This window comes from Chelonia mydas, chromosome 20 (genome assembly GCF_015237465.2).
Source record: "Chelonia mydas isolate rCheMyd1 chromosome 20, rCheMyd1.pri.v2, whole genome shotgun sequence".
Taxonomy (NCBI): Eukaryota; Metazoa; Chordata; order Testudines; family Cheloniidae; genus Chelonia; species Chelonia mydas.
In genome coordinates, this window is record NC_051260.2 from 13,233,266 (window position 1) to 13,303,371 (window position 70,106).

The 70,106-nt window shown below is 54.8% G+C and overlaps 2 protein-coding genes across 8 annotated transcripts in view; both read right to left on the reverse strand.

The window, feature by feature from the left end:
• Positions 1-9,659: 9,659 nt before the first annotated feature.
• Positions 9,660-55,279, reverse strand: LOC102937758 (cAMP-dependent protein kinase catalytic subunit alpha). 6 transcript variants are annotated; one of them, XM_037887844.2, is made up of 11 exons: positions 55,075-55,277; positions 29,139-29,360; positions 20,147-20,208; positions 18,794-18,922; positions 18,515-18,613; positions 15,493-15,575; positions 14,624-14,750; positions 14,286-14,381; positions 14,046-14,168; positions 12,751-12,915; positions 9,660-11,990 (listed from the first exon to the last, which is right to left on the reverse strand). In XM_037887844.2, the coding sequence occupies exons 4-11, from the start codon at positions 18,854-18,856 to the stop codon at positions 11,865-11,867; spliced, it is 882 nt and encodes a 293-aa protein (XP_037743772.1). In that variant the 5' UTR covers positions 18,857-18,922; positions 20,147-20,208; positions 29,139-29,360; positions 55,075-55,277; the 3' UTR covers positions 9,660-11,864. The 6 variants fall into 6 exon arrangements, with proteins under 6 accessions (XP_037743772.1, XP_037743770.1, XP_043388472.1 ...); XM_037887842.2 differs by lacking the exon at positions 29,139-29,360 and having other exon boundaries at positions 55,075-55,279; XM_043532537.1 differs by lacking the exons at positions 29,139-29,360; positions 55,075-55,277 and adding an exon at positions 45,224-45,278.
• A 9,534-nt stretch (positions 55,280-64,813) lies between these two features.
• Positions 64,814-70,106, reverse strand: part of ASF1B (anti-silencing function 1B histone chaperone) — a 7,691-nt gene continuing 2,398 nt past the window's right edge. For both annotated transcript variants that reach the window (XM_037888020.2, XM_037888021.2), the window contains exons 2-4: positions 68,918-69,033; positions 67,852-68,028; positions 64,814-66,437 (exon numbers count right to left, since the gene is read on the reverse strand). In XM_037888020.2, coding sequence (XP_037743948.1) covers positions 66,240-66,437; positions 67,852-68,028; positions 68,918-69,033 — 491 coding nt within the window. In that variant the 3' untranslated portion in view covers positions 64,814-66,239. The remainder of the gene's footprint in view (positions 66,438-67,851; positions 68,029-68,917; positions 69,034-70,106) is intronic.

Consider the following 70,106-nt stretch of genomic DNA (forward strand, 5'->3'; position numbering starts at 1 on the left):
AATCCCCAGCTCTGCCTACAGCTCCTTGTGTGACCTTGGGAGATTCACTTCCCCCGCCCTGCTCCATGCTTCGGTGTCCAGATCTGTGAAACAGGGATAATACTCTCTTGCCTCACTGCAAGGATCGAGTCTGTTAATGACCGTGAGGGGCTCAGATTCTATGTCAATGGGAGCCATACAAACCCCTAGACTGGTCCACACATGCCTTCCCACCCCCAATTACTGATCACCGGCGTTTAACAGTCCCATGGGAAGCGACTGCCCTCAAGATCACCGTTCAAATCACTGGAGGAAAGAAGAGACCATTCCTGCCCCACCCCAGCCATGTACCCGACACATCCCAAGCCACAAAATTCATTTGTTAGTCTCTAAGGTGCCACAGGTACTCCTTTTCTTTTTCCAAAATTCATTTGAAGACTCACCACCCTCCATCAAGAAATTCAGAGTCAAGGCCCCACCCCTTTCTGGGAGGCTCCTCCCACAGCCCCGCTGGAGATGAAAGCATGTTCCCATGGCAACCACCAATTCCAATTTTTTTAAAATTCAAACCCCTTAATTTTCCTTCTTTCAATTATTTAGTGGATTTAATGCTGGGATTGGGGCCTGACGCCCAGCCCTGGAGAATGAGGCTTCTGGGTTCCCCCTAAAACAGGGGAAGGAGGGCATCCCCCCCCACACACACACAGATGGGGGCTCGGTCCCGAGGGCCCATCCAATCCTTGGTCTCTCTGCCAGCCAGGGGCCCAGTCAGTGCCCATGGGGTGGTGACACTGGACATCCATGCCGCTCGGACTGACCGAGATCCAAACCCTTTCCAGGGGCCGGTGAACGGGGCATCACAGGAAGCCTCGGGCCAGCCCTGACCTGCCACCACAGAGTACGAGTGACCCCTACTGGGGGCCAGCAGAAGTGACCCATATCCTAGGGGGCAGAACAGGGCCCGGGGCGGGGCAATAACCAGCACCCCCTCGAGGGGAAAGGCCCTGTGTCCCATTCCCCATCCCGCCCACCCGCCAGGACCTTCACTCCCACCCCGGCTCACCTCCGGCCTCCATCTTGCTGGCCCAGCCTGTGGCCTCCTCTGCGCTCGGCCTACGGCTCCTCGGCAGGGCCAGTCCAGCCGGGCCCTGTGCCTGCCGCTGCAGGGGGCGAGAGAGGCGCTCGCTCTCAGCAGGGCCCCCGGCACTCTGCCAAGCGTGGGGCAGACTGACCCCGCCAGGGAGCCGTAGGTGGGGGACGAGGGTGGGAGCCACCCAGGATCTGAGCCCTCCGGGATTCCATAGATGGGGGGCAGGCCAGGGGAGCCAATGGGGGGTGGTGCAAGGGCTTGGCCCCATGGGGCTGGAGGGACAAGGCCAGGGGATCTGCCCCTGCACAGGGCTGGGAGGGCAACAGATTTAAAGCAGAGGAAAATCAGAGCGATACGAGGGGGCAAGCAGACACCCGTTGGAAGCCACACAAACCTCACGGGCTGCAGTTCGGGGCAGGGGCAGCACGTGGCATAAAAAAATCCTTCCCCCTCCCCTCCAGACGATGTGTTTGTGTTTGTCCCACCAATGGACAGGCCATTGCTGTCAGAGAGACGACAGCAACAATCTCACCTGATGCAGGTTTGCCAGACGGCGATCGCTGCTCTCTGCCTCAGGACGATCGGTGCCAGGCTGGCATTCTTCCCCTGCCTTTCAAACAAACTTCCTCCAAGAACCGAGGTTTCACCCAAGCCGGCCGATATCTCTCTTGAGCATCCACTTACCCCTCAAGTTTTATTTGTAAGCAGTGTCAGGATGAGCTCCACCCTGACATCTGGTGGTGAGGTGTGGCAAGTTGTGGAAAAGAACTTCAGGGGCCGATCTCATTTGCATAGGCACACCCACCCTGCCTAGAATGAGGCCATAGCTGCCCAAATGGTCACTTTGGCTGCTGTGGGATCCCCAGTGTCTCTGTTATTGGGGCAGGAAGAATAAATTGTTATTACCCTGATTATGGGAACTGTGCTTGGAACTGTACTTGGCCTTTTGTTATGATGGAGCGACTAACCATCAACTAAGTAGCACTCGCTAGGCAAGGGTCATGGGTTCCAAAACTGTGAACTGAGAGAGGGTGGGGATAAGTATTAATACTTGGTGGCATGGGTTCCTAGGTGAGGGCCTTACATGCTAATTGCACTTTCTCCTCTGTGGAATATCAGAGCTAATTTTAATTCCATTAGGAGTCTAGTTACAGCCTGGTGAGCTCACTTCGGGCTAATGGTGCACCAGCACTGGTGCTCCCCAACTACAAGCTGAATTCACCAAAGAGCTGAAATCACTGAGCATTGTGTTAAGTAGTGGGGGAGCTTGAAGATATATTGTGGAGCAGTTTGTGGGACGGCTGGAGTGACTTGTGGACAGGCTGGTGGAGCAGATCATAGGACGGTGGGAGCTGCTTGTGGGACGTGGAGCGGAGCAGTTTGTGGACCGGCTGGTGGAGCAGCGGAGTGGAGCCGAGTGAAGCAGTTCGTGGGGCGGCTGGCGGAGCGAAGGCCTATGGAGCTGTGGGACGGTCAGCTTCAGATCATGTAAGGTGCCCCTTACCTCCCCCCACACATCTCCACCCAGGTTGGGAGGTAAAGCTCTGCAGATAAACTTTCGAACTTTGGGGCTGCCCTGACCAGGGACAGAGACTTTTGGGTCATTGGACTTTTGGGACTTTGGGTGATTTGGGGTTGCTGGACTCAAGAACCAAAGGGAAAGGGCATGCCCCAATTTGCTTGGGGTGGGTTTTTTTTGCTCATGGGTTGTGTTACGAATCTTGTTGGTGGTGTTTCCCCAACATAATGCCACATTGTTTCTCTCTGTTATTAAAAGGCTTCTTGCTACGCTCAGACTCTGTGCTTGAGAGAGGGGAAGTATTGCCTCTTGGAGGCGCCCAGCGGGGGTGGTATATATTTGTCCCAGGTCACTGGGTGGGGGCTTGAGCCGGTTTGCATTGTGTTATTGGAATGGAACCCCTAGATACTGAACCCGGCCCTTGTTGCCGCCAACTCTGACGGGCAGAAGGGTTACATGTTAAACCAGATCTTTCACATCATAGAGGGAGGCTGGTGCAATGGTTAGAGCGCTAGCCTGGGACTTGGGAGATCCTGGCTCAATTCCCTGCTCTACCCCAGACTAACCTTGGGCAAGTCACTTAGTCTGTGCCTCAATTTCCCCATGCTACAGAGGGGGACGAGAGCACTTACTTGCCTCCCCGGGAGGGTTAAATATATTACCAGTTGTGAGGAGCTCAGATACTATCATAACTGGAGCCAGATAAGGACCTTAGACAGAAGGATAATGCACTTCCTTATTGTCCATACATGTTTTATCCCCATTTCTTGTTTGACAGCATGAAAGAAAAAGCAGCTCAGCAGCTCTTAGTCATTTTAAGGTCATTAATTTTATCTCCCTATCCATCCACGAGACAGTGCACCTCTGCTACTTACCTAGTTTACTCCTGAACTCTGCAAAAGCCCCGTTTTCCATTAACCCTATTTGTAATTTTCTGCTCCGGCTGCCTGGCATGATTCCATTCTGCCTCCTTGAAATACACACCACAATTCAACTGGGATTCCTTCATCTTCACTTCCTGTCCTAAATTCCTAGGCCCACTCCCTCCCATCCCCTGTTTTACTGTAGCTGTTACAGGGGAACCCAGGTCAGCAGCTCACAGCGAGGAAGCGAGAGGGTGCAGGGGGAAGGTGCAGTCCAGGGAAAGGGGAAAGGTCGCCGGTTTGATCCCTCCTGGGACTCACTCAGGCATGTCCCGAGAGGTCAGAGTCCCTGGTGGCTCAGTTTGCCCAATGCCAGCAACCGCCTCAAGGCTCACACAGACTCTGAATCATCCCAGCAGAGCCAGAGTAGGGTGGGCAGCTGTTTACATACTAATCCCGCACCACACCCAGGGGGGCAGATTGTCCAATTGCCACCCCAGGCAGAGCGACTTCCAGCTCAGCCGCACCCTCAGGCAGCCAAAGGGGAGGAGACAAGCACCCACTGCCCTCGCACTGTTGCAGCCCCCTGCTAGCCGAGCCCTGGGCTCCCCCTCTCAGTTCTGCCAATGCCCCTCAATCTCAACCCGGTTGCATGTGGCTCTTTTGTGGCCCTGGCAGGTCACTATGTCAAAAGCCCCCCCACTTCCCCGGAGGGGGCGAGTCAGACCCCTGGGAAATGCTGGGGTTTAGGGTCCAGCCTGGCTCCTGTGATGTGATGTTTGTTGGTGTGAAGGATAAAACCTCTCCCAGCTGCAGCACTTCTGCTGCTTGACACCGCAGAACCTGGTCCCTCCTCTGGCTTTTCGGACGAGAATTTGGGGCCCCTTGAATATCTTTGGGGGGGCGTGTCCCCTTTGCACCCCCAGGAGCTCCCTACAACACAGCCCCATGCCAGGGGCACAGGGACGGCAGTTAAAGGCTCTTGCCACTGAGCCCAAGTTCGGATGATCCAACACATAAATGTCCAAAGGAAAACGGCTCGGGGTCCTGTCAGGCCTGGTCCGTGGCTGTGGCCTGACGCTGGAGGCTGTGACCGGGGAGAGGGCCCTGGGACTGGCTAGTAAAATGGTGTGGTCTGTCACCTGCTCCTGTGATGGGCGGAGGGAGGGTGGGATCGGGATCTGTGAACCCTGCCCCCCCGGAAGTGAAAGATTTCCTGGCCCACCACCCGCCACCCTGACATGCGGGAGCTGTCCTGGGACAAGGGGTTGGACCCCAGCCCAGCCCATGTTCAGCAGCCTCTGGGGGTGGCTGGGACTCGCTCAGTCCTGAGCCTGGGGCCCTGGGCCTCAGACCAGTGCTGAGGGCCCCCCGGTGATCTGTGGGTGAGGGTGGGGCATCAATAGAGCCATAAGGGGGGACGGTGCTGACCCCCGCACAGCCTCACTCTGAACTTCCATGATCCCCCGGGACAGTCAAGCTAAGCGAAACCCCTCGGTGCTGGGAATGAGCCCCCCTCCCATCAGCTCCGGGCCCCAGGGGCTGAGATCCTCTGACCTCCTCCCCAACTCTGCTTTCCTGCCGGCCCCCCAAGGACACCCCCCGGCAGTCCCAGCTGCCCCAGCCTGGCGTGCGGGAAGCAGCTGCAGAACTGCCAGGCAGGGAAGGAGCCAGCGTGTCTGGCATTGATCAGCTTGGAGTTTGTCCATGTGGGAAGCTTTTAAATCCTCGGTAATTTCCTTGGGTGTTTCCAGCAAAGTGGGGAAGGTTGGGGTGGGGTAAGGGCCGAGGGCTGAGGACTGACCGAAGTGTAACAGAGACCAGAGCCCTGGAGGTGCCTCGCCCTGGAAATGGGAAAGAAAGAGGCAAAGGGGAGAGGGATAGCTCTGTGGTTTGAGCATTGGCCTGCTAAACTCAAGGTTGTGAGTTCAATCCTTGAGGGGGCCATTTAGGGATCTGGGGCAAAAATTGGGGATCGGTCCTGCTTTCTGAGCAGAGGGTTGGACTAGATGATCTCCTGAGATCCCTTCCAACCCTGATATTCTATGAAAGAAAAATGTAGGAAAGAAAGAAAGAATCCAAGTCTCCCAGGAGAGTTGGTGCCTGGGTCTGTCTTTTAACCCTGCCCGTGGTTAAAGCAGCTCCCTCCATCACTAGGGGGCGCCAGTGCTGGACCCTTGCTCTAGGACACCTACACTTTTTGGACCAATGATCCAGATACAGCAGCGTTTGGGGGACTTGCTTAGGAACCCAGTGACCTCATTGATCTAGGCCAGGGATGGGCAAACTACGGCCCGGGGGCTGGATCTGGCCCGCGAGCCCTTTTAAGCCGGTCTGCGAGCTCCCACGGGGGAGCGGGGTCTGGGGCTTGCCCCGCTCCAGCACTCCAGATGGGGCACAGTGTTTGGGCCACATCACGCAGCTCCCAGAAGCTGCGGCATGGCCCCACTCCAGCTCCTAAGCACTCCAATGGGAGCTGCAGGGGCGGTGCCTGCAGATGGGGCAGCGCACAGAGCCACCTGGCCACGCCTCCGCATAGGAGCCGGAGAAGGGACACACTGCTGCTGCTTCTGGGAGCAGCTTGAGGTAAGTGCCGCCCGAAGCCTGTGCCCCTGAGCCTCTCCTCATGCCCCAACCCTCTGCCTCACCCCTGATCCCCCTCCCACCCACCGAACCCCTCTGTCCTAGCTCAGGACACCCTCCTGCACCCCAAACCTCTCATCCCCAGCCTCCCCCTAGAGCCAACACCCCCAACCAGAGCCATCTCCCTCCCCCCTGCACCCCAACCCCAATTTTGTGAGCATTCATGGCCCGCCATACAATTTCTATTCCCCGATGTGGCACTCAGGCCAAAAAGTTTGCCCACCCCTGATCTAGGCTATTCGGGCAAAGGCCCTCTGGAACCTAGATCACAACAGTATTTTGGCATTGTTCTAGCCCACATCAGTTTAGTGTCAATCTAGAACATGCCGCAGCATTCTGGAGCCCAAGTCTAGAACACCGTGGCATTTTGCTGTTCGTGTTTACACTGGGGTGTGGTCAGGGATCACCCGGCACTGTACATACATGCAATAAAATGACACAGGAGATGATGGCCGTAGCATTTTGGAGGTTGGCTCCAGAAAGCAGCAGGGGCAATGCAGCCCAGGGGCCAGCACTCTGTCCTGTGACTCAGAAGCCAACGGTTCCAGCCCTGGGTCTACTAGAGCCCTGGGCTGAACAGGTGCTGCTCCAGAGCCCAGTTATGACCATTTCAGAGCCTGTCAAACAAGGGGGTTTCCATCTAAACCGTCTCTCCACTGCCAGGGAAAGGGACCCAGAGCTCGTGTGGAAACAAAAACCCAGCTTAATACTTCACATCGCAAACGCAGTCGCTGGTTTCCCTTCTCTTCTTTATCTTTACAAAGAGGTTTGAAGGACTTTTAGTGGGGTGTTTGCCAAGGGACTGAGCAGGATGAGGTCTCTGGATACCAGCGCCTGAACCTTGTTTAAGGAGGGAGAGGGACTGGGTTCTGTTACTGCCTTTGGGCCCCTGTATTCCAGCTAAATCAATACAGAGCTCCGCCGAGACAATCAGGCCAGGCAGCCTAGGTGGGCTGAAGTGTTTCAGGCAGCTAATCTAGAACACTGCAGGATGTGGGAGCAAATGCTCAAGAATACCAACGTCCAGAAAGAGCGTGTTGTTTTACGTCATTGCTCTAGAAAGCCACATTACCGTGGGCTGCGACTCTAGAATCCCATCTGGATATCTGGGCCCATCGTTCTAGAACACAGCAGCATCGTGCCCCGTGGCTCTAGACCAGGGGTGGGCAAATATTTTGGCCCGAGGGCCACATCTGGGTATGGCAATTGTATGACGGGCCATGAATGCTCATGAAATTGGGGGTTGGGGTGCAGAAGGGGGTGAGGGCTGCAGCTGGGGATGCGGGCTCTGAGGTGGGGCTGGGGATGAGGGGTTGGGTGTGCAGGAGGGTGCTCCGGGCTGGGACCAAGGGGTTTGGAGGGTGGGAGGGGGGTCAGGGCTGGGAAAAGGGGGTGGGGCGGGTGCAGGGCCAGGCAGTGCTTACCTCAAGCAACTCCCAGAAGCAGCAGCATGTCCCTGCTCCAGCTCCTACGGAGAGGTGCAGTCAGGCAGGTCTGCGCACTGCCCCATCCGCAGGCACCACCCCTGCAGCTCCCATTGGCTATGGTTCCTGGCCAATGGGAGCTGCGGGGATGGCACTTGGGGCGGGGGCAGCGTGCCCCTATGTGTAGGAGCCAGAGGGAGGACACGCTGCTGCTTCCAGGAGCCATGCGGAGGAGGGCAAGCCCTGGACCCCGCTGCCTAGTGGGAGCTCAAGGGCCAGATTAAAATGTCTGGAGGGCTGGATACAGCCCTTGGGCCATAGTTTGCCCACCCCTGCTCTAGACCAACACGGGAAATGGGCTTGTGGCTGTAGAATGACATCCAGGTCTGTTTCTGTGACTCCCATCGCCCTTTCCTGTCTCTGCCCTACAAACTGTTCCCACCTTGATTGTTCAGTCCAGATTGGATGCCGTTCTAAGAGATCTGCTCCAGGAAGTGTTTGGGGGAAGTCCTACGGCCTGTGTTCTCCAGGAGGTCAGACCAGATGATCCCACCAGTCCCTTGGAAGCTCGGACTCTATTTTGTCCTGTTCTCCCCATGCTGGCCTGTTCCGCACCCATCTCTCCCCACCCTGCCCGATCTGCACCCCGGAAGCCCTGACTCTCCATTCACAGACGCCTGGCCTGGCACATTGGGCTCTTTGACACCAATTTTCGTTCTCTGATTTGCTTTGAAGTGCCATACGTTGCTCCGAGGGCGACTCTTGGGGAAGCGCGGCAGCCAGGGCTCTCGGAAACAGGCAAAGGGAGGGGAGGAATAGCTCCATTTGGAGGAGGAAAAATAATCACAGCTTCTGAAAGATATGTTAGTGACGGGCAGTCTCAGCCCCCGCCCCAGTAACCCAGTGGTTTGGGCACTCACCTCTGCTGGGGAAAAGCAAGGTCCTGCTCTGACTCACTCCAATGTAGAATGGGATCGAATTTGAAACCCTCAAATTCTCTCTCAAAACACAATTGGTTTCCAGCCCGATCGCACTTGGAACCCCCTTGTGCGAGGGGCTGTACAGAAGGGCTCATCACTTTCATTTTATTCCTGATCAACTACCTTTCATTCACAGGGGTTTCCTCTCTCCCCACCACCACACTGGGAATTAGCTGGCGTCTCATTACCTGATCCCCTTTGGAAGCAGATTCACACATGGCAGGAGTTCCCCTGCAGTAAGGAAGGTGTGCACATATCCACACTTTGTGGAGAGTATTCTGCTACTGGCAATCCCCTGCATTGCTGCACACCGGGGTCAGCCTGGCTGTTCACCTCTCCTGCCCCGGCCTCATAAGGCTAGATTATCGATTCAGACAGGACCACTGTGAGAACCTCATCTGACCTGCGTAATACAGGCCACACAGGACTTCCCTGAATCAACTCCTGTTGGAATTGGAGCCGATCCTTTAGAAAAACCTCCCATCTCGATTTAAACAGCGTCAGTGATGAAGAATCCACCACGATGCTTGGTGAATTGTTCCACCGGCTAATTACACCCCCTCTCCCCACCCCAGTTAAAAATCTGCCCTTTTTTCCCTGTCTGAATGTTTCTAGTTTCAGCTTCCAGCCACTGGCTCTCCTTCGACCTTCATCTGCTAGTGGGACTAGCCCATTATCACAGTTTTATTCCCCATGTGGGTACTTGGAGACAGGGATCACGGCACCCCTTAACCTTCACTTTAAGAAGCTCCTTGCCTCTCAGCATAAGGCAGGTTTCCCCCCATTTAATCATTCTCATGGCAACTCTCTGCCCCTCTCCAATTTTTCCCCTTCCTTCTCGAATTGTGGGTGTCAGACCTGGCCATGGTATTCCAGCAGCTGTCGCCCCCCACCAGACACAGAGATAAAATAACCGCTCCGCTGCTGCTTGCGATGCCCGTTTATCCATCGGCCAGACGCCCCCCACTCCCCCATTTACTCGCGGACACTCGCCCCTTGGGGCTTCCAACTCCAGGCGAGTTCAGGTCCCGCTTATGGCAGCTGCCGGCCCCCCGGCTCCATCCCTGAACTCCTTGGGCCTCCGGGGAGAGGAACAGCTCCCGGCTCATCCCAGCCACGACAACTGTCCCCTGGAGCCGAACAGCCCACACGCCAGTCTGATTTTTTTTTTTTAAACAAAACTTTATTGGTAATTGTTTCAAATATGTTGACAACAAAGCACACTGTTAAAGAGGAAGTGGGGGCTGGGGGGGTCGTTTTGTTTTTTCCAGTGAAACAAGTTTTGTCGGCGGACACAGATGTGTTTCCCAGGATGGGGCGGATGATACCACCCCCCTCTAGACTGGACTCTCAAGCTTCTTTGTGGAAAAGGGGATTTGAGGGGAAGGGGGGAGGGATAGCCACGGGGCTCCCCCCTCCGCTCCTGACAGCGCTCATGTATTTATAATATATATAATTTATCTATGAAACCAAAAGAAGCTCACACACCTTCGCCCCGGAGAGAAACAAGAAATTCAACCGGCTGGTGAATACACACAATGGGAGACAGGCTGGGGGGGTCAGAACAGGACCACCCCACTGATGCACTGCATTGGGGGCGGGGGAGGGAGGATAAGTAAAGAATCAGACAGGAAGAAAAGTAAATGAACAGAACAAGAGCCCCCCCCACACGCACCTTCCCTCCTCCCACATAAAGCAGGATCATGGCTAGGTATCAGCACCCTTCCCCCACCCCTTCCAACCTGACCACAGATCTAATGGAGTCGCTCCCTGGGGAGGTGGGGAGATCAGGGCCTAGTTGGGATCCTGTGTTCCTTGTCCCCCCTCCTCCCCATTTGCTGGTATCTCCTCCCGCCTTGTCATCTTAAAATGTAAATCGAAAGCATAAAATCGGAGGTACAGAATGGAGCCCCAGGGGAGAACCCTGCCCCCCACCAGAAAATCCTTTAAGGTTATTTCTGCAGGGCACCATTTGGCCTATGGGGGGAGGGAGGGAGAAGAGTGTACAAACCCCCACTGACCTGGGCGAAAATAACCAAGTGCCCCAGAACCAGATCCTCCTGCACCCCCCAACCCGACACACAAGAGGACAGACCAAAGAAGGGGTGAGGGTGGGGGGCTGCTCACATTCATAGCCCATATTCAAAAAGCAGCATTTTATTTCCAAGGGGAGCTAAAAATCCAAAACCCACCAGGGAGATCCCCTCTCCCAGCACCTCCATTCCAGCCTGTAACAGACCCCCAGATCTCCCCCCGCCAGTGTAAGATACCCCCAAACCAGACACCCTGCAGAGAGCAGTGGGGGTGGGGAAATACAGTCAGATTCTACCTGAAAAAAAAAACAGATCTGTCTCTTGTTTTTCCTTGCTAAAACCTAGACACATTCAAAGCTTGGAGAGTTAAAATTCGGGGTGGGGGAAGAAGAAGAGGGGAAGGGAGGTGTCACCAGGGATGGCGGGGGCTGATGTAGGGTAAGGTAGCCCAGCCCCAAGGCTGGATTTTTAAAACCTCTTCCCCCCCATGCCCCAAAGGAAAATAAGGTTTAATTTACTTACTTTTCATTTAAAAAAAAAAAGAAAAAAAGAAAAAAAAAAGGAGCAACCCCCCCCCCCCCCCCCAAGTTTATAAAATGAGACAAGATTTCCTCCTTCTTCCTCTTTCCAGAGTGGTGGTGGGGGGCTGGGATTTTGTCTCCCCACCAACTCCCCGTCTGTGTGTGTGTGGGGGGGGGGGGGGTGCAAAGCTATTCTGGAAGCCAAGATGTTGATCTGCCATGACAGTGCATCTTTGCTCCACACCCTGCTCCCAGAAGGTTTGCAAATAGCCATGAAGATCTGGGGGGAAGGGGGGAGGAATTTGATGGCAAAATATGCCCCCTGTCCCCCCTTCAAAAACTAAAAGCCACCAATAAAGCCGGCCAGGACGGTGGGGGTACAGCACGTGTGGATTAAGAGGCAGCGTGGGGGTAACCGGATCGGTGCGAGGGGGTGGAAAGGAACCAGTGGGAGCTGAGTGTGTGTGTGTGGGGGATCTGTTTAAACCCTCGGTGAGGGGGGGATGATGAGAGCTGCAGGCTTGTGATGGCGGGGGGGGGGAAGCATGTGCAAGTGGGGGCATCAGGGGTGCGCATGGGAGAAATTAGACTCCTGCCCTTCTCCACTGTCATTTACTCAGTACAGGTTTAGAATAAGGGGTCTCCCGCTCCCCCCCAAACCAGATCCAGGCAAATCCCTACCCCCCTCCCACAAAAATAAAACACACAGGCAAGGAACTCGGGTCTTTCTGCTGATCAAAATCAACCCCGCCCCCACCTGCTCCGTGCGCACCCTCCCGAGCGGGGGGAGGGGGGGAAGGCTGTCGCTGGCCCTAGAACTCAGCAAACTCCTTGGCGCACTTCTCAGTGATGGAGACCCGGATCTCCTCTTCCTCGTAGTCGTCGAAGTTACTCGTGTCGCCAGGGCCTTTGCACTTTGGTATAAAGGGAGCTTCCACCTGCAAAGGGATGGGAGCAGGAGGTTGGGGACGAGGTGAGGGATCAACATTTGCATCCCTCCCCCCCCCACTCCTGGGTCTGCTAGGGGTTCACGATCAGGCCCCAACTTTGCAACAAGGCAGGCAAGGATCAGCCCCGCCCCCCCGCCTACTCTCCAGCCAGAAACCCTCACAATTTGCAATCATGGAAGGGGGAGCCCATGACCCCGCTTAGGAGCCGATGAGCAGGGCCCCCAGCACTCTTAAGGATACAGGATCGGGCCCCTTCGCAACCAGGTGAGGGATGCAGGATCAGCACCTCTTCAAGCCCCCTTTTATCTAGCCGGAACTCCCTCCTCTCACTTTGCAATCAGGGAAGGGCAGGGGGTCACGCGCCCCTTGGATCCCCGTAAGAGCCCCCACTTGCATCATCAGAAGGGTTTTAATCAGAACCTTCAGCCCAGCCCCCTCCCACCAGACATGGAGGAATAACGCCATTAGCTGGCAGCAGCAGAAGGAGGCTGTTATCCTCAGGGGGTGGGGACAGGACCTTGCTTTTGCCACCATGTTACAAACAGGTGACTGAGGGCTCCCGACTTTAAACCAATGCTGGGTGAGCATATCTCCCCCTAGTGGTTGCACCCAGCCACAACACCCTGCTACAGAGTCCCAGTAACCAATGCGCTCCTAGAGGCCTGGGCACTGATTCAACTCCTGCTGACGGAGGCTGCACCAGGTGGGAGTTAACCAGGCCCTCCTCTGCCTGCCGCCGCCCTCCTACCTTCCTCTGGTAGACGGCGATCCAGTCGGTGGTAGCAAACCACTTGTGGTTCTTGATGTCGTTGACCCCGTTCTTGAGGTTGCCAAAGCGTTTGGTGAGGTCCACCTGCAGCAGGTTCCGGAGCAGGTCCTTCAGGTCCGAGCTGAAGTGAGAAGGGAACCGGACCTGGGGTGGGGAGGAGACACAGAGGTCTGGCTTTTACCTGCCCTGCCCTCGTGGCTAGATTCATAGATACACCTAGTAATGTACAGCCCCTAGCACAGGGGGGTCCTGGGCTATGCCTGGGGGCTGAGATACGACCGTAATACACCTAATATGTACATCACGTAGCACAATGGGGTCCTGCTCCATGACTGGGACTTGTAGGCACTATCGTAATACACCTAATAATAAACAAGCCCTTTAAAAAAACTCCAGGACAATAAGTGGACAAGAAGTGGGGGCGGCTACTGAGGACTGACACAGGAGCTGAAATGGTTCATTAGCAGCAGCCCTCCAGCTCTTATTGAGCATTTTTCCTCCACAGATCTCAAAGCAGGGCTGCCACATCACTATCCTCATTTTACATAAGGGGAAACTGAGGCACAGGGAGACGTGACTTGCCCAGGGTCACTCAGCAGGCTGGTAGGAGAACCGGGAACAGAACCCAGGCCTGTTGAGTTCCACTAGGCCACACAACTTTGTTTTTTTAAAACCCCACTAGGTTTAAAGCTGACCGTGTCCACCACGAGTGCTTGGAGATCCTTGGCGAGAAGGTGCTGGGGTGGGCAGAGGAATATTATGGGCTCTTGGTTACTATGGTGATGAGGTACCTGAAGGTGACAGATGTGTTTAAGGAACATTTAGTCTTGAAACGTAGCAGGGTTGAGGAGAGTTTTGCAATTCACAACAGTGTATAAGAAAACCAAAGGCACCTGTTCCAGGAGTCCCCATGAGAGGTACAGGGAGCCCAATGGTGATGGGGTGGGGGATGGAGTCCATGTGTTGGGGAAGTAGGGGTACGTGGCGAGGGAGGGTCCATGTGTGGGGGACACAATGGGGAGGATGTCCATGTGTTGGAGAACACAGGTATGTGGCAAGGGAGGGTCTATGTGTTGGGGTGCAGGGGAATGAGATACATGACAGGGAGGATGCCCACGTGTTGGGGATTGGGGGAGCATGGGAGGGAATTAGCATGTGTGGGGTGCAGTGTGTGAGCATCTCTCTGATCCGTTGCTGAGACTTGGCACCGCACTTTTGCTGGTGAACCCCCCCTCAAAATATCACACAAGTGTCTCCTCCCCCAGCCCAAATACCTTGCCAGAGACAATCTTCTCGTAGATCTGAATGGGCTGGTCCGCGAAGAATGGGGGGTAACCAGCCGCCATCTCGTAGATGAGGACACCCAGAGCCCACCAGTCCACAGCCTTGTTATAACCCTGCCCGGGGAAAGCAGACCACGGTCACGCACTGAATATTTGAGGTGTGGGGGGAAACCACCTGGTGGCCAGGGATCAGCTAGAGATCAGGCAGCGGACAGGCCCTCCCCAGCTCACCTTGCTGAGGATGATCTCGGGGGCCAGGTATTCCGGGGTCCCACACAGAGTCCAGGTTCGGCCTTTCACCCGCTTGGCAAAACCAAAATCCGTCACCTGGAGCCAAAACACAGAGAGGGGAGAAGCTGGATCAGCCTAGGGGCTGTGACAGCAGGAGGTGAAGGGGGGGAGCAGATGACTGATATATTCTGTCTGTGTTACATTTCTGGGGGTGTCTTGGCTTTGGGAAGGGGATGGCAGCAGAGAGAGACTTGGACAGGCAGGAGATCACTCCAGGGAGCCAGGAGCCAGCGCTGGGATGGGGACGGGAAGGAGTGGGAGAGGGGCGGCAGCGTCACCTCGATGTAGCCCTGCTGGTCTATCAGGAGATTCTCTGGCTTCAGGTCTCGGTAGATGAGATCCAGCGAGTGCAGATACTCGAAGGTCAGGACGATCTGAGCAGCGTAGAACCGGGCGTGAGGTTCACTGCAATGAGGTGGGAGGAGAACGTGGGCATCCTGGGCCAGATCTGCCCCCTCTCAGCCAGCCCAGCACCCTCGGTCCCCTGCCGCCCCCACCTTCACCTTCCTTATAGGTCCCCAGGCAAGATGCCCCAAACCTTATCGGCCTTGTGGCCCCATCTGCCCTAGCACACACATCCCACCCACCATTGCTAGACCGCTGACTCCATCCAGCCTGGCAACCCAGGGCAAGTCCCTCCCAGACCTGCATCTCCCCGCTAGCCTCCACACACACACACACACACACACGGACCCCCAGCTCCATCCAGCCTGGCCTCATCTAGCCCTGGCATCCCTGCCACTGACTGTGGCTAATGCTGGCAGAAGACCTCAGCAGCTGTCCCCATGGGGAATCCCTTCCTGACCAGCCCAGCTGGGGATCAGGTCACACCCTGCAGCAGGAGGATCAAAGCCAGCGTTGCTGCAGATGCTGCTAGTGGATAAAAGGTCTAATTCTCTACTGAACTAAATCCCAAATTTACAGCCGTGGAAACTGAGGCACAGAGTGATTCTCCCCCCTTCCCACAAGGAGTGAATGGCAGAGGTAGGAATAGGATGCAGGAGTCCCGACTCCCAGTCCCTCTGCTCTAATTGCTAGATCCCACTGTCCTCCCTGACCCAGGGATACAACCCAGGAGTCTAACCGCCACCCAGCTCTAACCATTAGCGACACTGTCCCCAACATCGGCTCCCATGGCAACACTCACCTGAACCTCCCGATCCGCCGTAGGTGGGAGAACATCTCCCCGCCCGGGATGTATTCCATCACCATGTACAGATTGGAGTTATCCTAGAAGGAAATGCAGCAGAAACTGAGTGCAAGGGATGGAGTCACTCCGGCCCCCCGTCAGTGCCTGTGACACCGGGATGAAGCTGCTCACCACACCCCTGCTCCTTTATGAGCCCCATCCTTTTCAGGGCACTAACCCCACACTCCTCAAGGGAGCCTGATGAACTGGCCTGGCTTCCCCATAGCACACAATGCAGTGCACCTGCTGTCTGGGAGATGACAGCCTACTACTGCCACCAGCTGCTGCTGTTACTCCTTTGGCTCAAGGGCCAGAGGGGCTGCGCTTGGTGCTGAAGGTCCCAGGCACACACCTGCAGTGGGAGTTGCTGCACAGACGCGGCTGGGGAACAGACTCACTAATGAGAGGGCGCAAGGTTTATTTGCTTGGAGTATTTTGTACTAGAGCCCTAGAAAATTCAACCCCTTCCCCACCTCTAGTCTAGGGGCAGGGATGGTCGGGGACAAGATGGATTTCCCAGCTGCGACGTCTATGACCAATGTGCCGCCAGGTCGGACAGGCCAAAAGAGCAGAAGCAGGAAGTGAAACTTGTCAAAAGCAGAGTGTGAAATTGACCAGGCTGGCTCCATCCTCTCTCACGGCTGCAAAGTCAAAGAGCAGCCTCCGAAGTAACTCCGCTGAGCCCAACAAAACCATTCCGCTCGTGAGACCTGACCCGGCTCAGTGATGAGAACATGCGCACTAAGCACCCGCGCACGCAGAGACCACTGCCTCTGCCCTCGAGCCCAGGGTCAGTTTCCAGCTAGCCCTGGAGAGAGGGTCCAGCCGGGGCATGGGCACAGCGCCCCATGCTGGATGGTCAGAGACCTTTTTCTGCAGCCACATTAGGAGAGCAGGAGCCAAGAAGCAGAAAGTCACATCCTCACATTCCATCTAAATTATATCAAAACAATGTAATATCGGGCTGTTAAGAAGGCTCCTGTCCGAAGAGTGCCCAGCATCACCAGGCAAAGAAACAGATCTTAGGATGCTCAAAGGAATCACTTAGCAGCAGTGCGGGTGTGAAATCTCTACTTCTTGATTGTTTTCCCCTTTCTGGTCCCCACTTCTCTGTTGTTTATCGGTCTGATTCTTTGATTGTTTCTGTTACATAACTAATTTTGCTAGGTGTACATCAACAAAGGTGGCGAGGTACGCCTGGGTAAAGAATTGTTTCACACTATGTTCGGATTGGTCAGAGAATTATTTTGTACTACTTGCATAAAATGATGGGTTAAGGTAGAGCTAAGCAGGACTCAAGTTTCACTCTATAAACTGGGGTCCAAAAGGAAGTTCTTGGAACCAGCTCCAGGACACAGCCCAATATCAGATCTCAACACCCTGCCAATGACACTGGGCAGAAGCTGGAGACCCAGCACGACCTGATCCTGACTGGCCAACAGGGAAAGTTGGTCTGCCTTATTGGGAGTGATGGGCATTGTATGGGGAGCGGGTGTATTCTGTCTGGTAACTGTTAATAAATAGAGGTTAAGGATATTACGGTGTGAGGCTCTTTCACTGGGAAAAGACCCAGCGAACCCACAGAGTGTGAGGTGATGCCCTGAACCCAGGGAAGGGTGAGGGTGGGTTCCTAAATCAAGGGGGTTACGCTTTGAGCCCCATGACAGGGCAAAGGTGGTACCCTCGAGTGTACAGGGAATAATGCCTGAACCCTGGGGTACTCTAAGGGGATGAAGGGAGCTCAGCCCATCCTTGGTCTCCCTGCTCAGGCAGTTCTGGTCTGCATGACACAGGCCTTCCTGACCCTCTACCAACTAGACAGGCCCCAACGCCTTAGTAGTACCTTGATGGGGCCCAGTCAGCACGTACCAGGACAGACTCCTAGCTCAGTGGGGTAAATCCAGAGCAGCCACATTGATTTCAATGACGTTCTCCCACAGGTACACCCGCGGATTCAGCCACGGGGTATTTATTTTACGCTGTCGTAGGAGAAGCGATTGGCTCAGCGAGCCAGCCTGTGTGACAGCAGCAGTTGGCCCCAGTGCCACTGTGTCACCCGAGAGCTACACAGCCCAGCCCCAAGCAGCTGGCACGGAGCAGGTGGGACATTTCTATTGTAGCAGCTTCCGTGGACAAGGGGCCAGAGATCAAAGCTATTTAACCCTGGAACGATGAGGAGCCCCAAGAAAATGACTCTGCCAGCACTGCCTGCTAACACGCCCTTCACCTTAGCCTCCAGGCTCCCGCAGGGGCTGCGATTTATCCTGCAGCTTCCTCTGAGCTGACGACTCTTCCTCGCTACGACCCACTAACCACAGGCTTACAGACGAGGAGACAGGCCTCTCTTCAGAACCAGCCCCTCTTTAATCAGGCCAGCCACAGGGGGTGCTGTAGAGCTCTAAGGCACAACTACCTTTGCTCTCCCCCCTACACACAGGGTGTAGCTCACAGGACCCAAAATCCAGGTTCAGGGAAGAGGGTCCAAGCCGCATCGCTGGGGCCTGAATTTTAGCTTTCACAGAAACTCCATCAGGAGGAAACGATCCCACGTGATGGTTTCAAAGTCTCCACAAAGCCAAATTTGCATGAAGTTAAGTTAGGACTTCCTCTGAGACTCCCCTGCAAGCCAGACCTCATGCCCTAGGGCCAGCGCATGGGAGCCGGAAACTGAAACTGACTAGGACCGAAAGCAAAACTGACCAGGTTGCGGGGGGAAGTATCACTGTTCAAAACCTGGAGTCAAAAGCAGAACAGAAGAGAGTGAAAAAGGGGAATGATCCAAACTGATTTTTCTTAGCTCCAAACCTGATCCCAGACGTCACGCCAGGAAAGTTTGTTCTCAGGATACAAGAGATGCAGACTGTGCCCTTTGATCCCTTCAGCACAGCTTTGGTTTTAAATAGGAAACAAATCAAGGGGATTGTGGGAGTCGGGGGGGAGACAGAGCCCAGGGCCGGGCTGGCAAGCGAAGGCCACCTACCTTGAAAGAATACTCTAGCTTGACGAGGAATGGAAAGTTGACGGCCTGGAGGATCCGTTTCTCGTTGAGGGTGTGCTCAATTTGTTTCAACTTCACTACCTGGGAGAAAAAAAGGAAGTAGCAACATCAGATCTTCCTCTGCTGGCGCAGTACCCCCTACGCCTCCCACGCACTCCCCTCTCCAACGTCCCCACGCAGGGTTCAGCCCCAAATCCCTCCCCTGCACTGGGGATTCCACAGCCCCAGGCCAGATCTCTACGGCAGCCCCCAGCATCTTACCTTCTGTTTATCCAGGATCTTCATGGCATAGTGATTCCCGGTCTCTTTGTGTTTCACCAGCATCACCCTCCCAAATGAGCCCGTGCCCAGGGTCTTGATTCGATCAAACTGATCCAAACTGGCCGTGTTCTGGAAGGGGGAAAACAAACCTGACTGGGGGGGAGGAGGGGGAGAGACAGACAGACTGGTCCTGGGGGCATCAGGAAGGAATCTGCTCATGACAGTGGGATTTGCACAGCAAGACTGGAGGTGTCTTTAATGACCACGAGGGGGTCAGAGCTTTGGTTTTTATAGCTCATCAGAATGGCAGCCCCTCCAGGGTCAGCACTGACTGACAGGAGAGCGCCCCCTACTGAGCCTGCCACTCCCTGCAGCACAGCACCCCCTAGCCCCGCACTGGGGTTGCTCTTGAGAACATCCATATGAAGTACATGTCACATTTCACCACCAGAGGGCGCCAAAGGAAACCACTACATTTTTAAGGAGACACTGACAAGGGATTCCCTGCTCCTTGGGCAGAACCAAACTCCAGTTCCAGACAGGCGACCCGCCCAGCTCCATTCAGTGGAGCTGGCGGGGGTGGGGCTGGGAGTCAGGACTCCTGGGTTCTAGCCCTCGGTCTGTGAGGAGAGGGAGTGAAGTGTAGTGGTCAGAGGGCAGGAGACTAGGAGTCAAAAGATCTCTTCCTAGTTCTGCCACCAACTTCCTTTACCCTTGACCAAGTCCCTTTCCCCTCTGGGCCTCAGTTTCCCCATCTGTGCCATGGCGTTAATGACACAGGGTGTGCGGGAGGACTAGCAAAATGACAGTGCTGCAGAGGGACCAGCAGCTCTGCCTCAGGAATTACCCACAAGCACCCCAAACGGGATTTCCAGCGGGGACAGACCCAGGGCACTGGGGCACTGTGCTCAAGCGTAGGCAGCAAATGGAGGCCCTTTGAACAGGGTCCCTGTTAGCACAACCCCCCTGGGAGCCAATCTGGGGCTGGGCTGGGCGACCACGCTGGAGCCTCGGAAGGAGGATGGGGGAGGGGGAGACAGGCTGGATCAGGAGGAGTCCCACATGGTTAGTGTCCCCCTCCCTCAGCAGAGTGGAGTGGAACCTACAGCGTTCTTGGCCCTCCAGTTACCAGAGGGCAGGTTGGGGAAGGGGGGAGGGAAGAGCAACATGGTCCACTCAGCCCCGCCCCCCAGGAGCAAAAACAACCCCCAGACCATCAGAGGAGGCTGTGTGGCAAAGTGGCTCAGTGATGGGGAAAGAGATCCAGGGGGTGACCGCAGAGTAATCAGCCTGGGGCTGCAAAGGCCTTGATTAGGCAGCAGTGGGGGGTGATCTGGGTTGGGGGCACAGTACCTGAGAGGGGCTCTCCCATTTCTTGAGGAAGTCTTCTTTGGCTTTGGCTAGGAACTCCTTCACTGTAAGGGAAAGAGAGAGGGAGCAGCGTGAGGAGTCACGAGGGGGGGGCACCCAGCCTGGTGGACAGAGCTCCCATTTCAGCCCCCCCCCCCCCGCCAACGAAAAAGCACGCAGTCAGAAAGCAGGCGAGGATTTTAAACGTATCAGCGGGATGGTGGTGCCAGATTGGATACAAAGGGTGGCTCAGCTGGGGATTGGCTAGAGAGAGGTCCATGTGGGGGAGCTCCCGCAACACCCCCACCCCTGTGCTTTCCTCTGGACACACCGAACAACCTCGTCAGGGAGGGCTAATGCAGCCCTCAGCGCCTATCAAGGGGGTGCACTTGTGCCTCTATCCTCCCACTGAACATGCCACTTGGGGTGCCTGGTCCATGCCCCTCGACACACAACCTGCACCCCACAAGGAGACACTCGTACAACCCTCCAGTCAAAGGACGTTAAGATGCATGGATCACGTTGCCCTATTGGGAGGATATGGGATCTACTACTGCTGCCAGCAAAGGGGGGTGAAGGGGAAGGAGATTCCCCCTTAGCTCAAAGGGCAGAGGCCTGTGTGTAGCCTTCTCTCAATCATGCAGGCATCACAGATCAATGACACCAACAGCCCACAAGGGGGTGCTCCGTGCACACACACAGAGCTGCAGAAGGCAGCCGTGAAAGTCGCAAACCCCAGTTGGGCTTTGCCCACAAAGGGGTTAAAACAACCAGCCACAGCCTCGGCAGCAGCAGCCTGCGACCAGCCAAGTGTCCCGCTCTCTGGCATCCAGCCAGGTGATCCTTCCTTCGCCAGCCGGGCTCCCTGTCCTTGCTGCCAGATCCCAGAACCATGGGAGGGAGGAAGCGGGAAGGGGGTTGGAGCAATCTGCAGCATCTGGAGGGATATTTGGTACCGAGAGCCCCTTTTATCTTCGCTGCCTCCTGCTGCTCCCAACAGGGACAAGTCCCGCAGCTCTTAACAGTGCAAGAGATGCCCACGGGTTTTGAATGGCTGCAGCAGCGAGGCCAAGCACAGAGCAGCAGCAGGGGGTGGCTTTGAGCCCAGAGCTCACCCCTGCCCCCACCATCACAGGCAAGTCTCCCCCACACCGGAGGTGCATAAAGTTAATTGCCTCCACCGGGGATCACTGGTGCTGAGACACCAGGGAGGGGACAAGCTAAAAGCCTAGATCCAGATCTGGGTGCTGCAGTTCTTGGGGCTCACAGATGCACAACCCAGGAGTCAACTCCCTGCCGCCCCACTCTCTCCACTACAACCCACTCCCTTCCCAGAGCTGGGGACAGAACCCCAGGAGCCCCCCCCTTTAATCGCTAAATAGCAACACTTCTGTGGAAACCCGGCATCACCGCGCTCTAGTCCTGTCATCCCTGCCCTAAAGAAAGGGCTGAGAAATGGGCCCGGCGAGTGCCTGAAATGCATCAGCGAAGCAGAACAACATCCTACAGATGTGACTGATTCACTGCTGGAGGGAAGGAGACCAAGATTACGGGGATTCCCCTGATCCCACAAGACAGGGCAGGGCAACCCTGAAAGGGTTCTGGGGATCAGCTATTTGCTGGCTAACTACCCCGCCTACACTCCCTTCACCCTCTAGTCCCCACAGCCCATCTCCCGTGGAGCCCCACAGAGCGGGATTGAATTCACATCTGCTTCCCCCCAGACGCTCAGTCTGTCTGACCTACTTTCACTTGGTCTCCTACTCTCTCCAGACTATTTATAGAAACAGGCTTGGCTCACCAGCCACTGTCTCCCACCATCGATCCCAGCCCCAAGCGGGCGGGGAAGAGGGATCCTTGCATGGACACGGGACAGAGAAGACAACTTCCTGCACTATCCTGGCCGTACCTTACAGAACTAAATTTAAGTAGCTTAGGAGTTCATTGTATTACAAAGGCAGGCAGTTATGTGTTATTGTGGGACTGTATGCAACGTCTCCGGTGGAAACCCAGGGAAGGGTTACGGGCTTTGAGGGACCATCTAAAACTATGGGGCCTTTTAAAGTTAAGTACCATTCCCAGGAAATCTCTAAGGGGAGGGGTATGCAAACGTAACGCCTCTGGTTGTGCAAAACCTCAGCCACTGGAAGCCGCTCCCCGAGGAGAAACCCACTGCCTGTGAGTTACCTGGCTGGAAGCGGGGTGATCTTTGGAAAGCTTATTAGCAGGCGTGCTGGTTCTTTGCTGGTTTTTAAGAGGTTTTCCCTGCAATGCTTTTACCGTAAGAATCAATGTGCTTGCTAACAGCTGTGTGGTACCTTATACCCGTGGAGACTGGGCTGTTTGTAGCCTTTGAGGAAGGAGGGAAAAGCAGGCCGGCTGAGGCAGTCTGGCTTGCTGGGGAACTCACAGTGTAGGCAGGGAGCTGTGCAGCCTGGAAATCCCCCGGGCAGGAAGGAGAGAGACGCAGGTCTCTGCCCAAGAGAGGTGATAACTGGGAGCCAGAAGCCTAAGTGGTTTCCCTGGCTGGACCATGAGGGGCAAATACAGGTGCAGTTGCCCTGACCTGCGACACCCCTCCCCCCACTGTTCTTCCCTGGCATCATCCACACCAGATCAATGCCTTGGGAGGGGAGATCAGCCATTCTGCCTTCTTCTGGAGGTCTAGGAAGACTTGTGAGGCTCTGCTAATCAGTTATATAAACTGGGGGCAGCCCCTGACAGTGATGGAGGAATCTTCTCTGCACCACCAGCCTTTAATTCACCTGGCCCAACACCAATAATTTGTTCCCTTTTTGGGCCTGTCTCATCTTAGAGTCTCGTTCTCTCTCTTCAGAGCCCTGGGCCTGGGCCATGGACCCCTAGAGCCGAAAGCTCTGGGATAGGGATTGTAGCTGACAGCCCCACTCCTCCAGTCCCACGGCACTTTCTACCACCCAGGTGAAGCTCGTCTGTGAGAGAGACAGAGCTTCTTTGGGAGCCCATCCAAGAGGGTGGAACTGACTGCCACAGGATCTAAGGATCATCTCAAACTTCCCCACCTCTTCCTCCTAGTGCTATGTGCTAAACACAGCACAGCACAGACATATAAAAAGAGACCCTACCAAAACCAACACCTCCACTGCACACACAGCTCTCCCCCTGGTGAAAGTACAGAACCCAGGCACAAGGAGTCCTTGGTTGCAATCAATATCTCTGGGGGCTACTGTAATTAAAAAACCATTTAACGAGCAGCCAATTCAAATTTGGCCTCCAAAAATGTAAGTTTTGGTTAACCCCCACCCCCCAATGCTGTCTAAAAACAAATCCTGAAATATTCCAATTATTTTTAAACTAAGTCCCACTTGAAACAGACGAAGGGTCCCTCACCCCTCTTGCAGCTGAGAGAGCCCTAGAGTGAAATCTACTTTCAGCAGGAGTGAAATTGATACCATTGAGATCTCCTTTGCTAAGCAGACAGACTTACCTATCTCAGGGTTTTATACGGATGCCCAGCTCCCTAGTATATGAGCAAAAGCAATAGCGGGAACAGGGTAACATTTTCCAAAGGGCTTATAGGCTTTAGGAGCCTGCATGCCATTGACGGTAACTCGTAAATAGTAAATGGCAAACTGGATTTTTAGAATCCTCTCATTTTAATAACGTTCCTTTCCAGCTCAGTGGCCTTTCAGCTGAGAGAGCCCATTTAAAGACCCATGAATACATTTCTATTCATGTCAGTTTTGTCAGATGGCACGAATCTGGCATATGAAACTAATTGACTGTGTCTAATTACAGAATAGACTAACAAACTGACCTTTGCAAGGAAAAACACCAGTGGATATCGGCTAATGGAGACGTTTTCATACCGCTAATCTTTTGTACCACCTTTCAAAGAACTTAGCAAAACCTTAACCTCCTTAGACCTTCAAGGAGGTAGGTACTATTTCCTTTTTTATGGGCAGGGAAACTGAGGCAGGGAGCTGTGACCTTGCCCACTGTTGCACAGGAAGTGGAAGAATTGAGAAGAGCACCAAGAGTCCTGACTCTCAGGAATAGAACCCAGGAGTTCTGAGTCTCAGTCCCCTGCTCTAACCACTAGATCCCACTCTCCATCCCAGAGCCAGGAATCCCAACTCCCATTCCTTACTCTGACTGCTAGACTGCACTCTTGCTTATCACAATGCATCCAGTTCTCTTGTACCCGATGCAGCAGCACGAGGTATTATTCGAATACCTGGGACAGGGATCAACCCCGGTACACAGAAAGGAAAATGCATGAGAAGGTCGGACCACTTAGGACCTCAGATCCAGTTAACAAACCCATTCTCTGCAGAGTGGAAATCAGCGCCTGATTCAAAGCTCAGCAGGGCCCAGCACCAAGGCTCTAGGGATCTGTAATTAGGAGAGATCAGAGTTATCTGGAAGAGAGCTGAGTCTCCTAATCAGAGGGCAGACTGCTCTTAAAGAGACATGACAAGTCTTAGGCCCAACATTTGTGATTACAGAAACCTAACGCACGCCAGCTTGTGGGTAGCAGCTTCCAACCTCATGCTTCACCTTAGAGCCTCTGCCTTTCAAACCAAGTTCAAGTTCTCAGTCCCCATCTTCAAGGTTTCCATGGCCTGTGCCATGGGGGATCTAAATGAGGGTACGATTTTGGCAGAAAGATAATGGCTGACAACTCTACTTCATTGGTACAATGGCACCTTCCACCACGGTGAAGTTCACCTGTGCAGGAGACAGAGTTTCCTCAGGGTCTGGTTGCAGACTGTGGAACTACCTGCCACATGAACCAGGGACCATCCCAAATCCAGACACGTTTTTTTGACCTACCGGAACCTCAAAAACTACAAGACACTCCACTGCCCTCACTTCTCCTTTCAGGGAGAAGATGAGAGAACAAGCCACATGACAGATGTGAAGTCACATCATTTAATGCACGACTGGAAGGCATTCAGATACTGGGGTGATAAGAGCAGAATAAGAACCCAGAGAGGACAGATTAGGCTTGTTTCTGAAATCCCATTGCAGGATCAGGGCCAAGTGCGTAAGAAAAACAATTGAGTTGCACAAGGCCAGAGTTACAAAACATCACACAACTTTCCCCCTATTTGAGGGAGGGGGCTGGTTTGACAAAACTTTGAAGTCCCTGCCCCCAAAACCAGTGTTGGGTCCCCAGCTTCTGCAAAGCAACACAGGAGAAATCAGAAACAAAGTGAAATTGACTAATGGAATTTCACCACGCCCCAGAAGCACAAAGGGCATGAATGGTGAAGAGCAGATTAGAGGTTTACAGGGCCTGGTCACCTTGGAACGCAGCCAGAATTTAAAAGCAGGCTCATTCCCCCTGCCATTTGGAGTGTAACTGACAGGGGGTCAGGACTCCTGAAGGCAAAGCTTCCACAGCAGCCAATACTAAGTGGTCACTAAAAGGATCATTTCATCCGCCACCAAAATGCAGCCACCTCTGGGGTGAAACAGGGCAGCTGTTTCAGGACACTGTACAACAGCAAAGAGATCCTGAAACTACAGGCGAAAACTCAGGGAGGGAGAATGGCACCGGGGTTAACACCCACACAGATTCCGCCCTTGCGTGCCCGAGTGATGATTGTCCGATAGGAACAAACGTGCTTACAGCTCCCCCATGGGCTTGTTCCACTCCCCTCCGTCCTCCCTCTTAGCCAAGCATCATCACCTGCCATCATGGATTTAGATTGTAAGCCCTTTGAGGCCTGTTCCCCCAGGCCACTAGATGCACGTTAGCAACCTGCCTCAGCCCCACTTTCCGCATTGGATGCCATTTCTGGCCACGGGAGGGTTTCCACTGGGATGACGCCTGACCAGGATGGGGGGAGGGGCGGGGCAAGCTGCAAGCACCACAGGAAAGAACCGTCACTAGTGCAGCCCCAGGCCTTATTCTGATTCCAGCTACATCCCGCCCATCTCATGCCCCCAGCTGCTCCAGATCCCGATCTCCCACAGTGTGAACTCCATCTCACCTGGGCAGAACCGAGGAGAATCCACCCCCTCCCCATCGCTCCAGTGCTGGTGGCTGAAGGGTTAAACCCAGAGCTTCCCTGCCACTAAGGACTCTCTCTGGTGAGCACCAAGCAGGTTCCAAAACAAACTGTTTTATTTCCTTTAATGAGCCTAGTGGGGAAAGAGGCCCAAGGGGGCAGGTGATGGGGCTGGATGGAGCGTAAGCGATCCAGGGCCTGGCTCCTGGTGCGAAGGATCTAATGAAGATCTAATACAACCTGGTCTGGCGCACGTGGTCCGCGTTACACCCAGCACCCTGCTAACGATTGCAAGGGCCAGTGCACGACCGTCCTGCCTCTCGCTCGGGCTGGGGAACAGAGCTGAGTACTGAGACCTTCACTACAGTGATCGGGGTGGACAGGCCAGGTGGCTGTGGGAGCCAGGGATACGGAGCCCTGAACCCTGACATCCTCCTGCTGGATGGCCGCTGGGTGCAACGAGCTGCCAGGTTTTCACCTCCCATGGGGATTGGCTACAATGATGTCAAGCCTATGATTCGATGGCACCGACAGGCCCGCAGCAGGCCCGGCCGCATTGAGCTAGGTGCTGTACAAACAGAAGCCACGCTCCCTGCCCCAAAGAGATCACAGGCTGCTAGCAGAAACTGGCATAGGTAGGCAGCGTGGCCTAGCGGCTAGGGTTCTAACCTTGGACATGTCACTGCCTCACTCCAGGCCTCAGTTTCCCCTCCCTACTCAGGTCTATTTAGACTCTGCACTCTTCAGGGTAGGGACTATCTCTGACTAGGAGTATGTACAGCGCCCTGCACAATGGGGCCCTGAGCTCAGTCAGGGCCTAAGAGCAACCGTAATGTAACCACATGCAGGTAGAGGTGAGGGTTTGGGTCTCAGAGGGTTAAAGCAAATCTCAAACGAGCTGACCATTGACCAGAACTGGCTTGTGCTTTTCTATTTCCCCCGAGTCACAACCCAGGAGGGCAGGGAAAATCTGGGTGACGGCAGAATTCACCTCCTGCCTTTAAGAGACATGGGTTTAACTGCAGCTCAGGTCACAGAGCCAGTGTGAAGCCTAGCACAAGCCGCTGGTCTCTGGTGGGGAGAGGCCCCAGGCCCAGAATAGCAGGGGGAGCAGTGGGTTGGGAAGAAGGGGGCACGGCAGAGCTGTGGGGGAGTGGGGGCAGGATCACCGTGTGCCTGCCGTGAGTCATCAGCCGCCCTTTGCAGAGAGGAAGGAAGGGACAGATCCTGGCACTTCAAGCCATCAGGGACACTAAGGGAGGGGAGATGACCACACGCCCTGCCTGGAATCCCCTCCCCAAAAGCCCCCCTTTACCATCCATGCTGTGACCCACGGAGGCCGCCGGCTGCGGTTAGGAGGTCATGGCAGGCGGAGAGGGAGATCTGGCCTGGTGCCTTGTCAGGGACTTTGTCCCAGGCAGCAGGAGCAAACACAACCTCTGCTTCGACCCTGGCTTCTCCCGCGAGCCGAGGAGAGACCCGAGCCAGCACAGGGCCCTGTGCAGCTCCAGGGCGTGTCTATGGCACCACCACTCCCTCGGCTGCATCGGAGGGGCCGGGTTTATGCCAGGCTGGAGGGCCCCATCGCGGTGTCCGGATCCTCCGGTGACAGGTGCCTTCAAACTCCCTTGGGGCAGGGGGGCTGTGTCCGTTAGCGCCTATTGCCCCTGGATACAGCAGAGTCCGCCCCTAAGGTCAGCCTTGCCCCGGACTCCTGGGTTCCTGCTTGCCGCTAGAGGTGGATCTGCCAGCGCTGCCAATCCCACTTGCCTGGGGATGGAGACAGCAACGAGGCGAGGGCAACGCCCCAAAGTGTCCCTTCACCGCCCCGGTATGTGGGGCAGCTGGTTCCGGAAAGCAGCGCCTGCCGCCAGCCCTTCCATGGGTTCTGAGCTCTGGGCGTGAGGACGCACATCCAGGGAGGGGGTGGGGAGGACAGGGACAGAGCCGATCACATGGTGGCAGTGCAAATAAAGAGAGACAACGTTCACACAGCAGTGCTCCAGGGGTCTATTTATATACAACAACTGTAGTTTCCCACCCCACACACACACACTGCTCTAACTGGATTCTTACCCAACACCTCATCACCCACAACCCCTTGGGGCATCTGGACACTGCCCTGATCCACTACTGGAGGAGGAAGAGAGGATCCCCCAACTCCTCCCCCACACCACTTCAGCCACCTCATTGCAACTCCCTGTCCCCCTATGAGCTGTGAAAGCTCGTCTCTATCCCCCCACCCTGAGGATCTCAAAGCAGAACTCCCATGGCATACAATCAACCCCAGTTTACACGTGGGAAAACTGAGGCAGAGAGAAGGGAAGGAACCTTGCTGAAGGTCCCGTGGCAGAACAGTGGCAAAAGGGGAAGAGAACCCAGGAGTCCTGGTTCTCCACACATTCGCTAAGCAATACACCACCCCTCCCTGCCTCGTGCTGGGAATAGAACCCAGGAGTCTTATCTCTAAGCCCCCTGCCCCTTTCCTGCTCTAACTCAGTAGATCATCCTTCTCGTGGCCACAATAGGGCACCCCACAAAGCAGGGATGCTAAATAGGGATCCCTTATCCGGGCTACTGGACACAGTATTGCCATTGCCAAGCCGGCAATACATTGTGTCACCACTAGGGGTCTCCCCTAAATTCTGGCCTGGAGTGGCACGGAAGGCATACCTGACATAACCCCACTACTCTCCACATACAAACACCTCTGACCCCAGTTGGGAGGGGCTAGCCGGCCTAGCTGGGGGCAGGGTAGGGGTTAGGCTCTGCTTTTACTGGGGCTGGAACGCACCCACTTTGCAGAGGCTAAACCCTCGTGTGCCGACAGACCCCCAAGGCCTTCCCACAATTCCCCTGCAGGGCAGACAAGTTCTTCTGCAATGGCCAGGGAAAGAATCTGAGCATCTCAGCAGAAAGAGCCCTGGGATTTTCCCCTGGAACAAGTGCAGAGTCAGTGAGGACACGGTTACTCAGACAGGGCTTTGCAGACCCACCTGTAGGCTCTCAGGAGCTGGCTTAGCCCTGAGAAACTTGCCATTGACCAGCGCAAGACCAAAGCTAGCCAGGTCCAGAGGGAGTCCAAGGGGTTGTGACAGCCACCGTTTCGGTCAACACCAAGGATTGAACCAGGCACCTGCGGAGCTAAAGGCCGGAGTCTTTACAGCTTTTCATCACAGCCAGGCTCTGCAGCTGGAGCAGGAACAGACTCGCAGTGTCTATGGGTCAGGGACACACAACACACACTAGGTTACACTCTCCCCTCCTCCCCCAAGGGAGCATGGGCCAGGGTGGTTAAAAGCTCCAGCGGATGCCACGAAAGCCAAATGCCTCCTGCTGCCTGGCCATCCCCGGGCATGTAACTGTACCCTCATGCCAAGAGATAAGGTCAAAGACATGACCTGAAGTTCCTCCCTGCCCCCTCTCCTTCATACATTCGCTCATCCCTGAACACATTCATTATATACACATGGGACTCATGGCAGCCACCTCAGAGGTGGGTCGTGGCAGCTGGTCAACAACGCACAGCAATGCTGCATGGGGACCGCTCCCCCAGCGACAAAATGCAACTGCTTAACAGGCACGTTGCGGTGCAGAAGAGTGAAGGATCCAACACACTGGGAGGTGGACTTCAGAGGAGGCGGCGTACCCTTAACCACGCTGGCATTTGGTCAGGGTTATAGTGGGACCTGCTCCTGCGCCCAGTGAGGTAACAGCCAGGAGCACTCAGGAGGCCTGACTGACTGTGTGAGTTCACCAAGTCATTTTCCAGCTCTGTAAACTGGGGCTGAGGATTGTGCTGGGGGGTGGGGTTCATTCACAAAAGTGCTTACAAGTTCCTTGGCTGGAGGCTGGCGAACATCATGAAGGATGGGCTGGCCACTGTGGCCACCTGGACTAGTCAATCCGAGGGCTGGCAATCCCAGTACTGGGCATCATGCCACCTTCTGCCTTTCTGACGAGAAGCCCAACTTTCTCAACTCTGAGATATTGCCAGGATCTTTTCCCTCCTTGGCAAACGCCCCCCGGATCCCCCCATCCAGACAGCGCCAGGCTACAGCCGGATCCTGCACGGAGCTCCTGGAGTTTCCGATCCCGATGCCAGCACGCTGCCTCACCCCCACCGCTCGCTATCGGAACAGATGAAGGACAGAACTTTTGCCCCAGGGCTGGAAAGCTGATGCAGCAGCAGCCCTGATTGATTTCCCAGTGGCCAGATTTAATGCCACACTCAATAAACACAGCTCTGGAGCCGATCCATGAGCGTGAGGGGAGGGGCCAAAGCTAAAAGCTGGAGAGAGCCCCGCCCTCTTTGATCAATCCCTTGCCCAGCTGTACCTCGGCTGCAGATCACGCTGGGAGACAGTGTCAGGCTGGCTAAGGAGGGGAAGCTGCTTTCTGCTGCTCTGAGACAAGGGAAGCAGCAGCAATCGCTCCGGCAAGGGAAGGGGGGGACTGGAATAGCGTAAGGGGAAATTCATCCACCACCAGCCAGAGATCGGATAGCCAGAAGGGTCACTGCCCACAAGGGAAAGGCTGGAGGCTCCCTCCCCATGGATGCTTAATACCGGAGCAATCCTATACTGTCCCTCAGTACAGATACACTGTACTGCCCCTGCTCCGACCACTAGATTCTGCTCTCCCTGAGCTGGAACAGAACCCAGGAGTCCTGATTCCTTCAGCCCTACTCTAACCATTAGACAACACTTGCCGCCCAGAGCCAGGGACAGAACGCAGGAGCCCTGCCTCCCAGCCTCTCACCACTACGACCAATACAGATGCAGGTGGGTGACTTTCTCTAGCCTTAGAATCTGGGCCAGCACGCCCCTCGCAGAGTTGGGAATGGAACCCAGGAGTCCTGGCTCTCAGGCTATGGCTTGAGGGAACTCTCTCAATGTCCCTACACAGCTGTTGCGAGGACCCAATGTCATCTACACCCTAATTCTGTGGCACCTCTGTACCCCCCCAGCCCAGCCACCAGCTCAAGTGCAAAACCTCTGCTATTGGCTGCTGCGCTGCCTGGCGCACGGGGGACAGAACCAGGGGCCTCGAGAGATAAAAGCAGGGGCTGCTCCAGCTTGAGCTAAAGAGCCCCGGCTAGGCTGGTAAGATTCAGATCCTCAGCACATCAGACACAGACGGGGAACCCCTCACGCATGCTCAGCAGTTACACGGGCCCTGCAGAAAACAGTGAAGCCAGATACGAGAGCCTTCCCCCTCTCCCCTGTCCCCAAGACTGGCTCCACTGATCCTGGCTAGCGCCCCCTCCCGGTGACACGCAGCAAAGCAGCTTTCATTTGTATTCACACAGCATTTGGCCTCCCAGCCCATCACAAAGCTAGTGACAGACAAGCTGTATGCAGGGATGCTGAGCTGCAGCCACCTCTGGGGTGGAACATGCCAGCGGGTGACCCCGGAATGGCAGGAGCAGGGGTTAAGGAGGCAGAATGGAGACAGGCAAGCTGGGGCTGGAGCCGGAGCCGACCCTGGGCGTAGCCTGTGGATAGCCTGGGTCACAGCACCATTGGCATCGCATCAGCCCCCAGCACCGGAGTCCATATTGAGAGGGGAGAGCACCACCCTGCAGCACAGCGCCCCCTGGCACCAAGTTGGGGCATTGGGCTCAGCACTGATGGAGGGGAGAGAGCAGCCCCCACGCTGCTCCCTGCAGCACAGCGCCCTCTGGTGCCGCACTGGAGCACTGGCGTGAGTGCTGCCTACCGAGCTCCCAGCCTGGAGCACAGCGCCCCCTAGTGCAGCACTGCTTGCGAGGCGCAGTGACCCCCTGCAACTCAGCACCCCCGAGCTGCACGCTGGGACATAAGCGTCAGCCCCCAACCCCTGCGGCACGCTGCAGTTCCTAGGAGAGCTCCCAGGCATGACGGTTGGGAAACCCAACTTCCTCCTCAACCCCCCACGGAGCATCCAGCTTCCCGCTGGCTTGAATATTCACCACCAAGGCAACAGACCAGCGTGCTTTGCCACCTGCGGGCGAGGAAAGAGGCCATCGCAGGCAGCAAGCGGTTAACACCAAGAAGCAGAGTCTCAATTACCCAAGGTCAGAGAGGAGCCAGCTCTGTTTCAGATGGTTAAAACCCCTCCTCTCCGCTAGAGTCCTGTGAGCTTCCCCCCCACCACCACCACAGCTCCACCTGGCTGCAGCGGAGAAACAGAGCACAGACCAGGAGGGTCAGCTCGTCGGGGGAGTGAGGGGGCTGCACATCTTTGCTACGCGGATCCTAGGTGGGAATCAGGCTCCAGGTCGGCAGAGCAATTTATTCTAACTCCAGGGCACTTTGAGATGCAAACTGGTTTCACGCAGCGGCTGCTGGCCCGGGTCCTAGTGCAAATTGCCCCGATTTCTAGTGCCAGTCCAGTAGCAGCCTCAGATGAGGAGGGAGCAGGGTCTGGCACCAGGGGTCCCTCGTCCCAGCCACCGGCAGGGTCCCTCCAGGGCAGACAGCGCAGGGATGGCAGCCCTGTTGGGGTTCTCAGCTGGGAGGGCCAGGGCTGCTGATCTAGTGTGAAATTAACCGAAGCCTGGATGTCTGAGACAAAGAGGCGGGCGGGAACCGGCAGAGGGAGATTTGGTTGCGACTGGGCAGTGATCCAGGAGGAGTCTCCTTGCCTCCAGCCAGTCAACAGTTACTCCAGATCGCAGCTGGATGGGTGACTGTGATGTAACTAACACACAGAGGGTCCATCCCCTTTAACAGGCAGCAGCTAGCAAAGAAGGCAACACTCCCAAAGGGCTCCTCCTACTGCTTCCTGGAGGTTTCCAGTCCCAGCATGGGCTTGCTAACTGCTGATGCTCCACCCAGAAGCTTCTACAGCGCTGCCCCCAACAAGAAGCCTGATGCCTTAGAATCATAGAATATCAGGGTTGGAAGAGACCTCAGGAGGTCATCTAGTCCAACCCCCTGCTCAAAGCAGGACCAATCCCCAATTTTTGCCCCAGATCCGATCCCCTAAATGGCCACCTCAAGGATTGAACTCACAACCCTGGGTTCAGCAGGCCAATGCTCAAACCACTGAGCTATCCCTCCCCCCGCCTTGCTCTGCTGGGTCAGATAAGAGGACAGAGGCAGTGCCAACCAGTGGATCAGACTCTGGCCTGGGAATCAGGAGACCTGGGTTCGAGTCCTGGCTCTGCCACTGACTTGCCATGAGACCCTGGAGATGTCGCTTTGTGCCTCAGGTTCCCGATTTGTACACAGGGAATGATAACCCTGCCTCACAGGCAAGCTGTAAGGATAAATGCATTGACTGAGGTGCTCAGATGCTACAGTGATGGGCCCTCAGAAGTACCTTAGATCAAGAGAATAAACCCAGGAGTCCTGGCTCCCAGGCTCCCTGCTCTAAACACTAGACCCTACTGCCCTCTCCGAGCCAGGGAGAGAACCCAGGAGTCCCGTCTCCTGGTGCTACCAAACTGTGGGGTATAGACCTTACTCACTAGGCTATGAAGTCAAAACTTGCCCCCCCGCGCCATGCCCGCTGGATCTGGAGGCAGCGCTCGGAAGGCCGAGACAGCAGAGGGTTAAAGGTGCCAGAGAAGCCGCTGGCACCAGGTGCTTTACAATCTGCTATTTTAATCCTGGCTGCCCTGCCAAGCACTATTGTTACAACCTTGTTTGAACATCCAGAGGGGGCCTGGGATTGGCGGGAGGCCAGAGATAGCTCATCCCCCACATCCCCCCTCCCCTCCCCTGCGGAGCTAACCCAGAGCCCCCAGTAGAGGGAGCAGAGCTGCTTAGGGTCACGTGGGGACTTCCAGATCCCACATGGGAATCCCACCCACCCAAAACTACAGTCCGGGCCACGGAGTGGGGATGTGACCTCGACCCAAGCGGCTGTGCCGTTAATTCAAGAGTACGAGCTGATCAATGCCCAGGTAACACTTGACAGGCTGCAAATAGGGAGCGGGGGGGAGTTTTCATCTCTGATAGTCACAGTTGGGGAGGAGAGGAATAAAAGGAAGGAATGAGGGAAAGAAAGAGGGAGCGTGAAAGAGAAGGAGGAAGTGAAAGTGGATGAGAAAGAAAGAGAGAAAGGATGTCAGAGAGTAAGTGACACGAGAGGGCACAAATCTGTCCCAGCAGCACAGGGAAGTAGCCATGACTCTCCCACGGAGGGGAGCCAGTGGGTCCTTGTGCCACTCAGGGCAAAGGGTCCGAGCGCCAGCCTCCCACCCACACCAAAGACCTGCAGCGATCAAGGACCAGGCGTTTGGCCTGCAGCTTCCCAGGTGCAGTGGGGGGAACGGGAGGTGCCACAAACCAGGGACTGGCCTTTGGAATGGAGGGAGAGTGGGAATAGAGAGGGGAAGTAGTACAGAGAAGGAGTAATAAGGAAGAGAAGAATCCACAGACCCCACTCCCTTCCCAGAGCTGGGGACAGAACCCAGGAGTCCTGACGTCCAGGCCCTGCTCTAACCATTAAACCAGTATGGAAGACCGGGAGCCAGGACTCTTGGGTTCCATAGCCAGCTCCGCCCCCAAGTCTGCAAGTCTTTTGGCAAGTCACTTCCCCTCTGTGCACGTCAGTTTCCCCCCATCACAAAACAAAGATAATCTCTCCCTTCGGAGGGGTTGTGTGTGTGTGGGATTAGCTACCATCGGCAGAACAGCGAGAGCCGATGGAGCAGCACACACCGCACAAACTGGTTTGGACGCCCGGCGCAGACACTCAGCGAGGAGAGAAGTCACACTCGGATTGGCGGGTTCAGCCCTCCTGACATAAGAGCTGCCATCTCCAGAGCCCACGTCCCACCCCGCGCCTCCACGGCGCCACCATCAGCTCCTCAGCATGGCAAGAGGCGCGCGTGGCTGGCGCAACACGGCCGATGGCTCAGGAGCGGCAGGAAGACGAGTCCCTTGATGTCAAGCTGCTGCCAGCAGTGACTGGGAACCGAGAGCTCCTAAGGCCTCATCCGCTGAGTGAGCTTCCCCCTCACCTCGACCCTGCCCCGCAGGGAACCTTTCCAGGGGGGAGCTGGGCAGACCAGACTCAATCCTTGGTCTCCCCACAGAAGCCACCACAAACTTCAACGGCACCTGCATCACAGGGACACCCCCCACCCCCCACATCCCCACTAGGACTCAGATGCTGCATCACTTTTCCCCAGCACTGAATCACGGCAGCCCGACCCCCTGGGATCTGGGGCTGCACGTGGTCCTACCAACAGGGCTCCCATCCCAACTCACTCTGCTCATTCCAGACGGCAGTGTGCTCAGACACATGGGCCATCTCACTGCCGGCCGGGGCCCCCGCCTCGCTGCGTGGCCCCCAGTAGAAGATCCGCCCAGCCAGGCTCTCCAGCTTCTGAAGTGGTGACATCTTAGCGCCTTTGTTCCTGCTGGGGTTGGGGCAGATCATTTCTGCTCCATGGCTCATGTTTCCCTTCATTTATTTATCTCCCTCCTTCCCCGGCCCTCACAACCAGAGTCAATGCGAAGCTCGGACCTGATCCAGGAATCCTCCGGCCTTGGCCATTTCCCAGCAGCGGAGAAGACAGCAGGATCAGGGACTAGAGGGGCGGTCCCAAGCCTCAGCAAAACTCCTCCACTCCTGACAGAGACAGGGGGCTTGAGCTGATTGCTCTCGACTTCTAACCACTCTTGACTTCTAACCGGGAAAGAGAATTTCCATCCAACAGCTCCCCCACCCTGCAGCAGCCCCAGAGCGTGGCTGTCAACTCAGAGACCTGCACACGACTCTTCAGGGCCAGCCAGTCACATCCATGCACACTCCTCCCTGCCTTTTGCTCAAGGCAGGGAAGACTCAGGGACTTGGAAACAGTATCTTCTCTCCCACTTCTGTCTGGAGAGTCGGCTTCCCTGGTGGAGGGAACAGGAGCTGGAGTCAGGGAGTCCGGTCACTTACGCAGCCAGCCAAGTCAGTTTCACTTCCTGGAGGGTGAGCGGAGGACAGATTCTGCTTCAGAACTGCTGGGACGGGTCTTCCAGAACAACAGACAGTGGCAAGGGGAAACACCCACACAGCAGGGCTTAAAACAGCACCCTGGGTCTCCGCTCCTCTCAAATCCTTGGGCCGAAAGCAGCGTGAGAGGCTCCCTCTGGCTTCACTGCAGAGCCTGCTTGCACTGGGGGGCAGGCCCCTGGAAAAAACACCATCCTACAAGTACAGTGCACCCTGGGCCAAGCCACTGGGGCTGCAAAAGAAATCGGGGGGCTGCGGGTGGGCTTGTGGCTCACATGAGGCCTGAGTCAGAGGGGTGCAGGTCCTTAAGTCCACTGCTGCGGGCCCCGCTCGCAGAGACGAACAGCAGGGGGTTGCAGCACATCAAAGGTGACTCTCCAAGTGGCGTTCAAAGAGACCCACATTCAGAAACCCTCAGCCCTCGGCGGCACCCTGCAACAGCACCCCAGGGAGGAGATCTCGAAGAACCATGGGGTTTGACTCTCGTGCCGTGCAGTCCCAGGCGGTACCGACCGCCGGTAGGGGAGGGACCCAGGACTAGTCGCCTGGAGGTTTCTTTACTTTGCCTTTCCCAAACAAGCGCTGCTGCGCTCCTTGACCTTGGGAGCGGGAAGCCACTGTCAGCGGAAACCAAAGAGAGCTGGGTAGCGCTCCGGGGGAGAAGCAAGAGGGTGGGATGGGAAAGGAGGAGGCCCTTCCTTGCGAGTCTCAATTTCCAAACAGCTGGGGTCTGCAGAGACCAGGATTTTGCAGGCAGGAGGCAGGGGGGAATCCGGAAAGGAAGCTGCTCACCATGGGTGCAACAGATAAGGGGGCTACTGTGTGAGCCCCCCAAAGGCACGGAGGAGGTGATGGACCAGCCGGCCAAACAAGTGCACCCACAGGAAGAGCTGGATCCAGAACTGGAAGTCGAAATCTGAGCTTTCCTCAATCCCACGAAGGTCGCTGGGTCTGAGCTCCATGCTGCCGCCCCCAGTGATGCAGACCTTGGCTCCTGGCTGCCGGGATTCTGATTCAGGCTGCCCTCCTTATCTACGCCACCCAAGGCTCCCCCATGGCTGCATGGCTTCCAAACGGACCTCTGGGACCCTTTGAGGGGGGGAAGCGGGATCTCCGGGGGAGAAATGTCTGGACGGTAGCAGGGTGGGAAGCAGCCGGCTTCGCTCCTGTCGCTTCCCAGGCTCACGGCTCAGCCTGCCCCGGTGAGGAGCGCGCTAGGTATTGTTTCAGAAAGCGCCCCATGGGAGCAGCCTCAAACGGGGAGGGAGAGCCAGGGCTGGGCACACCGCCAGGTTCACATGAAGCCCTTAAAGGCGTCGGCTCCCTGCTCCACATGTGCTCTCAGCTGCTCCATCAGCCGCCGCAGCTAGCCACTGGGCGACCAGTGCTCCCCGGGAATCTCGGCACACGGGCCCATGCGGCAGGACAGGGGAGTGAAATCCTAACCTTCACCCTGGATCCCATGGAACCTGGCCCGGCAGCTCGGATCATCATGGCCAACTCCCTCATCTCAGGAAGGGAGGGAAGAAGGGGAGGATCTTCAGGATCTCTAGGGCAGCAGTTCAAACGCAGTCCAATGTGAAATTAATTTGGCAGGTCTCAGTCCAATTCCCAGAGGGAGAGACCGCCCCATCACAGAATCATCCTAACACACACCCCAGCCCCCGCTCACTGCATAAGAGGAAGGGCCACGTTCGCTGCACCTTTCCCTTCTGGTGAGAGAGGCTGGTGAGGGGCAGATTATCTTCTGGGCTCCCATTCAACCCCTTTCAGGCCTTACAGGCATGGGACTGGGGGTGGGCTGGGGTCTCCCCACAGTTCCCAGATGGGAGGGAGATGGTTTTGTGATGGGGAGGCCCATCCCTCTGGGAATTGGACTGACACCCGTCAAACACCTTTCACATTGCAGTGGGTTTGAGCGGGGCTACTAGGACTCAGGACTCCCGGATTGGAGGGCTGAGAGTCTGATCTTCCTGACTCATCTGGTCTTTGTCAATACAGCCAGCTGGGGCAGCTGAGGACAGTGCTGCTCCCGCCTGCAACACGACCGGCTTATTTGAGCTGCGTCTGGGTGAACGGAAGCCTTGACGTTACCCAGCCAACAAGAGAAGATCAGCTGAGCAGCTGGGTGGGAAGGTCTCCACCAGCTGCTGCACGCTCAGCACCCCGGGGGTGGGTCTTGAGACAGCCCCTCCTACCTGGGACCTGTGCTGGAGCTCCTCCCATCAATATAAGGCCTAAAAGGGGATTGATTGGAAGCCACTCTCCATGGAAGGGACTGGAGCAGGCCATCAGTGCCCTTCCTCCAGAGCTGGAGCCTAAACCCCCTTCCATGGAACCCGGGGTGCTCAAGCTGTTCAGGTCAGAACAATTCCATTGCCAGCCCTGTCTGAAGGCACCAGCAGAGGGAATTAACTGGGTGATTGGGGTGGGGGTAACAGATATGTAGCTGAGTCCACACGCCCGAGGGGCTGCCCCCACCACGTGCCAATCCGACAGGCTGGCGAGAGCGACGCCAAAAGGGTTAACCTTGTGCAGGTGCAGCTTTGGCAGGACCAGCGGGATTTTCTGCCATCTCAGGTGGCGGGTCCCGCAGGCTCAGCACGAAAGGTTTAAAATATTCCAGCGTGCTCGCTAAAAATCATCTGCCTGCAGCCAGCAACGAGCAGCAGCAGGAGGGACAAACGGACACAGCAGATGGCATTTTGCCCTCCTCAGCAATCGGAGCACCATGGCCTGGCCACAGATGGTGACCCCAGGGCAGTCAGCCTCATGGGGCAGCACCAGTGAGAGCCCCACTTGGTACACCCGGTCTAACTAGGGGCTTGTCTGCTCTGGCAGCCTGAAGCTCATTAGTTGTTCATTTCAGCAGTGGAATCCTTGCTCCACCCCAGAAGTGGGCGCATCAGGGAAGCATTGAATGTTTATTGCTGCACAGCCCTGTGCACCCAAGGAAGCACCACTGGGAGTACAGGCCATTTAACCCAGATAGGTTCATTCTGGCCTAGCAGGCAAGCCACCCTGCTTCAGAAGCCATCGCAGGGACTTGTGATCTTTGAACAACTGAAGCTCACCCAAGCAGTTGCAGGTGTAGAACATACACATCTCGCCCCCCTTCACCCTGCTTCTGCTCCCCCAACAGCAGCCAGCTGGGTCTGTGAACACCAGGGAGAAGGGAAGATGTAACGCACCGGTGGGGGAGGAAGGTAAGAGACAGCATGAAATATAGATTTAGGCTCTGCACACAATCCTCCACTCCCTAAGTTACAGCAAGCTTTCTGTCACAGCTTACAAGGGGCTGTGGCGGATTCTCAAGCACAGACAATTTTCAAAACGAATGTGGATGCTTTTCTAAGAGATCTGCTCTAAGTCAAACGGGCAAGTCCTATGGCCTGTGCCATTCTGGAGGTCAGACTAGCCCAGTGGTTTTCAATCTCTCTCATTTGCGGACCCCTGAACAATTTGAAATGGAGATGCAGACCCCTTGTAAATCTTAGACACTGTCTGCAGACCTCCAGGAGTCTGCCGACTACAGGTTGAAAACCACTGGACTAGATGAACATGGTGGTCTCTGCTGGCTTTGGAACCTCTGACAGATGGCCTTGTGGTAAAGACAGGGGACTGGCATTCGGGAGATTTGGGTTCCATTCCCAGTTTTGTCACTGACATCACGCAACCTTGGGCGAGTCATTTCAGATCAGCTCCCTGTCTGTAAAATGGCGCTATGAATCCCTCCATTGTGTGTCTGCTCTCTTTTGATTCAAAGCCCTTTAGGGCAGACACTCTTACTAGGTGATCAAGGGCCTTGGATCGGGTCATCACGAACTACTGTAATACAAATAATACAAACCCATCCAATTCTTAACCAGGTGAAGACTAACCAGAAGGAACGCAGGAAGCCCGCTGGGATACTCACATCACAAACATGCTGATGCAGGAGAGAACTGCACTTATTTTCAGCACCCAAACCATGTATATTTACAAACCAAGAGTTCCTCAAAAACCAAATGCAGAGAGCAATTTTGCTGCAGGATTTCAAAAGAAAATACAGTCCAAAAAAACCCATTTGCTTGAGCATTTAGAGAGATGTTACTGGTTTAAAAAAACATTACAGCAGAAACTGTGTTTCCTTCTTGTGTTACCAGCACCTGGGTTTATTAAACTTAAAGCTTGTTTTTAATATAAATCCCTCCCCACTTATTGCCTTTACAGGTAGTTCAGCATAGACAAATGGGGGGGAAAACACCCACTACAGCTGGTCAATTTCACTCCAGTTCGAGTCAGTTTCACTTCTGGTACTGTACTTAACTCACTCCAGGTTGCTACACTGAACTGTGATCAGTAGATGGAGACACCTCAGCAACTGCTGGTGCTGATTCCTTGTTTCCAGCCGCTAAACTGCATCAACCCATTAAAGACTTAATCTGAATTTGAAATAATGTCTGCAGCACAGGTCACCCCAAATCAAAGAGGATACTGCAGAATTAGAAGGTTCAGAGAAGGGCAACGAGAATGATCTAGAGCCTGGACAAACTTTCCTATGAGGAGAGATTGAAAGGATTGTTTACCTTTAGAAAGGAGACCAATAAGAGGGGCCATAATAAATATCTATAAAATAATAATTGGGATGAAGAAGGGAGATCAGGAGCTTCTGGTCTTCCTGTCTCATCCCACAAGAGCCAAGGGACACTCAAATAGAATTAAAAGGTAGGGAGTTCAAAACCAATAAGCGGAAACACTTTTCAATTAGCCTGTGGAACTCACCACCACATGAAGTTGAGACCAAAACCAGCCTGGACATTCACATGGAGAAAGACTATCCAGGGCTATAATTTAAATTACAACAATAATTCTGGAATGGATATTAAACCTTGTGCTTCAGAGTTTAAGCTGCACTACTAGACATCAGGATGAGACTTAAGGCGGCGGAAAGTTTTTGCCCCGCCCCCACTGCTACTGTGCGTTCGTTACCCTTCGTCTGCTGCCTCTACTGCTGATGCGACATGGACCTCAGGGCTGACCCAGTCTGGCAATTGCTACGTTCAGGTTATGTTTCCATATCGACTGTTGCTCTTGCTGCCCCGGGACATTAGGGGATCATGAAGGAGGAGCTGCTTGATGGGATGGCACAATGGGAACAGAGGGCCCCATGGGGACCGCCTCAACCCCACACTATCAAAAGGGTGAGGTAACACTGAGCTCTTAATTAGCATTTTTCATAACTGCAGATCTCAAAGTGCTTTATAAAGGAGGCTCAGTAACACACGCCCTATTTTACAGATGGGGAAACTGAGGCACTGGGAAGGGACTTGCTAAAGGTCATAGCTGGGAATAGAACCCAAGTCTCCCAAGTCCCCGTGCTCTATACACAAGGCCGTACTGTCTGGTTTGCAGGGGAATTTGGAATTTCTTAATTTCTAGGAACTTTGAATTTAGGGGTTGTAAAAACAAGGTTGTTACACACCCCAAAGTCTAAATCAACCCCAGCCCTGTCTACACAGGGAAATGCCCCCTCCTCCACACCTCCCAAAAACTTCTAGCTAGCTTTAGAACTAGCTGGAGCCAGAGCACCGACCAGGCTCTGACAGCTCCAACCATCGGTTAAGGTGGGCCTGGGCAGTGCCATGACTCCAGCCACTATTCAGAACTGGTGAGAAATTCTGGGGGGGGGGGAATTTTCACTCGTCCTCAAATAATTCATGGGTGCACTGAGTTTAAGGCCAGAAGGGATCGCTGATGATCATCATCATTCTAGACTGACCTCCTGCATAACCCAGGCCAGGGTGTTCCACCCAGTCATGCCCGCATCCAGCCCAACAAACTGTAATGGAATAAAGAAAAGGAGTACTTGTGGCACCTTAGAGACTAACCAATTTATTTGAGCATAAGCTTTCGTGAGCTGTAGCTCACGAAAGCTTATGCTCAAATAAATTGGTTAGTCTCTAAGGTGCCACAAGTACTCCTTTTCTTTTTGCGAATACAGACTAACACGGCTGTTACTATGAAACCTGTAATGGAATAAGAGCAGATCTTTTAGAAAGAAACATCTAGCTTGGATTTAAAGACTCCAAATGATGGAGGATTCACTGCATCCCTTGGTAAGCTGTTTCCATGGTCAATTCCACTCCTTGTTAAAAATTTGATCTTTATTATTCCCAGTTTGAATTTGTCAAGCATCAACTTCCAACTGATGAATTGTCTTGCCTTCATCTTCCAGATGAAAGAGCCCCTGCTATCAGAAATCTTCTCCTAGTGTATTTATAGATAGTGATCAAGCCACCTTCTGTTAGACTGAACAGATTGAGCCTCTCACCTCTCTCACTCAGACCTAGTAGATCTTTTCTGAGCCCCCTCTACCCCCCATCTGATTTAAAGCACAGACACCAGAATGGGATGCAGTTCGATGGTGAAAGGCTAGAAACAGATTGTGCAACTGGCCAGGTGAATTTCCCTGTCCCATGCTCAGTCAAATGCAACAGAACATTAACCAAACAGCATCAACTGTGAACATCGGTAACATTTTTAGACAGTAGCACACATTTATATGAGTTTTATGTTGACAGCATCCCTTGAATTTCCTCAGCCCGCCTGTCTCAAGAGACGGAGGAGCCAGAATCCTCTTACACTGGGGCTGGAAAAATGATCTTAAGTAATAGCAAAACATGCTTGTGAAAAGGGTATCACATCGAGCATGTGGCCAGCATAGAGGATGACAGCTTACTAGTGCTGCCAGCTAACAGAAATCACCTGTTCAGGTGACGTGGTAGAGGACCTCACTTGAACACTGAGGATCCTGGGTTCAAACCCCACCAGGACAGGGTTTGCTATAACATCACCCCTGCTGAGAACTAAAAGATTATCCCAGAAATCAGAACTCTCACACTGGAGTAGTTATGGGAGACAGATTCTCCCACAGGTCACACTGGTGTAACCCCAAAGTTACCAGGGCAATGGGGGCACCCCCGGCAGAGTTACACTGGTGCTACAAAAAAATTTGAACCCAGTTTTGATATTTACTAATGAAGACCAGGCCATGAAGCAAACCCTGCAGGGCAGCAACGTAACTAAGAGCTCCACTCATCTCCTCTAGACAATTCAGTCTCTTGTCCCTTTTCCCCTTCCGTCCCCGAAATCAGTCTGTTCCTTGGTCCTGCCCCTGACTCCACACATCTCATACACTTCCCCTCGCAGCCTGCTCACCCCTGAGGAGGAAGCAGCTGGGGGTGGTTGAGTCCCAGGGACAATGGGACCTGGATTGTGACTCAAGAGACCAAAGTTCAATGCCCAGATCTGCCTGCAACTCCTTGTGTGACCTTGGGAGAGTCACTTCCCCCACCCTGCTCCATGCTTCAGTGTCCAGATCTGTGAAATAGGGATAATACTCTCTTGCCTCACTGCAAGGATCAAGTCTGTTAATGACCGTGAGGGGCTCAGATCCTATGTCAATGGGAGCCATACAAATCTCTAGACTGGTTCACACATGCCTTCCCACCCCCAATACTGATCACCAGCGTTTAACAATCCCATGGGAAGGGACTGCCCTCAAGATCACCATTCAAATCACTGGAGGAAAGAAGAGACCATTCCTGCCCCACCCCAGCCATGTACCCGACACATCCCAAGCCACAAAATTCATTCGAAGACTCACCACCTTCCATCAAGAAATTCAAAGTCAAGGCCCCACCCCTTTCTGGGAGGCTCCTCCCACAGCCCCAGGCTGGAGATGAAAGCATGTTCCCACGGCAACCACCAATTCCAATTTTTTTTTTTTTTCAATTCAAACCCCTTAATTTTCCTTCTTTCAATTATTTAGTGGATTTAGTTCTGGGATTGGGGCCTGACGCCCTATTGGGGGCCAGCAGAAGTGACCCATATCCTAGGGGGCAGAACAGGGCCCGGGGCGGGGCAATAACCAGCACCCCCTCGAGGGGAAAGGCCCTGTGTCCCATTCCCCAGCCCGCCCACCCGCCAGGACCTTCACTCCCACCCCGGCTCACCTCCGGCCTCCATCTTGCTGGCCCAGCCTGTGGCCTCCTCTGCGCTCGGCCTACGGCTCCTCGGCAGGGCCAGTCCAGCCGGGCCCTGTGCCTGCCGCTGCAGGGGGCGAGAGAGGCGCTCGCTCTCAGCAGGGCCCCCGGCGCTCTGCCAAGCGTGGGGCAGACTGACCCCGCCAGGGAGCCGTAGCTGGGGGACGAGGGTGGGAGCCACCCAGGATCTGAGCCCTCCGGGATTCCATAGATGGGGGGCAGGCCAGGGGAGCCAATGGGGGGTGGTGCAAGGGCTTGGCCCCATGGGGCTGGAGGGACAAGGCCAGGGGATCTGCCCCTGCACAGGGCTGGGAGGGCAACAGATTTAAAGCAGAGGAAAATCAGAGCGATACGAGGGGGCAAGCAGACACCCCTTGGAAGCCACACAAACCTCACGGGCTGCAGTTCGGGGCAGGGGCAGCACGTGGCATAAAAAAATCCTTCCCCCTCCCCTCCAGACGGTGTGTTTGTCCTACCGATGGACAGGCCATTGCTATCAGAGAGACGGCAGCAGCAATCTCATGTGATGCAGGTTTGCCAGACGGCGATCGCTGCTCTCTGCCTCAAGACGATCAGTGCCAGGTTGGCATTCTTCCCCTGCCTTTCAAACAAACATCCTCCAAGAACCAAGGGTTTTCCCCAAGCCGGCTAATTTCTCTCTCTAGCATCCACTTACCCCTCAAGTTTTATTAAACCAGATCTTTTGCGTCATAGAGGGATGCTGGTGCAATGGTTAGAGCGCTAGCCTGGGACTTGGGAGATCCTGGCTCAACTCCCTGCTCTACCCCAGACTAACCTTGGGCAAGTCACTTAGTCTGTGCCTCAATTTCCCCATGCTACAGAGGGGGACGAGAGCACTTCCTTGCCTCACCGGGAGGATTAGAGGATAAATATATTACCAGTTGTGAGGAGCTCGGATACTATCATAACCGGAGCCAGATAAGGACCTTAGACAGAAGGATAATGCACTTCCTTATTGTCCATACATGTTTTATCCCCATTTCTTGTTCGACAGCATTAAAGAAAAAGCAGCTCAGCAGTTCTTAGTCATTTTAAGATCATTAATTTTATCTCCCTCTTCATCAACAAGACAATGCATCTCTGTTACTTACCTAGTTTACTCCTGAGGTCTGCAAAAGCTCCGTTTTCCATTAACCCTTTTTGCAATTTTCTGCTCTGGCTGCCTCTCCAGAGATCTCCTCAACCCTTCCTCGTCACTGAAGAGTCAAAGTTGAACCCTGGCATGATTCCATTCTGTCTCCCTGAAATACCCATCACAATTCAACTGGGATTCCTTCATCTTCACTTCCTGTCCTAAATTCCTAGGCCCACTCCCTTCCATCCCTTGTTTTACTATAGCTGCTACAGAGGAACCCAGGTCAGCAGCTCACAGCGAGGAAGCGAGAGGGTGTAGGGGGAAGATGCAGTCCAGGCAAAGGGGAAAGGTCGCCGGTTTGATCCCTCCTGGGACTCACTCAGGCATGTCCCAAGAGGTCAGAGGCCCTGGTGGCTCAGTTTGCCCAATGCCAGCAACCGCCTCAAGGCTCACACAGACTCTGAATCATCCCAGCAGAGCCAGAGTAGGGTGGGCAGCTGTTTACATACTAATCCCGCACCACACCCAGGGGGCAGACTGTCCAATTGCCACCCCAGGCAGAGCGACTTCCAGCTCAGCCGCACCCTCAGGCAGCCAAAGGGGAGGAGACAAGCACCCACTGCCCTCGCACTGTTGCTCAATGCAAGCATCTTTGAGCTATGCCCAGTTTGCCCAGCTGAAAGCAACTGCTCCAAGATGGGGACAGCTTAGATACATGCTCAGGGTTGGTCTTCACTGCATGGTTAACTCAGGTGCAGCCCTTAACTCGAGTCGCCTCCAGTCCACCCACAAGTCAGCTGGCCTGAGAGAGGCTACGGGCTACAGCACGAGTTAGCCTAACTCGTCAGCTGCTAAGACAACTGCTCTGTAGCATAGACAAAGGCCAACCTCCCTCGAGTGCCACTAGTCCTCCAACGGCTTCCCACAATTCCCCCCTCCCCTTCAGGGTGCCAGAGAGGACGGACAAGCTCTCCCACAGGTCACTGGGAAAATCCAACCAGCGGCTCAGTTTACTGCAGCTCTAAGAGCCACGGGAGGTGATCCCAGAAGTCTTAGCCATGCACTCGAGCTCGGCCAAATGAACGCTGTCGCAGAGACAGCCCCTTGGTGAGTCTGAGCCAGAGCACCCACCCCATCCCACCAGCACACAGCCGAGCAGCAAGCCCGCCGGGTTCTCCATTATATACAGACACCCCCTCGAGAGCTGCAGACGGTCCCCCATTTAACCCCAGGACAGGGACAATGCAGGCAGCGCAGACCTCCGCCCACCCCAGTCTCCTCCAATATGCATCAAACCCTGCAAGGATTGCAGACCAACTCCCCTCGAGGGTCCCAAAGCCTCCCCACACATCCCCCACATGTGCCCAGAATGCACTTTGCTAGGAAAGAAGCTCCCCCCACACACCCTGTTCAATCCTTAACGAAAGGCTCGGATAATCTTAGAAATTAGAGTCACTTTGTGCCAGATCTGCCCCCACGTCTGAGCTCCTAAATTCTCCAGCTGATGTTTACAGTGTTGCTTATGGCCTATAAAGCCCTGCATGGCCTGGAGCCAGCCTTCCTGTGCGGTCCTCCCCGACGCCATACTCCCCAGCTGCCGGCAGTAGCGCACCCAAGCTATGAAGAAGGGGGTGGCTGGCAGGGAGTTCTCTTCTACGTCACCAACACTGTGGAACGTGCTCCCCGCCCCAGTGATCGTCAGGGAAAGAGAGAGACACCCCCCCACCAGAGGGTCTGGAGAGTGTGGTGGCCACCTCTGAGGTACAAGAAATGGGACACCCAGTATGACCCCAAGCCCATAAAACTAGCCAGCTGGCCTTGCATACTGAGCCCCCTGACTGATTTCCCAGGACAGCTACTTCAAAACAGGGACAATCCTGGGGAAACCTGGACCAGTGGCAACCCCAGCAGGGAGAGGGCTGAGGGTTTGCTTCCTAGATGAAACGGCAGAAGGGAGCCCCGGGCAGCGGCTGCCGGGCTCAGGTCCAGCTGGACTGAGCATGTAACGCTGCCGGGTTTGAAGCAGTCGTGTTGATGGTGTAGTACGGCCTAGAACCTTGGACAGCTGTCTTTTTAAAATCAAAATATGGAAGGGCGGCGCCGGCCCTGTCCCAGGCACATTTAATAATTAACTTGCAAGAGGAAATGCCCGTCTCCCCAGGGAATCTCTCGGTGGGAGCCAGGCGATGGCAGGAGCACACGCACACTGGGCGATCAGCTCTCTGGGCATCGCTCTATGGGTGATCGGGGGGTGAAAGTTCCACTGTGCCAACCCCAGAGGCAGCTGCCTCAGGCGAGCCCAACGCTGAGGCTCCAGCAGATTTCCCCATTTGCGAGTTTCTGATCCCAAAGCGCCCCCTGCAGGCTAAGGCCTGCAACCAGCACAGCAAGGCACTCAGCGGGGTAAGCTGCTCTGGGCAGAAAGACATGGCCACATGGTGGATGCCCCCCGGGTTCACACTATGATGCGGCTGCCGAGAGCTTGTTTGCCACGGGAAGGACCCTGCCAGCCCTGTGGAGACGCCAAGAAGAGCCTGGCGTGATGCAGGGGGCTCCACAGGGAGCACGGCAGTGTCAGAAAAGGCAGCAGCCATTTCTCAGCTGTGGTGAGCAGTGCTGAACGCAAGGGGGGAAATTCAGGACTCCTGGTTTCTATCCCCAGCTCTGGATGTAGTGGGACAGAGCAGGGGGGACAAGGAGTCCCGACTCCTGAATTCTCTTCCAAATCTAGGCAAGTCACTTCACCTTCGTCTCAGTTTCTCCATGTGTAAGCAGAGCCGATCCTGCCTCATTTTGGGAAGATGCTGTGTCCTTTCCATCCAAAGATCCCAATCTAAGCACTAAACCACATCAGTCAATATCTTCCCTTAAAGCCATCATTATCCCCAGCCCCACCCGGCAGCCTGACCCCGCACACCCAACAAAACAGGGCCCACCGGTCAGAAACCAGCCTGGGAACTGACCTCCAAGCCCAGTGCAAAGAGGCCCACATGCGCAGTGCCACAGCCCGTCTGCCCCGCCACAGGGCACCCCACAATCACCACCTCACCACTGCCCGCCCCCTCCACCGGGAGCTGGTTAGAGCCAGGCTTCTGCTGCAGACCTGGCTGCCAGGCGAAACTGAGCAGCGGTGGCAGGAAACAGACATTTTCAGCAGATGCGGCTCAGTTCTCTTGGGACGCTGGCTGTCCCTGGTGGGGGAGACGGACAAATCGCCCCCCTCCCCCAACCTGGCATCTCCATGGACACAGGAACCTCCTAGTCCCAGCAGGGCAGAGGCTAGACTCAGAGAAAGTCACTAAGAGGTTACTGCACCTGCCTCTGAGCCAACTGGGAGAGAGGCGACTGGCACGTGCACAGTGGTATACTGGGCAATCCAGCATGGCACTGCCCGCAGCCTGACTCTGCAAACCCTTATGCCACATGCAGAGCTTTACTCATGGGAGGAGAGCTACACCCTTGTGTCCTGGCAGGATCAGAGCCCTAGTTCCTCACAGAAAATGGATAAACAACAACATAAAAAGCTCAGACGGTGCTTTCACCAAATCAGTGGGCCAGAGGCGCAGCTAGCGTGAATCAGCATGGCCGTATTGACTTGAAAACTGCTTTACACCAGCCGAGGATCTGGCCCCTTTGACTCCAATGGACCGAGGGTGATTTGCACCAGGCAAGGAGCCGGCCCTGTATCTCCAATGCTTAATTTTGTTTTCTTAAGTCCCACCAGGTTCAAGGCAGCAGCCGACTGTGGCCCCACAGCCGTGGCAAGGGCCATCGCCCAGGGGTGCTGAGGGGAGCATCCAGCTCGTGCCAAGGTCACCGTTCGCCGCACAGTAATCCCAGCGGGCTCTGCCTTAGGGGGGAATCTCTGACCCATCCAGGCTTCGTCCCAGCCCTTCTGCTTCTCAACTTCACCTTTTCTTTTTTGTCTGTCATGAGGAGGAAGCGAGGAACACCTGTGCTCACAGGGTAGGTTAGCAAGGCAGCCCAGGGGTTGGCTCAGCCAGGGGAGAGGTTAATCGACCTTCATTACATGGAGAGTCTTTAAACCACAGGGGCTGGGTCAGACCCAGGGTCCATCTAGCCCAGGATCTTCTGACAACTGCCAGCACAAGCTGCTTTGGAGAAGGTGCAAGACCCCTGTCGAGATGAGATCACATGCCAGAGGGGAGATGCCTCCTGGCCTCCGTCAGAGGGCAGCTCAGAGGGAAGGTCAATAGCCTTTCCAGCTGCCTTGATTAGTTTTCTTACCACTCACTATTATCACTCTGTCCATCTAAATGTCTTATTGGGTTCTGAATCCTGGTGTCTCTCAGAAACACAACCTGGTATGACAGTCATGTGGCAGTGAGTTCCACAGGTTAATAGCACAAAAGGACATCCCCTTTGCTCAGTTTTCAATTTGCTGCCATTCTGGCAAATGTTTGTGCCTCACCAGGCAGGCTGAGACAGGAAGGGTGGTCCAGTCGTTAGAGTGCTTAACCTGGCTGACCTGGGTTTAAGTGTCAGCTCCTGCCAGACTCCCTGAGGGTGTGTCTACACTGCAATAAAAGACCCGTGGCTCAGCTGCAGCTGGTCCAGGTCAGCTGGCTCAGGGGCTAAAAATTGCACTGTAGACATTCGGGCTGGAGCCAGGCTCTGAACCCCAGCAAGGAGGGAGAGGTTCAGGGAGGGAGGGAATTTTTTGATGAAAATCTTTTCCCCTCAAAGTGAAGACTGGCTCAAGCCGGAGCTGTTTGCAGGACAGAGGGGTTGGACAAATATCCCCATTTGGGAATCACTGGGAAACCGTTTCCAAGCTGCCCAAACGCCCTGCTCCGACATTTCTGAACGGCTCCACGTTAGTTCAAAACCATGTCATTTCACCAGGAATTTATACTGAAAAGGTAACAAAAAACATTAAAAGGTCAAAATGAAGGCCAAGCATTGCAGCTGACCTGCTACCAGGTCAGGTTTCAGATGGCCAGCGCGCAAAGAGTTTGACTTCGAACTCTGATTTCGGGACGGGACATTTTGTACTATCTCCAAAATCCCCCTAGGATGGCGCCAGTAAAGCAGAGAGAACAGCACCGCCCCTTCCACACAGATGCTGTGAAGGTAACTGTACTCACATGTGAGGTGCACAGATACTACAATAATTAGGACCATATCAACAGCCTACGCAGAAGCACCCCATACACTTTCTCTGTCCCATTCACAGAACGTCACCCGTGGGATCAGTCACAGGCATTTTGATGGTACTGCTTCAGCCAGAGGCCAAGACGCTGCTGAATCCAGGGTAGGTCTCTCTCTCTCACACACACTTCCTGCAGGCTCTGAACGTAAAGGTGATCACGGTAGCTCCGCAATGCACAGAACCGCCACTAGGCTACAGTGCAGGCAAGGCAGGAAAAGCCAGCTGAGCTCTGAACGCCAGTTAAAGGGAAGGGAGGGTGGGTTTCAATCAAGCTCCCCTGATCTGACCCTCCGCCACGCCATCAGGGGTTATTTTGTGGCTAAGGTGGAGGAACAGGAGTCAGGAGGACTCTGGGTTCTCTCTCCAGTTCTGAGAGGGAGGTCTGGTGGTCGGAGCAGGAAGGGCTGGGAGCCAGGATGCCTCGGTTCTTTCCCCAGCTCTGAGAAGGGGGTGAGGTCTAGAGGGGAGAGGCTGGAATCAGGACCTATGGGTTGTATCCGTGCCTCAATTCCCCATCAGGAAAAGGTGAATGATACTTCCTTTTTCTCAACTTTTTGCCCATCTTGGTCTATTCAGGCTGCAAGCTCCTGGCGCAGGGACGGCCTCTCACTGCACCTGTGCAGTACCTGGGACTGATCTCAGCACGGTGCTACCACAGTTCAAAAGTCACTGCTGGGCACAGAGTGGGGTCTAGTGGGTTAGAGCAAGGCATGAGGTGGAGGGTCAGAACTCCTGGGTTCTGTTCCCAACCACAGGAGGGCAGTGGGGTCCAAGGGTTAGAGAAGGGCAGAACTAGGAGCCAACTAGGACTGGCCTCTGCCACCAACTTGCTCTTTGACCTCAGGCAAATCACTGCACCTGGTAGCCTCAGTCTTCCCCAACCTCCTTCCCCGTTTGTGAATGGCCACTGACCCCCCACTCCTACGCACACTGGGGCCTAACACTGACATACGCTGCTGGGTGCGGTGACAGCTCCGGGTCTGATCGCAACAGACGCCCTCGTCTCCTCACAAGGGCTTGGCAAGATGCAACCATTCCATGGCTCCTCCAGCCTTCCAACCACCCCGACCCCTGGAAAATGGAGGAGGCCAGTGAGCCTCGGGGAAGGTAGGTCCTGAAATCATCAGCCCCCAAACAAGGCTCCCAGCCAAGGGAGACCCACCTTCCTGGCACAGCAGAGTGCATGTGACTCGTGTGGGACTGGTGACAGCAAGACACGGCAGGCGGGCACCAGATTCCATCCCAGCTGAAGGATTACTCTCTATTGGCCATTAACTGGGGCTCCACTCCAGCGCCCGAAGACTTGGCTACACCCAACAGCAGGGTATGCGTGTGTTTGTACAGGACTCTCTCGTGTTACAGATACTGCCTAGCGGGTAGAGCACTGCGCTGGGGCTCAAGACATCTGGGGTCTATTCTCGGCTCTGCCACTGGCCTGCTGGGTAACTGTGGGCAAGTCACTTCCTCTGCCCGTGCCTCAGTTTCCCCACCTGACCTCCTTGTAAAGCGCATTGAGATCTATGAATGGACAGAGATGTTGAAGAGCCAGGGATTATTATATGGTTGTGCAAAGCTCCTAGCATAAGGGGGGCCCTGATCAAGGCTGCAACGTGCTACTGCTCTACAGATATAGTCACCAGGAAGGGCGGCGGGGGGGCGTGGGACAGCGGTCTAGTGCGTATTTGCCTCCTCAGAGACATCACCTATTGGACTCAATTGAAGGTTGGATAAGGGGCTAGATGGACCCAATGGTCTGATCCGACATGGCAGGATTGGGGGGGGGGGGGGGGGGGGTAGAGATTGGTCTGACCCAGTGAGGCAGGGATGCCAGTTAGATGGATTTGGTACTGCAGATGGGGGGCGGACACCAGGCTAGATGGGCCCTTTGGTTGGATCCGGCATGGCAGGAAGTGTGCATATATGGGGGGAGGAGGAGAGACCGGGACTGGTTCGATCTGAGATGGGGGCAGGGGTTGGGGAAATATCAGGATGGATGAGCCATTGGTTTAGCGTGGCAGGGAAGCCAGTGTTAGATGGGCCCGTTGCTCAGATCCAGGGAGGCCACACTAGCCAAGAGTCTCCTGGAACAGCACACAACCAGACAGATCAATGGCATGGCAAACCCTGTGTGCATGAAAGGAGATTCACCTGTGGCACAAACCTAGCAGGGAGGCTCTCAGACAGCTAACTGCCTAATAAAAGTCCCTGCGAGGCTCGATTTTAATAGATCATTTTCGTCCTTAGGAAAAATCACGGCACCGACGTTCATTTTTACAGAACCTTTTACTCTTTCCTGAGCTCCCTCCTGGCAACAGCTCGGGCTGCCTCAGGTCTGGCTACGTGGCCCCACAGACCGGCGCCGGGATTCAGCTGCCGGCAAAGCGATGACGCTACCTGCCTCAGCACCAGCACTCTGCCCTGCTGCTAGACAAGCTACCCCGGGATCTGTCCGATCGGCTCGTCTCCTTATCCAGCCGAGGGTTCAGAAGAGTCTCTCTGAGCAACGCAACTTTGAGCTCCACCCTGCCATCTTCCATGGGGGCGCGTCTGTCTGTCTGTCCTGAGCTCTGGACCCTTCCTTTGTTTTTAAAAGAGCCAGCTCTCTATTGTCAGCGCCTGAGTGCGGCCTGTCACACCTGCCTAAGAGCAATCACAACAAAAGCAAGTTAGTTTCAATGCGCATTTGGTACTTGAGGCTCTCGGTGAAGTAACCAGCAACTGGACATCATGAGAAAACAAGATCTAACTCCTTTGTGCCCCTCTGGACCCTGCTCCCACGTCACATGGGAACCGCAGGGAGATCATGACCCAGAGACTTGGGGTCACTCCCCCCATCCACTTGAGACAAAATATTTTGAGACTTAGACCAGTTAGGTGTATTCTGAGGGCTGAAGCATATTCTCCAGCAACAATAAAAGCATGAAGCCAGCCAGCCACCTATGGCCGATTCCCCCTCCCACCCTGAGCCCCATGCTGCTTCCCAGAGTGGAACAGGAACAGAGATCTAGAGAGCGGAGCAGTGAGAGCACCCACAGAGGTGTCAGACTCCACTGGATGGTCCCATTTTATACTGCCAGCTGCACCTCTCCCTTTACAGCACCAGCCTCCGATCATCAAACAGTCATTTACTAGCAAATTCTGGGGAGCGGAGACCCATGCCCCCCAGGGCTGGTGCACCCTGAACTGGCCGGCCAGGTTGCAGGCAGTGGGACTTCTATCCAGGCAATGCAAAAGGATCAGGTACCTGTTCTCAGCTCATGACGGGGGGGAAGGGGGGAGGGAAGAGAACGGGACACAGCCGTTACGAGGGGATGAGTGGGAAGGTGAAGGAAGATGGGGGACCCCAACAAAACCACCCCTGCAGATGCGTCCAACACCTGGTTGGAGAGATCAGGGTGCAATACCCCAGGGCAGTGGTCCTCAACCTTTTTTCATTTGCAGACCCCTAAACATTTTTGAATGGTGGTGCAGGCCCCTTTGGAAATTATAGACAGTCTGCGGAGCCCCAGGGGTCCGCAGACCACAGGTTGAGGACCACTACCCTAGGGTCCCCACAGCCCCAACCTGGCCTCCCCTGGGACATAGGGCCAGAAAGAGACACCTCAGGTGTGAATGGAGAGGGGTGTCCCAGACACACGATGAGGTGCGGTGGGTGGGGCGCAGGCAGCAGCAGTGTGGGGCACAGAAGGACAGGGCAGGGGGGGCACACAGATGATAGAGGCTCTAGGGCTATGGGCTCACAGGGTAGGAGGTGGGGGGGGGAGGGAGGAGATGCAGCCGGGGCAACACAGAGCTGCTGGGTGTCCCAGGCAGGTGAAGGGGGCAGGGGTCCCAACCGCCCTGCAGCAGCCTGACCTCCGCACGCTCACCCGGCCGGGGCTCACCAGGCCCAACCCTCCTTTCTCCAGAGCCGCTGAGCCCCGCCCCCCCAGCTCCCCGCAGCCCCCACGACCCCGGGCCTGGCACTGCCCAACACAGGGCGGGTCCCGTCTTCACCGCACCCCCCCGCCCCACCCCCGATCCCCCGCACTCCTTCCCCTGGGCCCCGCGCTCCCTGGCTGGCCTCCCACTCCCCGCGATCCCTCGCAGGGGCCCCCCCATGCGCCCCAGGGCCCCGCGCTCCCACCAGTCGCTGTTCCCCCAGCCAGACCCCACTCGTTGCTCCCCCCAAGGGCCCCCATCCGCCCCAGGGGCCCACGCTCCCCCATCCCCTGGGGGCCCCGATCCCTCCGCCAGGCCCCCGCGCTCCCCCCACTCGCCCCGATCCTCCAGCTCCTCCCCTCCAGCAGCCCCCATCCGCCCCAGGGCCCCACACTCCCCCATCCCCTGGGGGCCCCGATCCCTTCGCCGGGCCCCCATCCGCCCCAGGGCCCCGCGCTCCCCCCACTCGCTACTCCCCCCCAGGGGCCCCCCACCGGGCCCCATCCGCCCCAGGGCCCCGCGCTCCCCCATCCCCTGGGGGCCCCGATCCCTCCGCCGGGCCCGCACCGCCCCAGGGCCCCGCGCTCCCCCCGCTCGCTGCTCCCCCCCAGGAGCCCCCAACCGGGCCCCATCCGCCCCAGGGCCCCGCGCTCCCCCATCCCCTAGGGGCCCCGACCCCTCCGCCGGGCCCGCACCGCCCCAGGGCCCCGCGCTCCCCCCGCTCGCTGCTCCCCCGGCCAGGCCCCCCGGGGCCGCGACCCCCCCGCACTCACCGCTCTCCAGCTCGCCGCCCTTCTTGGCCGTGGCCGCGTTGCCCATCGCGGCGCTGGGGCCCGGGCGGGGCCGGCTGCGGCTCCCTCCGCCCCCGCTGCTCCCTCCGGCGCCCGCTGCCCGCAGGAGGCTCGGCTGGGCCCGGCCAGGCCCCGATCCCCCCCCGCCGCCAGGCGGAGCCGCCGAGACCGGTGTCGCCTCCCCTCCCCCCGCGGCGGCGGCTCCTCGGGCTCCGGACCCCGCCCCAGCCCGGCGCACCATTGGCCGCCGCCGCCGCCAGCCGCCCGCGCGAGCCCGGCGCCCATTGGCCGATGAGGGCACCCCGCCGCATCATTGGCCGACTGCCGTGACGCGCGACGCTCCGCGCTGCTCCCTCGACGTCGCCCCGACCCTGACTGGGCCCGTCCGCCTCGGTCGGCCGCTTTCATTGGCCGACGGCCATGTTTAGCCCCGCCCCCGGGCGCCGATTGGCTTCAGAGGGCTGAGGTCGCGGCGTTCTATATTTAGAACGTCGGGCCAGACAGCGTTCGAAAGAATGTTCAACGTGAGGGGCGGGGCCGTGGGAGGAAAGGGGCGGGGCCTGGGAGCTAAACGCGGGGGAGACAGGAAGGGGGCAAGGGAGAGAAGGACCGAGATATAGACCCATGGGCGTGGGTGGCATGGGGCCAGGGGAGGGGGTCTAGGAACCACGCTGGGGTGGTGTGGGGACAAGGGAGGAAGCCTAGGAACCACCCTGGGTCGGGCATGGGGATCAGGAATCATCCTGGGGTGCTATGGGGACAGGGAAGTGGGGCTAGGAGGCATCGTGGGGGGACATGGGGACAGGGAGTGTAGGAGTGACAGAGCCATTCAGGCTGAGCGGGAGCCTACAGCGGAGGGGTCCACTGGGTGACTCATTTGTGGGTGTTGCCCGGGGGCACCCTGGTGGCCCCTCCCCCTTCACTCAGCCTTTCTTGGAAGGGGGTTGAGCAGCTGACACCTTAGGCCTGGGAAGAGGAACTGCTGTTAGCTTTACCTGCCCTGCGGAGATCTGCTGCCTCTCCGGCTCCTGCCCCTGGGATGTGCCTCCATGACCCTGCTGTTTTGATAAGCATCATTCCTCAAGGGACACACAACTGGGGGCCAGTCAGCAACTGGGCTTCCGCTGCAGTGCAGCCCCCGGGGTGGGGGGGGACAGGTTCTCCTCCCTTATTCAGACTGTGAGCCCCTCACAGCAGCACCCTGCCCATTGGAGCCCCAATCTCTGTCAGTGGCTCATAGGGTCTACTCTAGTACAAATAAATAAATAGCTTGGTGGGGCCTCAGTCCCAAACTCAGAACCTCTGTCTACAGCTTGAGCAAGTCTAAGTCCCACTAGATGGGAGCTGCAACAGATTCTAATGCTCTAAGGATTGGATGTGCAGGGGAGAGAACCCAACACATTGGAAAGAGGGGCTCTTCATCCACATGCCACAATGTACCATCAGGGTGATGAGTTGGGGGGAAAGGGTGGGAGGGGGGAGAGATTTCCCTAGCCCTGTCCCCCTCACCTGACTCTCAAACCTGTCTACAGAGCAATTTGTCTTTGTCTTTCATGTGATGTGGATGGCATCCACTGGCAGGTACTTCCCAGGGCAGGATCACCCCCTTTGCCCAAACCCCCATTTCAGATCGCACTAGACAGGGCGGCTCTACCAACTTTGCCGCCCCAAGCCGTCGCAGGACACGGACTGCCGCCCCATTCTGAATGCCACCCCAAGCACCTGCTTGGAAAGCTGGTGCCTGGAGGCAGCCCTGGCACTAGACATATATCCACCACCCCCTGAACCAAGTATAAACTTAGCTAGCTTCATCCAGGAGCCTTTGCCCAGGAGCTGCTGCCACCTGTCTGTTTTGAGAAAGCATCTGTTTAAACAGAAATAGGATTCCCTCCTTGGAGTCCCTGCCCCGTCTCTGCAGCACACTCTCCCTAAACACCCCTCCCCCCAGGCATGGGGATTTAACACACCCAAAGGAAAGAACACTTGTGGGATTCCCCGGCTAAGACATCGGCAACCTAGCGAATTGCTGTTCAATCCACACAGGTGTCACTGAGGACAGAAATTTGCACTGCTGCTCCCAATCCAGCAAGCTGATGGGCCTGGGCAAAGCCTTATGGTAGCAGCTGCTACAACTGAGATTTGGGCCCCCCTGTGCTAGATGCTGTAGTTTCGCATATGCCCCGGAGAGCTCTATAGCGGCTGCTGCTGGGAATCACAATAGAATCCAGCTCCGCCCTTCCATCAAGAAAGGCTGGTCCCATAGTTAAAGCACTGGGCAGGGACCGTATGTCTCTCACTGTCAGTGCAGCACCCATGCTGCCAAGGCCTTGATTCCAGCTGCAGCCTGGAATTACTACTGCAATATTAAATGAATTGCTTAAACTGTAATATTTTAGTGTCCCCAACTCTTGTAATTTTAGCATGACAAGCGGGATCGTTGATGTTTAAAGCCTCTGCTCATGGACTTGTGGGATTATGCAAAAAACTCAGCGTTTAGTTTCTAGCCTTCGTTGCTGCAGAGAGAAGGTTGAAAAACATGACCTCTAAAGCCCCAAAACCACAGTAGGCAAAACAAGAATCACCCCCCTCTTTATTTTAAAGAAGCTCATGGGTTTTTTTTTTTAAGCCAAGTTCACCCTTTTGAATGCTTGCAGTTAGCAATACTTTTCCCTTGACTCTGCTTCGTGCTCCGGGCTTTCTAAAAGCAACTCCTCCATTTAATAGAAGCTGCATCTTCCCAACGAGGGGCCGGGTCGCTCGCCCACTCAGGAGAAAGGAAAGAGACAGGCACAAAATAATAACTGAAAAGCAAAGTCAGACCACCAAAACTTTGTGCTTGATGGTAGACGAGATGTGCAGCTGGCAGCTGAGGTGAAGTTATGTCCACGTGGCTCTCTCCCTCACTTCTTCCCCTGCTCGCAGCCTGGGAAAACCGTGCCCTGAACTAAACTAAAATTGATTGCACACAGCATGACCTAGGAGGCAATCGACTTTTTGATCAAGATAGCAAACCAGAGCAGCTGCTGTAAGGCTGCATAACTCCATTGACTTCAGTAGAGCCGCAGCAGTTGAGGATCTGGTCCAAAGGTTCCAGTGAAGCCATGTCTGATTTACAGCAGCCTGGGATTTGGCCCAGACTTTAATAGGAAATGAAGGTCGAAGTTAGGCAGTTTAACCTCAAAAGGGGATTTTGTAAAAGCTCTGAATTGATTCAGTTTTGAAACATTAAATCAATACAAGATGGGTTTTTAGGAAGCCCGCTGGAATGAAAGCGAACTCACTGATTTCAGCTTATCCCGGCAGCCAACCACAGCCTGGGCTCCAGGAAGGAAGTGGAACTGACAAGAAAGTGTGACCTTGTGGGTCACCTTGAGGGACAAGAGTGTAGCAAACAGCACCACCTCTGAGAAGACAATTTGATCTAAGAGACACAGGTGCGATTAGCTGAGGGCAGGCCACTGGGGTTTTAAAGACAGATGGGCTGCAGAACTTGAGGTACGTATTGGTTATGCTTTGGTGGCCTAAATCTCCCTCTTCAACAGAGCCCTTCCCACCATTACCTGTAGTGTAATAACACCTAGGAGGCTAGACACACAAAGACCATCCCTACCGCAAGCAGCTTAGTCTAGTATCACCATTGCACAAATGACCACATTTATCCCCCTAAAAATATATAACAAATCACACACAAAGAACCCCTTAGGCCTGAGTTTTGCCCTGACACTGGAGAAGAGGTAGAGCTCCCATGAAGCCCACTAGGGACTTTACATGGAAGATGCTCAGACCCTATGGGACTGGGTGGCTGTTTATGTGGTGTGAGACAGAGACAGCAATTTCCTGCAATATCCTTGAGAGGTTTATGTATTATTGGGGGCTGGGGTTGTATATAACCTCTCCGGGGGCAGATGTGACAGATATGAGACCGGGGAGTTCAAAGGACTATTAAAAATGTGCCAGACAACTATGGACTGTTGGGACAATACATTTTAAGTGGATTTCCTGGAGAATCCCTAGAAGGGAACATGAATGCAAATTTCTCCAACTCCAGTTATCCAAAAACCCAGCTTGGTGAAGCTATGCTGTGAGGAAAGGGGCAGCATCTGCTACATTACCTGTCACAGAAGGCCAAGAGCAAAGGCCAAAGCTGTGTAAAGAAACAGCTGATCAGTCCGGCCTGGGTTCCTGATCTAAGATGGGTGAAGTTGTAACCACTGGAAAAAACCCAGTTGTGGGGCTTTGAAGGACTAAAACCTGCCAGAGCCCCATGCTGGAGTTGGGGAGACCTCTGGTGAGCTTTTTAGCATGCGTGTAGATGCTTTTATTGTTTTAATGTTTTCTCTGTAAAGTTTTTCCCTTAAGAATAAACATGCTTGCTTTGAAGGAGGTGAGTGGCAACTTGCACCTGTAGGCAAGGCACTCGTCTCAGGCCTCAGAGAGAAAGCAAAGCATAGGCAGTGGCCTTCTTGGGATGTCTGTGTTGCTGAGGACTGTACAGCGTAACGCAGGGAGCTGGGAAGCCTTGAAGCCTCTGGTCAGGAGGGAGAGAAATGTGGGTGTCCTCCCAAGAGAGGGGACAGCTGGGACCCAGAAACCTAAAGTGGGGGCCTTTGGTTGGCCAAGAAGAGGGAATACAGGTACGGTTGCCCTGAAACTGTGATGGTGTATGGAGGACTACTTGGAATTACAAGCTGTCATTTTAACAGGGTGGGGTTCCTGGTCCTGCTTGCAGGGTTAAGGGCTCCGAAGGGAAGCATGCAAGCAGCCAGTCTGGAACAAACCAGCCTAGAATGAGGTCGGGCGAGTTATGCCTTGCTGCCTTGGGGAGTAGCCTGCTTCGTCTCTCTCTGTTTGTGGAGTTCTGAATTCTAAGAAACAAAGTCATATTATGTTAGAACCAGGCAATTTAGGTTTTTATCTAATCTGTGTGTAAGATTGGAGTTTTACACTTATGTTCCTAAGGTAGATTCAGACATCTAACGATCATCTACATAAAATATCTTTAACTCTTATATAGCACCTTTCATCCATAGATCTCAAAGCACTTTGCAAAGGAAGTTTCCCCATCTGTAAAATGGGGAAAGACACAGAAGGGCTGTGACTTGCCCAAGGTCACCCACACGGCCAGCAGCAGTGCTGAGAATGGTAGCCAAGTCTCCTGTGTGTCAGAGCACCACCACACTGCTGGCTAAGAAGCAAGTCAGTTTCCATTATTCCTAAAATAAGATAGCCTGACACTGCAAAGTGATCTGTTGTCCCGCTCACAGCAGTGTCTGATTTTTGTAGGGCTAGAGCTGTTCAGTGTTTTTAGACTGACCCCTTAACAGCGAGCTGCCTGCCGGAAAGAGTGGGGCGCTCTTTCTTTACAATGGAGGGAGGAAGGAAGTCTGAAAAGTTAGGGTACCCAAACCCTGTTAAATGAGGGAATTTTCCTCCTTGATTTTCTCCTTGGGAATATCATTAGTGATCCAGCAGGAACAACTTGAGGCCTCAACTGAGAAGAGCACCTCACTGTGCTAGGTGCTGTGCACGTACCTAGTGAGAGAATCCCTGGCCCGAAAAGCTTCCCATCTAAATAGAAAGGGTAGAGGGAGGGTGGGGAACCAGGAACACAGAAATGACGTGACCAAGATCACATAGCTGGGAACAGTCCCCAGCTCTCCCACTCTTGTGGCTGCTTGCTACTGCTGAGATAAGTCCTCCAGAGTGAGTGTGGTGATTTCACGGCCCTCAATGGAACTGCACGTCAAATTCTAACCGAGACGTCTTTTCCCCCCTAAGTGTCCATATGGCCGTAGAGTCAAAGAGGCATTACAAAGTTTTGAGCAAGTGTGGAAAAAGTCACTTCCTCTTTTAACTTGTCTGGCTGCCCTAGGTTGGCTTCTGCGATCTGACATTCTTGGCAGTTCTCTAATTTATACAGCCTCTCAGGAAAAATAAGTTAGACAAAACCTGCATTCCTCATGTAAAGAGAAAGATCATTCTGGCTGCCTAACGATCAGGAAGCAAAACCAAAGTAGAAATAGAAGAGGCAGCAAAGCCATTCGCTCCGTGTGGTTCACCTTTCGCGCAGTAAAGGGTGAGATTAAACACCACGTTCTGTGGTACTGAAAGGTGACAAGTTCAGAACTGATTAAAGGAAATACTCCATTCTCCCCCATGTGAGCTGGGGAACGTACTGCCACTGGATACTGAGCACAAGAGCTTAGCTGGATTATTATTACTTTAAAGATCAGACATTTATGTGGCTAATGAGACCATCCAGAGCGAGAACAGAGAAGATTTAAGCAGCAAACAAGAGATCTAAATCCTCCCAGGGACATGAGCTAGCCTCTAAGTCTTGCAACTTCAGATGATGCTTTGGTTATGCCATCAGTGCAGGGTACATCCACCTTCCTCTTACGCAGCTTGATGCTGGCCGGTCAGGAAAACGGGCTGTATGGGCCATGGGTCTGATCCCACGAATGGAGCAGGGAAGGAAGAGATGCAAGCAGAGATCTCACCAAGAAGGGGAAATGCACTTTCCCTGCCTCACTGGGAGTTCCTGGCTGCTGCTTGCCTGCCAAGGCACAGACAAACTAAATTGCAGTGTTGGGGACTAGGCTCAGATTGGTAAATAAGCATTTGATTAAGGGCTCAGGCCGCCCCTCCCGTGCTGAAGGGCTGGTTCGGCGCCACCGGCGTGATTCCCATTAGACAAGATCAAAACAAACCGCAAACACAACAAAAGGCGGCAATTTTCCTCCTTTGTCAGGGCTTGGTAGCTCCTGGCGGCTGCTCACTGAAGACTTGATGCAAAGCACAGTAGAGGCAGCATGGGAACAAACTCCTACCAACTCTGGCCCCGTCTTCATTCATGGACCTTCTAGAGGCCTGGCTCGAGTGAACAGTTGGTGCAGGGAGGAGGCAGGTAGGGTGCCCTGCCAGTCTACATCCCTCACAATCGCGTGGGAGAAGAGCTGCAACAGGGAGCAAACCAAGCAGAGATTGGTGGGTAAAGATTTGCAGGCAGGAGCTCCCCGCCCACCTAGATCATCCCCCAACCTCAGCTGGGAGAACTACTGCCCAAGCTGCAGTCTCACGAGCCATCAGCATTCAAGTCTCCACCGGCCTTGGCAGAGTCCTCTGACAAAGAGAGGATCTGCTGTTTCACATTCTTCCCCAGGCACGAGAGGGCAGAGGTATAATATCGTGCCTCCAGCAGAGAGGGCCTGTTAATACCTGCTTTCCCCTTTGCAATTCACCTTTCACTGTAAAAGGGGCCACACTCAACACTAGCTAGACATGGGGTAGCTCCTGATCCTGCTTTACCCAAGGTGTACAGGGAGACTGACATCCAGGAACTGAATCTGATCTCCCGAGTCCCAGTACAGTGTCTTAACTGCTCGTCTATCCTTCCTCAGTCCTTGCTCACACTTCCCTGGGACACCATCTGGGCAGAAGGATGCATACATAGGATCAAGGCCTTCTTTCGGTCCACAGCAATTGTTTGTCAGTAGCCAGAGTGATTCATTAGTTCCTATAGCAGAGTAGATAATTAAGCCCATCTCAGCTCCTGCCGTGATATCCGATGCTTCAGAGGAAGCCGACTAACCTTTTTAATACACTCAGCTAGTGGTCTGTTGCTGTATAGATGGTGGTACCAGTCCTCTCCCTTGCTAGGAAACAAGCTTGTTAATTGCAACAGGAAATCCCTGGGTGTGGGGGCGTGTGTGATTGGAAAGATGTGCGAGGAAGGAAAAAAAAGGGGCAGGGGGAAATGTATGCTTGTCCCTAAATCCTCCCTCAGGCACCCAAAAAACAGTTTCTTTTACAGCTTCGAGGCTAAAGCAAAGCATCAGAGAAAGTTCCAAAAAATCCTCTAGCACAGAGTTTAGTCACGTTTTCTGGACTCAGCTAGGGCTTTAATACAAAGGTGACCTTGAAAGGATCCATATAAAATCAGGGCGCGTTTCTTTTTTTTGATGGAGAAGTCAGGCTTGAGAAGTTGTAAGTTTTACTGCTTGTTTTTTTTTAAGCCTTAGAAATAATCAGAAACACTCAGCTGGGGCTTCCCCTGGTATTGATTGCAGATCAGAAGAAAGTTTGAGACGGAGCCACTTGAGAAGGAGGCTGCTTCCTCACTGGTGGTGTCATGGATGTTCAGGTGTTTATAAAACACCAAAGGGTCTGACACGGTTTGAGGTCTTGATTACTGTGCTGGGATCACATACCCAGGATGAGGTTTGTCTGACCACGAACTAGAAAGTTGCAGCTGTTTACTGTTCAATTGTGCCAGGTGCTGTACAAACACTGAACAAGATTTTAAGATGTTCAGACACAGACCACCTAGATTTAAAAGTGATCTGGTTAAACTGATACAAACCCTTAATGTAGACACCCTTAAACCAGTTTAAGTCTCACTCAGACAGGTTTAGCCAGCGCCAGAACGTTGGCAAATTAACCTATGCATTTCCATTAGAGGTATGCCCTGGTTTAAAATCTAGTTAAGCTGGTGCACCTTTCTAGCATGCACCTGGCAGTCACGTACACCAATGTGAGCTGGGGACGGGTCATCGCCATTTTAATTTAGTGAGACAAGGTAGGTAGGTGAAGTAATATCTTGTAGTGGGCCAGCTTCTGGGGGGGGGGAGGAGGGGAAGGCTTTCGAGCCACACACAGCTCTAGATGCCGTGTGGCTCAAAGGCTTGTCTCTCTCACCAACAGTAGTTGATCTAATAAAAGAAATTACCACACCCACCTTGTCTCTCTAATATCCTGGGACGAACATGGCTACGCCATCACTGTATGTTAATTTAGTAACATTTTTACACTCCCTGTGCACTAACAACTGCACAAAGCACAGCTCTAAGGGAGAATCCGTCCTCCACCCCCCCCCCCCCCGACATGATTTGGGCAACTGCTTTACACCCCTATACTTGAGGTTTGCACCGCTGGCAGCAACACCAGTGTGAACACAGCTCGCCAGCTCACCTTTCCCTCTTGGGATGAGCCTTTTGCCAGTTCTCCCACCTCGGCAGGGCCTGAAACGTAACCTGGGAGAGATGGACAGAACATGCTTGGCTGCTGATGAATAAAGCATGCCCAGGCCTCTGCAGGCTGCATTATTCTGGAGCCTAGAAGTCTCAACTGAGAGGCTGCATAGAGAATGAGAGACAACCCCTGCCCCATAGAGCTCACAGTCTAAATAGACAAAGAGTGGGAGGGGAAACTGAGGCACAGAGGGGCAAGGGACTTGGCGAAGTTCACACAGAGACAGTGGCAGGTCTAGGAATAGACCCCAGGACTCGTGTCCCATCCACCACACCCATTTCTCAAACTTTTCAGGTTGGCAACCCCTTACCTGAAGTCAAAAATTTTCATGACTCCCTCCCTGTCTCACATTGACTACAAAGAATAACACCAGTGGTGATAACACTAAGCCTGCATGTGCGTGGAGAGGCTGGCAGGATACTTACCTTGAAGAGGACAGCTACATGGGTTGTCAGGGAGTGAGATTCTCTTTGCTTTAGATGGCAATAAGATTTGTCAATGTCTCAGGACCCCACCCCCAGGGTCACGACTCACCGGCTGACAGACCGTATCGGACCGTGCCGCCTCTGAAGAACGCTGCTGGCATAGCCCCCAGCCAGAAGCACCGTGACTATGAAGGAAGTGGGTGAGGCCGTGCTGCCAGGCCCCGCACTCATGCCACGCTGTTTGCTCCAGTGCACGAGACAGCAAATCATTCCAAGAGCTTTATTCCTATGTTGACTTAGACACTTTCAATCGTTAAAAAACAACAACAAAAAATCCATGTATGCAGAGTACTCCTACCACATCAGAGAGGGAAACGGACAAGGTCAGAACAGGGCACTTTGGAACAGAACTGAACTAGCGATTCCCCCAAATAATCTCTCTTTTCCCCCCAGGCAGGCCGGTAGAGGGCTCAAGATCCTGGCTGGGTTTGTAACTGGCCATTTACTCTAGAAAGCGAATAGAATCGCCAACCCACAGCCGGATGAGCGGGGGCATGCTCCATTCCGGATCAGGCTGCAGATGGATCAGTCTAGTGGAACAGAAGCGGGTTTCCTAACACAACACACCAGACCAGTAGGTGTTGCCAGAGTGGCGTTATCAGAGGCTCTTCTTGAGGGGGAAGGAAGGAAGTCGATCCATCAGGACAGGTCTGAGTCTAACGCACCCTAATGCCGATCAGACAGCTCTTTGCCACACGGTGCCGTGCATACCCCCCACCCCTGAGGTCAAGCTATGTGATCACAAGGGCTCTGTATGTTGGTGCCCCTTCACCCCAGGAAAGGCTGTACACAGGAGAGATGCTGGAGCGAGTTGTGCCCCAGAGGAGCTGGTAGAACCATGATGTGCCGCAGCTAGGACGAGACACAGTCTGAAGCCCCCCAGGGGTGGGGATTTCAATCCTCCAGCTGGAGGGAGCTGCTCTAGAGTTATTGGGATGCTCCCAGGAATAGGAACTCCCAGGTAGCAGAGCAGCAGCAGCGCTGCAAAGCCTCAGTGGGCAGCATGTGGCTGGAGGGGAGAGCATACGACTGCCCAGCTAGAGCCAGTGAAGGAGGGGTCTGACGGGGAGTCCGCCTCAACTGTGGCCAAGGATACCAGGCAGGTGCATGTCATGGCTGAAGCCGCCCTGGAAGGAGCAGAGCTGGGTCAGCGCAGAGGTGGGGATAGCTCCGTTGGCTTGTCTCTGGGAACCGGCTCACATTCCCGGCAAGCCACCCAAGCCCCAGGAGCTCCCTGAGCTGGTGGCCTGATGCAGGGTGGGTGGGACTAAGTGCTTGTCAAGGGTGATTCCTACCGAGCCAGCAGTGATTGGTGCAGAGACAGAGAAAGTGGGGGAGGAGCCCAGCAGACCTACAGCTCCCATTCCTCCCTAACCCAGCTGCAAAACAGGTGCCCCCAGTCTCCTCACAGATCATCCCCTAATGCCCACTGGCTAAGGGGAAGGGCCACAGTCAGACACCCCATTGGTTAAGGAGAGGCGTTAACCCTTTAGTTACCCCACTAGAACATGTCCAGGTTTCTCCACTGACTGTGGTACTTGGATGCAGCCCCCTTGAAGCCAGTCAGATCCCCTTCCCCACGCAGTGGCTGTGTCCTGGGACTCCCGTGTCCAGGTCTGGCCGTGCCCCGGATCACATGCAGTCCATGGAGTTTTCAGGCAGGATGCCGAGAGCAGTGCCCGGCCCCTTGGCTGAGGTGCAGCTGGCAGACAGCACGCCCTCAGGCTCCGGGTCCACGTTCTCGATGTCCTCCATCTGGTCACTGGGGCCGTCCCAGTTGATGTGGAAGCGGGTGACACGGGGGTTGGAGGCCAGAATGTTCCTCTGCAGCTAAGCAGGGGGAGGAGGAGTCAGACAGCTGCAGGGTTTGTTATACAGCAATCTGGGGGCTAGAGACACCTAACAGCCCCCCAGCCTACGTAGGAGAACCCTATGGGGGGAGAGATGCTGGAAAATTTCCAGACAACCAGCTGGCTGTAGGGGCCCTTGCTGGGATTTCATGCTATGGGGAAAGAAGTGGGGCCTTCCCGCCCCCAGGACGTACCCTGGCCTAAGCCAGTTGAGATGGGAGGGTAGGACAGCACTGGGATATAACCAGGAGTCAAGTCTTTTCTTCCTTAACTAAGGGCATGGCTACACTTGTAGAAGTAGAGCGCTGCAAGTTAACCCGGCCCTTGGAGAGCGCAGTAGGAAAAGCGCTGCAGTGTGTCCGCACTGTCAGATTCAAGCACACTGCCATGGCCACATTAGCAGCTCTTGCAATGCCACAGAGAACAGTGCATTGTGGTAGCTATCCCAGCATGCAAGTGGCTGCAACATGCTTTTCAAATGGCGGTGGGGGTGGAGTGCGACAGGGAGCATGGTGTGTGTATGTGGGGGGAGAGAGAGTGGATTTGTGGGGGGCTGAGAGCATGTCAGCATGCTGTCTTGTAAGTTCAGACAACAGCAGATCCCCCTCTCCCAGCCTCTCTCTCACACAATCACAGCAAGCAACACTGTCCCAGAGAAGATAAGCAGCCGGCTGTCAGAAACGGAGCTTTGAAAGGGTATATCCACATTCCTATAGCCAAGTTCAAAACAATGACAAGAGTGGCCACTTGACTTAAGGTGATTATGGGACTTTCTGGAGGCTGATCAGAGTGCAGTAATCCAACACCTTGGTCACACGGACGCTGGGGTGTTTCAGCCGAGGCACAGCAAGCGTTATGCTTCTCATGGAGGTGGATTACCAGAAGCGCTCCAGCTGCAGAGTCCAGGCGCTCTAAGTGCCTTGCCAGTGTGGATGGGTCATGAGTTAGGGCGCCTGGGGCTGCTTTAATGTGCTATAACTTGTAAGCGTAGCCAAGCCCTTAGTAAAGGTCTAAAGTACCAGCAGCCCTGCTGTACAGAGGGGGAAACCAAGGCACAGGGTAGCAGGGAAGCGACTTGGGCAAGGACCTACAAGTAAATCGGTAGCAGAGCCAGGAAGGGGACCCAGGTGCGCTGACTCCCAGTCCCCTAACCAGGGACCTCGAGACTCACCCTTTCCCTAGCCAGGCAGGGACCAAGAGCTTGAAATGCCGCACTAGGGCTCAGAGCATCAGAGAACTCCCTGATCCCAGCCCCCCAACCCCGTGAGGAACTGGGTCAGACCAGGGCTCTGCAATGGCAAGAGCCTCCTTGCCCAGAAGGCCCGAGGTGCCCCTTACAAAGACCCCATGGGCTGGGTGTGAGTCAAGAGCCCGCCTCTGCCAGCTGCTCGTACCTGGGAGAAGTCTGGTTTAAGGGGCGGGTTCTCCCGCAGCTCAGGGTCCGTGTACTCGTTGTTGACGTAGTAGCCCACGCGGATGAACTCCTGGCCCAGGTAGGTGCAGGTGATGAGCACCACAGTCACCCCCACCGCGTCACTCTCAGGGATCAGGCTGGGGTTGGGGGCTTCAGCCTGGAAAGGAAGCAACATCCCCGCCCCAGGGGGAGATCAAAGAGCACGTCAGAGGGACACCGAAAGCCAGTCACATCGGTGAGTTTTTAAGCCAGAAGGGACAACCAGATCACCCTGTATGACCTTCTCTCTATCACCAAGCCCAACAGCCCAGATCAGACCAAACTATGGGAGACCCAACGGTTGAATGCCACAGGGAGAAAACAAGAGGGACTGAGGTGCTAGCGATGACCAGGAATTGATTTAGTGAGATCTAACCAGACGAGCTGAGCAAGGACCCCTGCTACGCATGGTAGAGGAAAGCGAATAACCACCAAGGTCCCTGCCAATCTGACGGCGGGGTGGGGGTGGGAGATTTCCTCCCGACTCCAAACCTGAAGATCAGCGTGACCGTGAGCACGGGAGCAAGACTCACCAGCCAAGCATCTGAAAAAGTTCTCTGTACTCCCTCAGGGTACCAGCCCACCCTGTCCACAGTCCATCTCCAGCTGTGGTCAATCCCTGATGCTTAAGAGGAAGGACAAAAATAACCCTGAACACACTAGGGGAAACAAGTTTCAGAGTAGCAACCGTGTTAGTCTGTATCCACAAAAAGAAAAGGAGGACTTGTGGCACCTTAGAGACTAACAAATTTATTTGAGCATAAGCTTTGTGAGCAATTGGCTTCCTGATTCCCGCTGGCTAACATTGCTCTCTGCAGACATCATGCTTGGAAGGGTCTTCATCACCATAATAAGGCGTTGCCCATTCATCCTGCCTCCCCACTCAAAAATACTGCCACAGATTAAGAGTCCCAAGCTGCTTTGGTTGCATTTCGCCTATCCAGTTGCTTCCTAGCCCCAGACCAGGCCCTCTAGTCCCGCCCAAGTCTCTCACTAATGCCTCTTACCTCAAACACAAACATGTGCCTCCCAGCTGGGACAGGCCCCACAAGCACAGAGTCGAGCACCTGGTCATACTCCTCGCTCTCCGCAGAGCCCACATAGATGATTTTCCACTCCAGGTCTGAAAGGGAAGGGGAGCGCAGTGAGAATCAGCAGCAGCCCCTGAGTAATGCTGGGGAACCAATTCTGCTCTGGATTTACACCAGCATAACTGAGCACAACACCCAGATTTACACCAATGTGATGGTCTGACCCTGTCCCTTGTGTTCCACATCGGTTCCCCATCCAGAACTTAATTATCAGTGTCTCACAACCACCAACCCCTTTGTGCTGGGCACCGCCCAGACATGCTAGGACACCACCACAAAGCAGACAAGATAAAGGAAGGGTTATTATGCCCTTTTACAGGGATACTGAGGCACAGCAAGCTTAAGTGACTTGCCCAAGATTCAATAGACTCTGTGGCATGGCCCAGAACCGAATTCTGATCTCCTGAGTCCCCAGCAAATACCTCAAACATGAAACCATCCTCTGAGCTGCAAGCTCCTTCCCTTCCTCCTGCCAACCCATTTCTTCAAGGGATAGGGATCACAGGGGACCCCAGAAGGTTAGATTCTGTAGACCACCAACAAGAGATGGGAGACCTTTTTGGCAAGAGATGAGACCAAAGCACTGACCAGAGTCTCCGACAGGTGCAGCCCCAGTGGGAAGGGAGCCAGACTCTGCTCTTTAAAGCTCATGAGAGATTTTCTGATTATGGGCCAAGGGATCATCTTAAGCATTGCCTGCACTCAAGGCTGCGCCAGTTACAGCCAGAATGGTTTCGTTGCAAGCCCCCATCTGTCTATCCGGTTCCATCTGCAGTTCCTTGTCTGATACTTAGATCGGAAGCTCTTTGGGGCTGGGTCCTTCTTTTGTTGTTGTTTGTACAGCACTTGACACAATGGGGTCCTGAGTCATGTTACCTCCCATGTGGGTGCTCTTAATTACATTAAGCTCAACTCTGATTTTAAATCAAGTTAATAATCAGTGCTCCTCTGAATACAAGCACATGCACTAGGGTTGCCAAGCTGTCCATTCCAAGGGATGAGTTTCAGCTCCGAGCAGGATCTGCCTTCTTTTACCAAAGCCTGGTACCCAAACCTAAGAGGCGCTTAGGCGTGTCCAAGCCTGAGCCAATGCCAGGCCTATGCC

Excerpts from the sequence above, each read along its gene's own strand:
- LOC102937758 (XM_043532535.1), bottom strand. The coding sequence starts at position 35,550 with ATGAAGGGAAACATGAGCCATGGAGCAGAAATGATCTGCCCCAACCCC. Across the intron at positions 18,923-20,146 it reads AATGGGAGAGCCCCTCTCAG|AACACGGCCAGTTTGGATCA; the intron begins GTACTGTGCCCC and ends TCCCCCTTCCAG. Across the intron at positions 12,916-14,045 it reads AGAAGATTGTCTCTGGCAAG|GTCCGGTTCCCTTCTCACTT; the intron begins GTATTTGGGCTG and ends TCCCCACCCCAG.